Source organism: Prosopis cineraria, unplaced genomic scaffold (assembly GCF_029017545.1).
Source record: "Prosopis cineraria cultivar Desert tree isolate PC_DT_omini unplaced genomic scaffold, ASM2901754v1 PC2, whole genome shotgun sequence".
Classification (NCBI taxonomy): Eukaryota; Viridiplantae; Streptophyta; class Magnoliopsida; order Fabales; family Fabaceae; genus Prosopis; species Prosopis cineraria.
Window position 1 is genome coordinate 1,094,972 of NW_026555333.1, and position 60,948 is coordinate 1,155,919.

The 60,948-nt window shown below is 33.4% G+C and overlaps 3 protein-coding genes and 1 non-coding gene across 10 annotated transcripts; 2 read left to right on the plus strand and 2 right to left on the minus strand.

Moving 5' to 3' along the window:
* The first annotated feature begins 483 nt into the window (after nucleotides 1-483).
* LOC129299860 (lysine-specific histone demethylase 1 homolog 3-like) lies at nucleotides 484-11,497 on the plus strand. 2 transcript variants are annotated; one of them, XM_054938343.1, is made up of 9 exons: nucleotides 484-658; nucleotides 820-3,122; nucleotides 4,530-4,671; nucleotides 4,790-7,057; nucleotides 7,216-7,309; nucleotides 7,823-8,316; nucleotides 9,536-10,252; nucleotides 10,408-10,482; nucleotides 10,857-11,497. In XM_054938343.1, the coding sequence occupies exons 2-9, from the start codon at nucleotides 964-966 to the stop codon at nucleotides 10,920-10,922; spliced, it is 6,015 nt and encodes a 2,004-aa protein (XP_054794318.1). In that variant the 5' UTR covers nucleotides 484-658; nucleotides 820-963; the 3' UTR covers nucleotides 10,923-11,497. The 2 variants fall into 2 exon arrangements, with proteins under 2 accessions (XP_054794318.1, XP_054794315.1); XM_054938340.1 differs by having other exon boundaries at nucleotides 484-3,122.
* Nucleotides 11,498-26,245: 14,748 nt separating this feature from the next.
* Nucleotides 26,246-26,318, minus strand: TRNAE-CUC (transfer RNA glutamic acid (anticodon CUC)). Its single transcript has one exon. It is a non-coding gene; the product is annotated as a tRNA-Glu (tRNA).
* A 45-nt stretch (nucleotides 26,319-26,363) lies between these two features.
* LOC129303454 (protein ACCUMULATION AND REPLICATION OF CHLOROPLASTS 6, chloroplastic) lies at nucleotides 26,364-30,631 on the plus strand. Its single transcript, XM_054942785.1, is given in 7 exon segments — nucleotides 26,364-26,971; nucleotides 27,118-27,342; nucleotides 27,886-28,146; nucleotides 28,274-28,646; nucleotides 28,649-29,230; nucleotides 29,433-29,560; nucleotides 30,164-30,631. Coding segments are annotated over 7 exon segments (2,382 nt in total). The 5' UTR covers nucleotides 26,364-26,449; the 3' UTR covers nucleotides 30,455-30,631.
* A 10,299-nt stretch (nucleotides 30,632-40,930) lies between these two features.
* LOC129303099 (kinesin-like protein KIN-7F) lies at nucleotides 40,931-53,687 on the minus strand. 6 transcript variants are annotated; one of them, XM_054942141.1, is made up of 14 exons: nucleotides 53,516-53,687; nucleotides 52,984-53,310; nucleotides 52,371-52,460; nucleotides 52,167-52,267; nucleotides 51,967-52,080; nucleotides 51,786-51,867; nucleotides 51,616-51,683; nucleotides 51,462-51,527; nucleotides 51,245-51,369; nucleotides 48,083-48,398; nucleotides 46,283-47,478; nucleotides 42,596-45,812; nucleotides 41,916-42,047; nucleotides 40,931-41,251 (listed from the first exon to the last, which is right to left on the minus strand). In XM_054942141.1, the coding sequence occupies exons 2-11, from the start codon at nucleotides 53,000-53,002 to the stop codon at nucleotides 46,696-46,698; spliced, it is 1,764 nt and encodes a 587-aa protein (XP_054798116.1). In that variant the 5' UTR covers nucleotides 53,003-53,310; nucleotides 53,516-53,687; the 3' UTR covers nucleotides 40,931-41,251; nucleotides 41,916-42,047; nucleotides 42,596-45,812; nucleotides 46,283-46,695. The 6 variants fall into 6 exon arrangements, with proteins under 6 accessions (XP_054798116.1, XP_054798118.1, XP_054798117.1 ...); XM_054942143.1 differs by lacking the exon at nucleotides 40,931-41,251 and having other exon boundaries at nucleotides 41,874-42,047; nucleotides 42,596-44,583; nucleotides 45,694-45,812; XM_054942142.1 differs by lacking the exon at nucleotides 40,931-41,251 and having other exon boundaries at nucleotides 41,874-42,047; nucleotides 42,596-42,661; nucleotides 43,326-45,812.
* Between the last annotated feature and the right edge of the window lie 7,261 nt (nucleotides 53,688-60,948).

A 60,948-nucleotide genomic window follows, 5' to 3' on the forward strand; every position in this document is an offset into this window, starting at 1 on the left:
ATTATAAAATATTTTTAAATGTTTGACTTTTAAATTTATTTTTAAAATAATAATGATTGATATGAAACTAATGATATGAGCATTAGATAATTTAAAAAATATTTTATAAAATTAAAAATTAAATTAAATTAAAATTTTATATAAAAGTATTTTTTTGACCAAACTTAATACAAAAGTTGGATGCCTAAAATAATACTCCAGGCAACCAAAAAAAAAAAAAAATTGCCTGCTGCCATGCCATGTTGCCCACCAGCGTCCAAGCCCTAATCTGCCGCATCCCTGTTCATGGAAAATTTGGAGCACTGTCAATTAACTGATGGCTGTTTTGGTTGCACTCTAAAATTTCATCTCTATCTCTCCCTGGCCTTTTTTTTATAATGATTTTGAAGTTATTCTCTGCACTCACTCTATCCCTGTAGCGGCGCAAGTTATAGAGCGGGCATTCCCCTGGCTTGCCGTAATGAGACGCTAACGTGCGCACCCTTATGTGGAAACGATTTCATTAGCGCCACCTTCGGAGGGCACAGGTTGGGTATTCCCGGTTTCCTTCCCCGTGCCTCGTTCGCTCACTATCTCTTTATTGGGCTGAGTTACTTTCGGATATTGATAGTACTATTTTTTTTTTCCTCCCGCTTTCTCCAGGACTTAGTTGTTCAAGGTAAATGGGCCTTTTTGACTATTAACTTGGTCGTAGACTCACTGATTCACAGATTCTTCACCAATAATTGTGTATTTGTTTATGTGCCTGCGAAGGATTGTCTTCGAATTCTCACAATGTTTTTATGTATATGTATGGTTGATTTATGGTTCATATTGAAGCACGAGCTTTAGCTTTTTGATGATGGAAAAGTGGAAAGCAATAATTCTTATTCTAAATTGGTGCATCTTGATTTGGGCGCCGAAGTTGGGCTGAAGGGATCAGTATAATTGACGATTTTATTGGAAGCCTAGGGTTAGACGAAAATGGATGGCGAAGTGAAGAGGTCTGGGACCAAGAAAAGATCGAAACAGGTGGAAATTAGTTTTGATTCGGATGATAACGAACCCATTGGGTCTCTATTTAAGCTGAGGAGGCCACGTAACTCCAAGAACGTTAATTTGACTTTAGAGGGCACTGGTGATAGATTTCAGAATGCTGAGGCTGCCGGGAAGAAATTGGTTGACGTAGAAGAGGATTCTGGGGGCATGGATGACACCTTAGCCAGTTTCCGGAAAAGATTGAAGGGTCCAAAGAGAGATCAGGGATCTGGAACCGCCAGATTAAGAAATTCTTATTTGAATGTGGTTGCTGGTAGTTCTCTGGATGCTGGGGATCTAGAAAATGTAAAGGAAGGGCTGGTTTTGGGTAATAATGGATCTGATACTATGGTTGAAAAAGCAGTGGGCGGCAATCAAGGAAACTTTGAGAGATTTCACATGGATCTTAAGGGAAGTGAGGTTCACACTACATCCAATGATGATTTGATTGCTTGGGAATCTAGGAGTACATTGAAGGATGACAAAGGTTTGGTTTTATTACCGGGCAATGGTTTACGACTCTCCTCTGTAGAACAGAAGGAAGACTCACTGTCTTCAATTTTCCAAAACGCACAGTCTATTTTGAGTAGGAATTCTTGTGCATCATCAAGTTCAAAGCAGAATACTGGGAGCCAGATTGTGGGCGATGGGTTGAACCCTGTTTTGAAAAGTATTCCAGAATCTGTAGAGTCTATGGCTGATTGTGGATCTAAATCTAGTTCTTCCTTAAAATTAGGCAGTGGACTTTTGCAATCTGCCAATGATTTTCCTCAAGGATCACCTTCACATAGGCCTGTTTCAGCATCTGTAATGGATAATAAGAAGTTTGGTTACGGCTGTCTTCAAGAGGAAATTTCCAAGGGCATTTTTCATTCAAATATTCAAAATGGATTGGCAGCTGGAGATAGCCAGCAAAAAGTTAAACTTGGTGATGATTTGGAATCTATGACTGATGTCTGCAATAAAGACAGCCGGCAATCATCTTTTGTTCAATTTGGAGATGTTTGCTCTCCTTCCCACCAAAAGGTTGCATTTCAAGAAAGATTTGTCAGTGATGGTTTGGAGCAGTGTTCTGTCAGGTTATGTGGTCCTGAAGAAATGGTTGAAACTGCCTCACTCTTAGAATTGGGGGAAGGGCCATGTGGTGTTAGTGAGACTGAGTTCAAGAAAAGGTTAACAGATAAAATGGTAGTAATGTGTAATGATAGAAGAGAAAATGACGATCTTACTTCTGTGGAGAAAGAAATTGCCTCACCTCCTCCAGTCTCCAAGCCCCTGAATAGATCATGTGAACATTTTTATGACGATGATCAGCTGGTTTCTGGAAAAGAGTCCGAGGAATCCTCCAGACATAGGGCTCTGAAATTCTCTGGATTCCATGACAAGGTAGATGGTGGTAGTCTGGATACAAAAGGTGAACTGCAAGATCTTGCTTCAGGTTTTCCAGCGGAAAAAAAAACTGTAATTTTTGTTGGTAATTTATCTCTAATGATGTCTACTGAAGCTGAGGAGAATAAATTGGCTGCCCAGTCAAATTGCTCCAAAAATCCCTTAGAACCTTGTGTCATTCCAGCTGATTCTACTGTTTCCATTCAGAAATGTAGCTCAGTATTACATCAAATTCAATCTTCAAATGACACATCTGAAGAGGGATCTCTTCCAAATGATGGTCATCTTTATGACAAGAAAGGAGCTGATGGAACCTCACCACCTGCAATTCTGGAAGAAAATTATAATTACGCAGAATGTGCGGTCTCTGGGTCGGAGTTTTCTGACAAACATGATAAGATATCAGCTGTTCAGCGTGCCATTCGTAAGGCCAAAAAGCGCAGGCATGGAGACATGGCTTATGAGGGGGATGCTGACTGGGAGATTTTAACTAACGATCAATCTTTTCTTGAAAGCCAAGGAGTTGTAGATGATGAACGCACTCTCAGACCAAGAATGAAGAGTGCTTCCTCTTTGAATGCTGATGAAGAGTCAGGTAGCATTTCAGCAGCAGTTTCAGCTGGTCTGAAAGCTCGTGCAGTTGGTCCAGTTGAAAAGATAAGATTTAAGGAGATCTTGAAGCGTAAAGGTGGTCTTCAGGACTATTTGTATTGTAGGTCAGTAGATATCCTCTTAACGTGCTTTTACATGGGCTTGCAATTGCTATTTCCCAGTGTAGTGAGGTTGCATTTTTCCTTTTCTTTCTTCAGTATTGATGATTTTGTGTTCTTTTTGTTTCGGTTGCTTAAGCATAAGACTTGACTAAAGGCTTGTTTAGGAAGTGGGGAAAAATGGTGTCAGAGGGTCGGAAAAAAAAAGATATTAAGCTTACTTGAATCTGACAAAAACTAAGGCTCTCAGCTCATTGGCATTAAGAAGGTTGTTTTATTCTTGGTTTTTCTAGCCTGTTCTGGAGTGGGGGCATGTAGGATAATTCATCTGTTGTAATTGGGTAGATGAACAACTCATCTTTGGTTATTTGCTAAAAAAAAAAAAACATGAATGAAGAAACAACAATTTAGTTAGATTCCGTCTTGGTGGTTCAATTTTTTCTTCCTATTGGGCTTTTGTCCGTTTTAGAAAATAGAAATTTGTATTTTCACTTTGCATTTTTATAGGCTAGTGTCATTCTCCTATCTGTACTTCCTAGTTTCTAACGTGCAAAGCTTAAGAAATGATGTCGTCTTTCTATGATAAATTTGGTTGCATTGGCACATCTTTTTTACTCATACCTTTTTAAACAAAATTTACTATTGTTATTAACTTGTACTCTGTCGTTATACTTATTATATTGTTGGATTAAATTTAGCTAAATAGAATACGTGCACAGTAACCACAGATCCTACATTTGAAAGCTGTCTTGTTGGCAGGATTGTCCTCCATATAGTTCTTCTATTGTATTAAAGGAGCCTGGTGCTTATCACTCAATGAGATCTGGACTAACTTTTTTAAAGAAAAAAATTATTTTTTGAGAAAAAGTGATGGTTGCAATATTATCTTTTTTTCATAGAGATTCTGCATCTATTACAATAAACAAGTATTGAAAATATAAGAATTAAAATAAATTAAATTAAATTGGAATGCCCAAATTTAATATGGACTGTTTAGATTCATGATGAGCTTGCTTGTTCAGGAGTTGGTTGGCTATTCTTTATTAGCTTGTTATTTGCTATACTGCGTTGCTACTGTAGATTTGCAGGTTGGTTTTTATTTTTCCTTATTTAAATTTAGTTTCTTCTGTAAATGATGGGATATCATAGAACATTGTTTCCTGACTTCTACTCTTCAGAGTCTCTTAACAGAATTATGCAAATTGACCTTGAAAGATTTTCATGAGTATGGTATTGCAGATTCTAAGATTTGCAGGTTGATGTTTAATTATGTTTTGATTAAACTGGGAATTTGATGGAAATTTGGCTGTTAAAAGTTTTTGTTCGTTTAAATTCATTGGCATACACATACCATACTCGTAAATTTATAGATTTTAACAAGTTCTATTTCTATGAATGCGATTGCATTTACAGAAACCAGATCTTAAGTATTTGGAGCAGAGATGTCACTCGCATTTTGCCTCTTTCTGACTGTGGAGTTAGTGATACTCCATCTGAGGATGAATCTCCTCGTTCTTCTCTTGTTAGGGAAGTCTATGCATTTCTTGATCAATGCGTAAGTTCATTCCCCATGTTGCTGAGTTATCAACTTCATTTTCTTTACTCTTCTACTGAGAAAATATAGCAGCGTATCAATGGCTTTAGTAATTCAAAATGTTAAAAACTTTTGGCAGGGTTATATAAATGTTGGGATTGCCTCTCACAAGAATGCGGGAGCCAGTGCTGGGAATAGTTATAAACTTGTAAAAGAAAAGGGATTTGAGGACAGTTCCACAGCTTCCATGGCTGACTCTGAAGACGGAGTTACCTTCATTGTAGGCCATGGTAATAGGTCAGATACTTCCATGAAAATTGATGGTCTCAAAGTTGATTATGTAAACTTGGCTCCTGAAGCTATTGAAGGCAACAGGTATGGTGATCCAGTGGCGTTGGATCTATCAAATATAATGCTTCATGAAGAAAGAAAAATTGATGAGTACCAGGAAAATGATGGGATTCAGGCAAGTGGAGTTGGGCTCATACACATTAACAGTTCTGATCCTTCTTCCAACAATTCTGATTGCAGAATGACTTCTATTGTAGCCACTGAGAAAAGCAATGAATCTACCTGTGTTAAATATTCCTTAGATGATCAGATACCAGATCCTTTGCAGTCTGTTTCAGAGGCCATGAAAAGAGTGGTTGTCATTGGAGCTGGTCCTGCTGGATTAACTGCTGCTCGCCACTTGCAACGTCAGGGTTTCTCTGTGACTGTACTTGAGGCTAGGAATAGAATAGGAGGTCGTGTATATACTGACCATTCATCTCTTTCTGTTCCTGTGGATCTTGGTGCTAGCATTATCACTGGAGTTGAGGCTGATGTGGCCACTGAGAGAAGACCAGATCCTTCTTCATTGATTTGTGCTCAATTGGGCCTTGAGTTGACTGTGCTAAAAAGTGACTGTCCTCTTTATGACATAGTAACAGGACAGAAGGTTCCTGCAGACCTGGATGAGGCATTGGAAGCTGAATATAATAGTCTTCTGGATGACATGGTATTGCTTGTTGCTCAGAAGGGTGAACAAGCTATGAAAATGTCTCTAGAAGATGGTTTAGAATATGCTCTTACAAGGCGTCGAAGGACACGTTTTGGTAGAAGTAGTGAAGAAGTTGAACAAAATAATTTTGCAGATGTATCATTCAATGCCAAAAGGGGCGGTGCTGAGGAAAACATTAGCCAGGAGGAAGTTTTGAGTCCTCTAGAACGGAGGGTTATGGATTGGCACTTTGCTCATTTAGAGTATGGTTGTGCGGCTCTTCTTAAGGAGGTTTCCCTTCCCTACTGGAATCAAGATGATGTTTATGGTGGATTTGGGGGGGCTCATTGTATGATTAAAGGGGGTTATAGTGCTGTTGTGGAGTCTCTAGCAGAAGGGCTTCCTATTCACTTGAACCATGTGGTAACAAATGTGTCCTATGGTAAGGAGCCTGGCCGGAGTGATATAGTCAGAATTTCTACATCAAATGGCAAGGAGTTTGTTGGTGATGCTGTCCTTATCACTGTTCCACTGGGCTGTTTGAAGGCTGAAACTATAAAATTCTCCCCATCTTTGCCTCAGTGGAAATGCTCTTCCATCCAGCGTCTTGGGTTTGGAGTGCTCAATAAAGTGATTTTGGAATTTCCTAGTGTGTTTTGGGATGATGCAGTGGACTACTTTGGAGCAACAGCAGAAGAAACAAGCAGAAGAGGTTACTGCTTTATGTTCTGGAATGTAAGGAAAACAGTTGGGGCTCCTGTCCTTATAGCATTGGTTGTTGGTAGGGCTGCAATAGATGGTCAATGTTTGAGTTCTGCTGATCACGTCAACCATGCATTAATGGTTCTCCGTAAACTTTTCAGGGAGGATGCAGTACCTGATCCTGTTGCATGTGTTGTGACTGATTGGGGTCGAGATCCTTTTAGTTATGGTGCTTACTCATATGTTTCTGTCGGAGCATCTGGAGAAGACTATGATATGTTAGGGAGGCCAGTTGATAACTGCTTGTTTTTTGCTGGTGAAGCAACCTGCAAAGAGCATCCTGATACAGTTGGTGGTGCAATGATGAGTGGACTCCGGGAGGCGGTGCGTATAATTGACCTATTGAACACTGGTAATGATTATACTGCTGAAGTGGAGGCAATGGAGGCTGCACTCAGACAGTCGGATAATGAGAGGGATGAAGTTAGGGATATAATAAAGAGACTAGATGCAGTTGAACTTTCTAATGCCTTGTACAAGAATTCTTTAGATGGTGCTCAAATCATTACTCGTGAAAGTTTACTTAGGGACATGTTCTTCAATGCGAAAACCAGTGCTGGTCGCTTGCATGTGGCCAAACAATTGTTGAGTCTTCCTGTTGATAACTTGAAATCCTTTGCTGGGAGTAAAGAGGGGCTTACTATTCTTAACTCATGGATACTGGTACTTTTATAGCAGCAGTGCATTATTCTCAAATTTTGTTATAAATTTTTTGATGGATCGTGCTTGAGTTTTTTGTTATCTTTTTAATGTCAAAACACTTAAATCTTTATCTTTTGGTGATTGAATTTCTTAAATAATGTCTTTGCAACTCTTAATAGGACTCAATGGGGAAGGATGGGACCCAACTCTTACGGCACTGTGTGCGTCTCCTTGTGCGGGTTTCAACTGATCTGCTTGCTGTGCGCTTATCAGGTATATATATTTTACTTGTTATAAGACTTCACATTAATATATGCTTGCTAATATGTGGATTATATGATTTTGTTGCTGTGTCTTTGCTATGTCGAGTATTAATGATTGATGAGTATAAATAGTTCAATTAGGTAAGAATTGGTGCAGGGAGGAATTTTGGTGGGACAAGAATAACTGTGCATGCAGCATTTTAGAAGATGAAGATGTGTTGAGATGGTTCATTTCTGTCTTTTATGATCTTCCTACTAACAGTACATGCAGCATTTTAGGGACATTTTCATCTAATTGTTCGGATATATATGTATTTCTTACCCTTTGAAATATCTAGTAATGTGAGGTGTGGTTATTTGATAGTCAATATAACATATGAAAAGTATAGGAAGCCAAAGTATTGGCAAGTTGTGAATGGCAACTTATCTTGGGCTCCTGCAAATTCATGGACCCACTGTAGTTGATATGATTTCCACTGTTTCTCCTATACTATTTGTTCATCTTTTCTTTTTTCTGGTTTAGGCATAGGGAAAACAGTGAAGGAAAAAGTTTGTGTACATACTAGCCGTGATATACGTGCTATAGCAAGCCAGTTGGTCAGTGTATGGCTTGAAATCTTCCGCAAGGAAAAAGCTTCTAGCAGTGGATTGAAGTTTTCAAGACATGCAACTACTGCAGATTTATCAAAGAGAAAATCTCTGAAAGATTCAACCTCAGGAAAGCCACCTCTGACTATGCATCATGGTGCTTTTGAGAATAAAGGAGGTTTGCTGGCTTCTGCGTCTGCTGGAAGTAGTTCACCTTCCATTGCAAATGTGAAGAAATTGCACAGCAAACAAGTAAGACAACAGGAGGCAAATGACTCCAGACACAGCGTCAATTCTTCCAGGTCCCATGGTTCAGTAGGCAAAGCAGTTACTAAGGGAGAGGGTAACTGTTATGTTTTGTCTGAAGAAGAACAGGCCGCAATTGCAGCAGCAGAAGCTGCTCGTGCTAAAGCACTTGCTGCTGCTGAGGTACGTTTCTCATGGAACTGTATTTCTTTTGTCAAGAACTTTTGATGTGGTGCCTAGGTGCTACTAGAGATCAGTTGATATTAGCTAGCTGGACTTTGTTATACCACTTTGCTTGTAAAATATGGCTGCCATTTTTGATGTTTTGTGCCAGAGTTCATAAATTCTGGTCAGATTTTGGTTTTACTGTGATTACAAAATGTGAATCTGTAGATATTTGTGCCAGAGTTCACAAATTCTGGTCAGATATTTGCACTCCCATACCTCCATAGCCCATTGTTTCTCTTTTGATTTCTCATTGGCCACCTGAAATTTGTTTGAGTTTTGGCTTGTTGCATGATGTAGACATCTTACTTCTCCTTGCTTGACTGTATAATCCTTAGCTCTTGTTGATTGTGTTTTTACTCTAACCAACTTCTTCAACTCTGGTCATTGTGGGTGGTTGGGAATTCCTTGATTTCCCTCTCTTCCCTTTGGATTGAGATTGTTGGTCTTTGTTTCCTTTCATGTTTGTCCAATTTTCATTTTTGTGTTCACTCTAGGTCAGGCTAAGTTACTCCTTGTGGTTCTATTAATAAAGTAGAGAGAGGAGGATTTTTTTTGTTGTTGTAGTTATAAGTCACGTCATTAAATTTTCCTTACAAATTTTCACTTTTACCTCCTAGTAAATGTTGGTGAGAAAATACATTATTAAAACTGTGTATATTTTCTTACAAAAAAAAAAACTATGTATATTTAATAGGGGCAAATTGAAGAATTACTAAATTTTTAGATAGAGGTAATGAGTTTCAAGGTCTTTCTTGGTTTGGTGAAACATAAGTGACTTATAAATAGGATCAAAAGACGTACATCTCAAAATCTATAACATAATATGCATTCAGCTAGTGTTGGATAAATAATAGTTTTGTATTCTGTAATAACATAAGATGGTTCTTTGATTGGATTGAGTATTTTAATGAAGTAATTTTTATGCTATTGTGAATATGAAGCATTAGTCCTGGTATTGATCCCCCTCCTCACTAATGTATTAATTTCTTAGCTGATATAGTGAAGATTGGTTTCTCAGTGCTTTAGCAAATTTTTCTGGTATAATATTATCCTTGAAATTTGTTTTCCTGGCAAGTGATTCATTGAAAATTTCCCCTTGTTGGATCTAATGTTCTCCTTCCCCATCTCAGTTGCTATATTTCTTGGAAGATTCATGTGTTCTTGTTCCTTGCAGGCTTATGCCTCAGCAGAAGCCAGGTGCAATACACTGCTGCAACTTCCAAAGATACCCTCATTCCATAAATTTGCTAGACGGGAGCATTATCCATTGAATGATGAATATGATAGTAGGAAAAAGTGGTCTGGAGGGGTTTTAGGAAGGCAAGATTGTATTTCAGAGATAGATTCTAGGAATTGCCGAGTTAGGGACTGGTCAGTTGATTTTTCTGCTGCTTGTGTTGACCTTGGCAATGCCAGAAGGTCAGTAGATAACCTATCACAGCGGAGTCATTCAAATGAGATTGCTAGCCATTTAAATTTCAGAGAGCACTCAGGAGAAAGTGTTGCTTTGGACAGCAGTTTATATACAAAAGCGTGGATCGACACAACTAGTGGTGTGGGGATTAAAGACTATCATGCCATTGAGAGATGGCAATCTCAAGCAGCTGCAGCTGATTCTTATTTTTCTAACCCAACCATACATTTGAAGGATGAGGAAGAATCAAATGCCTGTTCAAGATTACCCAGCTGGAAGCGTGATTGTATGGCAAATGAGAGCTCTGTCTCACAGGTTACTGTAAATAGGGAGGCCTCAAAATGTCATTCTCGAGGGGCGGATCGCATTAAACAGGCTGTTGTTGATTATGTTGCATCGCTGCTTATGCCCCTTTATAAAGCGAGGAAACTAGATAAGGATGGGTACAAGGCTATAATGAAGAAAAGTGCGACTAAGGTTATTTCATCCTTCACTCCTTGTCTGCTCTTTTCTATTTGCTAAATTAGCATGCTGCTGCTGTGGTTTCACTGGGTAGAAGATTATAAAGAATGACTTATCTATTGATAGTCTTAATGGACTCTAGTTCCCTTTTCATGGTTTTTATTTTTCAGGTGATGGAGCAAGCCACAGATGCCGAAAAAGCCATGGCTGTTCATGAATTTCTAGATTTTAAGCGAAAGAATAAGGTATGTGTCCTGTCTTTGGCCTGTTGCCATTAATAACATTTGTCTAGTATTGCCTTGGGAATTTTCCTGCCCAGCACTTGCTTCCATAAATACTATAATACATGTTCATGTTGATGGTGTTGAAATGATTTCTCGCTGGAAAGACGGCTCCTTTGGTTGTTGGTTTGCTGAAAATATAATTATTTGAATTTGTTTAATTTTCAAGATTTTTCATACTTAATGGGATAAGGCGTCTTCTTGTTGTATTAAGATTTTTCATATTGTAGATAATGTCTTAGGAAGTGAGTCCTTAGACTTGTCTTTGTCAGATATGTTTTTTAAATATCCTGGCCTTGGCCTCTCAGCTTTATTAACTGTATGCCTAAAACATGCAGATTCGATCCTTTGTGGACAAATTGATTGAGAAATACATGGCAGTGAAGCCAGATGTAAAATCTTAATATTCACAAGGTAAAATGGCTTGCGACTTGCTGCGCGTATATGTGAAGGACTTGGTTTCGATTTCCTTCATTTCTCACAGTTTTGATGGCCATGGACATGGCCTTGGATGAGCATTGAAATCTGCCAGTGCAATTGGTCGAGATGGTGCCGCTACAAATAGCCTGTCCAATCCAAGTCAAGTGGGCTCTATTGCAAATATCCTTCCCTGGCAAACTAGAACAGAATATTTATTGTGGAATACTCCATAAACAGGCTCTGCAGCTATATAAACAGATTCAATGTCAGTTGGTTCCCCCTGTATGACAGCATTGGCAGGTTTGAAGAAGATAACAGATGGCATTCATCCATTGTTTCATTTTTCATCGAGGTTGTCCCTGGGGGTTGAAGGTTTATGCCCCGTTTTTTTCAAGGGGTTTCTCGTTACGAGGACATTACTTGATCATATCAATTGTTTATTTGTACAGCGTAGGATCGCTTTAGTGATGACAATCATATACATCTCAAGAATCATTGCTACGGATATGCGTTTTGGATATGAAACTATGCAATATATGAGATGCGAAAAGTTTTAAAATTTTGAATATGGGTACATAAAAGGTAGGCTTACGTTTTCAACTCAGAGATAATAAAGTAGAAAAATGTGTATATATATATCTTTATATATTTTACAAATATTTCAAATGTAGAGGAAGTATGTTCATGATAAGTTATTAATGCACTTCTAAAATAGGTAAAAGCTGTAATATTTAATTAGAATTAAATTAACTTTTTAAGTTGATTTATATCATTAGTTTTATTGCAAATTATTTCCCCTTTTCTACTCAAATGATGTAAGAGTTTCAAAATGTTAGAAAACATTCCAAGGGCATGCAAGACTCGTGAGGTCTTCGATTAAGCTATTATCTATGGCTGTTTTGACGGATTGCACGGTGAGATATTGCTTTGTATGGCCTTTTTGTTATTATCATTTTTTTTTTGGTTAATAATGGAAAGTGCTACTATTTGATCAGTTTGGCCAGCCTCTTGTGCTACATACTATGCTCACAAGTTCTTCTTTTTGTTGGTAGGCTGAGAAAGATTATCATGCCCAGATAGGAGGTATTCTCTCCTTGCCTTTTGATTTGATGTTTATAGCAATTCTTCCCTCTACAAACAATATCCCGCTACCTTCTGGGGCGTTAGCGTTATTGTATGTTGTCCTCTCAGTGGCTTGCCTTGGAGGTTTGCGGGCGTCTCGTGTACCTTTGCTTTTCTAGAACTAGAAATGGTGAGTATACATTATTTTCATGGAAAGCGTTTTTTTTTTTCCTTGGTTCAATTATTCAGACAATCTTATATTGTACTTCGATCTTCATATGGGTTGATGATTTGTATGTCTTTATTTTTACTCTCATCGGATAGAAAGGCAAGGGCTTGAGGATCGGGAGGAAAGAAGATGCGTATCGTATGGTTAGACCACTTTTACTAATCTCCTTCTCTCAGCATAGCCACGTAACTAAACGAGACCATTAGCTGCATGATGTAGTAAATAGGATGCTGCTTCCTTCATGACTTTACCACTTAACATAGAAGTTCAAGATGAGTTCCACTTCTAATCTGCAAATATATTATTTAGGCTGACGAATGGCGCGCCTCGGTGCTAATTTTTTTGTTCTCATAAAAAAAAACTCATTTTGTCATGCCCATCGAACAGCATTTTAAGGCCTCACGATACAACGTTTTGCTTGTCGTGACCCTATGTAAAATAGTATATTGTCTAAGATAGTTAAACTATAGTATATTGTCTAAGATAGTTAAACTACGTCTGTAATCATAAATACCCTGTACTTATCAACTGCAGTTTTACAGTTTTTTATACTATTTGTTATTCAATAATTCGTTGTTATCTCTAGATGATAAATTGGGTGGCCATTGGGATGGTAAATGTCATTAAAAATAGTAAAACTAAATTTATTATTTATATTTAATTAGAATACAATGAATCAAAGGACAAAAATGCCTTGCACACAAAAATCAAAGGGCCCTTTTGTTCACTCCTTCCTCTTTCCTCCAAGTCTCAGCCATCGCCACCAACATCCCCCCCCCCCTCAAATTTTGCTCCTTGTTCCGTTCATCCTTCCTCTTCTGTCTTCCTCATGCTGTCAGCAACATCTACGACTAGAACATTTTGTTCTCACCATCCTCCTACAATCAAGTTCATTCAAAGCAAAAAAGAAAGAAAGAAAAACAAATCTGGAGCAAGCGATAAAGCTTAGTGTTGCAGGGAGTAATGTCGCTAGTGGAGGAGTTTTGTTGGTAGGGGAATGTTCATCCATTTTGGAGCTCAATGGAGATTGCAAGCAAGAACAAACTCGAAGGATGGAGGTGCCTAGTTTGTCAGTGGATGAAGGAAGATGAAGGGTCACTGGCAGAGGAGGTTTTCCAGCGAAAGAGTGTCGTTGGTGTATGAGAAGGTTGGTGGTGGACAAGCGTCGGCAATGGTCAGTTGGAGAAAAATGAATGGTGAATGAAAGGCATATAATACGATAAGGTTGATGGTAAAAGGAACCAAAGAAATCAATACTATGATGACTTGTGCTTAAATCGTCATCGACAAAAGAGCTAGATTTCACTTGCTTATTGGAAAAAAATAGAATGGAATGGATTAAGAAAATAAAGGTAAAAATAAGATGATTAAAGAGAATAGGTGAGTATATTTATAAAGGAAGGAGTAATTTAGTTTATAAAATTGAGAATTATGATTAATGAAATTTCTAAAAGTGCAATGATTTTTACATTTGCAGTATATATTAGTGAGTTTTATCATGCTTGTTATGGGAGAAGGGTAATTTAATTCATTTTTATCTTGAGTTTTTCAATCCATTCCATTTCATTTTATTTCAGTAATCAAACGTGAACCTAATGTTATTACAAGAGTAATTAAAAGAAACGTTCTAATCTCTTAGAAATATTTTCCTCACTTTAGCAAGATCATGCAGTGGGTTGTTGCTTGAGGTGTCCCTACTGAAAAGATTAAAGCTAATAGCACAATGACAATGCACCTTAATCTTTTTATAACCTTCATTCCGGCATTTTTCTAGTCCTAATAGTACCGAATGAAGAACCACAAATTCGCTTGGAGAGTTTTCCACCTTTATAAAAAAAAAATCCCAGCTTAGAGGAATCACATTGCCTTCTTATCACAGCAACACCAATTTGATGTCCTCTAATATTGATTGCCCTGCTACCTCTAACCTCACAAGATCAGGATCATTATTAGCTTGGTTTAAGGTAACCAAGGGCCCTTGTCTTAAGGAATTTATTGAAAACAGTAGTTCCCTATCTTGGATCACTTTGAATAACAACATTTCTGTATTAGCTTGTTGGTTACTCCTTTCATCATTGTTGAAATGGTATTTCATCTTGATTTCCAGATTTCCCAGCATGTATAAGGAAAGAAAACTTTCCAAGAAATTTGCTTTTTCCTTTGATTGCCTATATTACCATTGAGATTCAAGGTTAACTATTACAAAACGTGACCTCTTTAAACCATGCCAATGACTTTGAGAAATCAATTGGCTCCATCTGCTCTCTACCTCCTTGCAATCTTTGAATAAATAAATCTCATCCTTTGCATTAGTACATCCTTGTGGGCACAAGTTTGATTGAAGTAATCCCCTTCTTTGGTGTAGATTAATAGTTTGTATAGCTCTATGCACCATCAACCACGAAAGGAATTTCATCTTTTTCAAAATCTATAGTTGCCATATAGATCTCCAATTAAAGGTTGAAAGTCTTAGTGTACCTGCAAATAAGAAATCATATACAAATCTAATAGTAAACCATCCATCTTTAGAGTGTTTCCATATAAAAAACTCTCTCTTAGACCAACTCGAGGCTTGGCATGAGTGAGAATATTAACCGCATGTCTTGAAAGGAGTGTTTTCAGTTCATACTTGTTCTAATCACCCGATGGAAGAATATTACACTTTTTTTTCTATATCAATAAGTCCCAGCAAGTTAGGAACACGCTTAAGAATGCTGGTGTTTAAATTGGACCACACGTTAATCCAGAATAGAGTGCTTTGGGTCAGACTTTTCTTAGCGGCTAAGCCTTCTTTCAATTTATTCAAAATCGAGTATGCTTCTCTAAGTAAGAGAAGCACTTCTTTTCTTAGCAATATTAAGTAGCACTCCACCCCCATATTTATGTTTCTCTTTGAGAGCTTGGACTTATGATTTATGTTGTTGCTTGATGAAAAGCCAATACAACTTCATGATAAAGGCCTCATTTTGCTTTTGGAGATCTTTTACACCCAAGTCACTAAAATCTTTCTCAGATACCACTTTTTGCTAATAGAGAAGGTGTATTTTCTCCATCTCATCTATGTCTCCTTAAAGGAAACATGGATTATACTTTCCAACTTTATCTAAAATCTTTTTGGAATAAGCACCATTTGCACGTAAAATCTAGGAAAAGTGAAGACTGCTACTTTGATGAGGGTTGATCTTCCAGCAATCAACAACAACTTACCCCTCCACCCTAGTAGCCTTTTTCTGGTGTTCTTGATAACAGGGTCAAAGATGCTAGCAATAGCATGTTTATGTAGTAAGGGAATGCCAAGGAACTTTCCTAAATCCCCAAAAAGAGTCACACCTAGTCTTGAACTCAAGTTATAAGTTCTCGAAAAATGGACGTTTTTATAGGCACACATTTGTATTTTATTGTTGTTCATTTTTTGGCTTGAAGCATGATAGAAGGAGTCAATGCAATTCATCATGATATCCATTCGAGCAATACTAGCTTCACAAAAAAGAACGAGATCATTTGTGAAGAAGAGATGAGAAATTCCCTTACTATTCTTAGAGAATTTGAATAGGCTCTTGTTACTTCTTTGTATTTCATCTTCAATGACATGACTAAGTCTCTCTATGCATAAGTTAAAGAGGTAGGTAGATATAGGGTCTCCTTGCCTAAGCGCCCTTGATGACTTAATTTCAATACAGGCTTTATCATTATATAAAGCCTAGAGCATTGCACTTTCAACACAAGCCATTATCAAATAGACCATGTTATCATTAATTCCTAGCTTCTTAAGGGTGCCTTTAAGGAAAGGCCACTCTATCTTGTAATACCTAAAATAATTAACCTACTAATTAAACCTTATTACCATGGCAATTAAGGCTAATGTTCCTAATTAACTATTATCATGGTAGAATATATTTAACTATGGATATTAAAAATAAGGACAAAAGAAAACTCTTTGAAAACGGGACAAAAAACAATTTTCAAAATCACAGAGCTCAACAAATGTACTATATCAAAGTTATCAACAAATAAAAGCAAGATATAATCCATTAGTAGGGATCACACTACAATATAAGGACAAATTAGTTCTTTCATAAAACCTAAGCATTCATACTATAATTGACACTTCCAACTCAATAAGTTAACCAAGCAATTCCTGAGAGTCAAATGGCAAATTTCAAACCAAATTTCAATCATGAACATCATTATCAAAATTATACATAAATATCAATCACAATTTTCCTACCAATATCACAAGACTATAAGACTTGGATTAACAAAAATGGCTAGACATCCCACATTTAATAATATCTTAGTACAATAATTAATCTTCAATAATTTACTAACCTAAATACAAACTCTTATGAGTTTGCTTCAAAAAAAGCTTAGGAAAATAACAAACCCTAGTCACAAAATCAATTACAATCATAGATGTATAATATATCTCAAAGTTGGCAAAACACACACACACACACATGTGTATATATCCTACTACACAAAGATAAAGGAGGCTATATAAAGTGCAATCTAGCTCTAACCCTTTGGATCCTTCATTTTGCCACTACCCAAAGCATTATCTATAATTATTAATCATGGGGTGAGATAAATATTTTAGTAATCAAGTAATCTTAATTTCTAACATATACAAGCAAAGGCATTAAGGGCATATAAAGCAGTAAATAACAATATTAGATCAAAATAAAACATTTAAATATGCATGATCAATTAATTTTCCTCTTTATCTCCTCCTTATTCTTTCTGATAGAGCCTAAGGACTAAGATTCATAATAGGATCAATCTGTGTGATTAAACTAGCCCAAACTCTCCAATGTTAGAGAGGTAACCCGACCAAATATCATCTCTCCCTAACTTGAACCATGGAGCTTGCTAATTGAATTCTTGCAAGGTGTCATAATTGTTACCTATAAAACATACCTACTCCTAGAATAAGTATCATCGGCTAAGCTGAAACCATGCCAAACTCTCATTGAAGTCGGTGACATAGCTATCCAATACTGAAAACTATTCAAGTGTTGTCAAATACAATTTCACATGCTAAGAAATCACAATTTCTAATCAACATGCTCATTTTTATCCACACGTGCATACTTTATAATTTATATTCAAACAGTTCTCAACCATTTTCGTAATTTATAATAATGTGTATCTTACTTGTTTCACCCACATTATTCAACAAATTAACTTATACCTACTTTACACATTTTCTAAAAATATCAAAATTACATCTACACATATAATGTACATTTCATAATTTTTATAATACCAAAACTATTAAAACATGCATATGAAGGAATTTAGATTCCTGATTACCTTTGACCTTAAGTCACTTAAAAGATGCATATATAGATTCAATCCAATTCTAAGCTCCTAAAGCTCCAAGAGCCCAAAAGAGTTTAATCTACAATTAGACAACACAAAAACAGCAATACAATACTAAGTGTCACAATTTTCTTAACCACTCATTTTTACTCAAAAATTTCTAAATTTTAATTTATTAGGTAACCTTGCTATCTAATAATTCCACTAGCTTCATTAGACCATAATGAACCTAACTAAACCCATTAATCACTAACACAATCATCATGTTAACCATTTTCAACCTAGGGTTTGCTCAAATAAACAAAAATTCAAATAAAACACCTAAATAAATCATACTCACTGTTCTAGCAATAATAATATACTCCCAATAACCTCATTTCATCCATCTATATCAATAAAAACTTTTTCCATAGTCAAAAATACTAGAAATTGAAAATTATAGGAAATTTGAAATTTTTCACTATAAAAAATTTGAACATAAAATAGAGAAATATATTTAAAAAATATTTAAGAAATTCACCTGTCTTAGAAAAAAATCAAATGTTACTAAAAATATCTTATAATATAACCTAACTTTTTAAAATTTCTCCCCTCCAATTAGGGACAAATCCAAAAACTCTTTTATGGGGGGCATAACTGAAATTTTATTTAAAAGTAGGGGGTTAAAAGTGATTTCAGTATTTTTTATAAACAATAACACACCCATTTGTAAAAGAAGTTTGAAACATGGGGGCCACAACCCCTGCTGGCTCCCCTGAATTTATCACTGCATCTAGCCGATGCTTCACAAATGGTCTACTTTCTTCTCTCTAGGGACACCAAAATGAATGTATTGAGAGGAGGAGATGATATCACTTAATATGTACATGAAGAATATTGGGTGGTAACCACGTGACCCCCTTTTCAAAAAATAAAAAAACAAAATAAAAATTCTAACCCTTCTTTTTTTTATAATATATATATATATATATATAACTCATTTGCTATTTTATTTTTCTTTTTTTTAGATTCTATTCAATATATGTGTGTGTATTCCTAAACCTTCCAGAAGTTAAAAGAATTGATCTTATTTTATATATTTTTTAAACAAAATTTTCAAAACATTAAAGTATTTATAATATGTTAAGTGGGAACAATATTTTAAATAATTTAGTTTAATTTTACCTAACCACATTTATTTTCTTCCTTTTCTTAAAAAAAAAAGCTATGACTTAGAATAAAGTCTCAAAATTTATATTAATCCCAATTAATAACTACTTTATTTTAATATCTTAGTTTTTTTTAATGTTTCGCACCATATCATATGTCTTCTTAAAGTCAATCTTTATTGCAACGAATACCTTTCTAACCTCTTGAGCTTCATAGAATGAATGATTTTTTGAGCTACTAATACGTCATCATTGCTCTACCTTCTCGCAATAAAACGACATTAGTGTTCACTAATAATTTTATTCATAATAGGCTCCACTTTGTTAGAAATAATCTTAGATATTATCTTATAGCTAATATCGCATAAAAATATTGGTCTAAGGTCTTTAGATGTTGGTCTAAGGTCTTTCATTGATTCCACGCTTTCAACTTAGGATGAGGAGGACTAAGTGGGTTATATTAAGCTCTCCCAGCCTAGATGGGTCATGAAAAGCCTCTTTGAAAAGCTTACAAGCATATTCACCCACAATCTATTGGTATTGTTAGTAGAAAAAAGCTTGATTTCTCACCTGGTGTCACCCACTCCCTTGCATGAAATAATCCTAATGCAACTGGTAATTTCCTTCACGACTAATAGTGTGGAAATTACCTAACGGGATCCTGGACACCTTAGCAAACGAAGGAATGAAATATTCAGGTCCCGTTTAGTATGTTGAAAAAATTTTAGTAAGCAGGAACATGAAATGAGACGACATAAAAAATAAAATTAGTAAAATCTGATAGAACCATAAAATGATTTTTGTTTGGTGTATGTATTTTAATGATAAAATGGAATACATAAAAATACTGAAAGACAATAATAACCTTTCTATCATCTTCCTGATCGTAAAGCCATTTTTTATTTTCAATAGCAGTGGGGCAAAACGAATAACTAAAATAAATCCAAATCCAACAAAAATGCCAACTCCAATTAATTAGTAGCATTTATTAAAGAACAAATTAGACACCATGAATCGCCACCAAATTTAAACACCATGTAGAATTGCAGAAGAAGAAAAATTGGAATTGGCATCAGGTTTGAACACCATAAAACATGGGTTAGATTCGGAAACCAATGATTTTCTTTTTTGTTTTTTTGTTTTTTGGTAGTGACGAATATGAACCCTTTGTCCATGGAAAATGCTCTCACCCGGTGACGGGCCCAACAAATTTTGTTAATGGGGGCAATTTCATGTCAAATAAACAGTAATATATTTGAAATGTAATTCTAAATATTTATTAAATTAATAAAAAACAATTTCATTAAAATTAAATGAATAAGAATAAATGCAATTACTATAAAATTATAATAATTTAAAAATAAATTATCTTAATATTAGAAAAATTTATATTGAAAATGATACTCTTAAATACCAAAATAGAAAATTATCTTTATATTGATTTATATTAATATCATACTTTGCCACTTTTTTTTTAATGAAAAGAATCATCCTCTTTTAGAATAAACATTTCAATATAAAAAATTAAAAAAATATTTTCTATTTATTGTAAAGTGTTACCTTTGATGAGTATGAATGAGTAAAAATTAAAACTTAAAGAATCTGACCTTATTATCTTTTAGAAAATAAATATAAAGGAAAACACAAACCTATAATTTTATGTATTTTATTATTGGTCCCTGTAATATCAGTCCCTACTCCCTATACTACTAATAATATTAAATCTTATGTTGAATGTTAAAATAAAGCTAAAAAATATCATTGACTCATTTTGATTTAAGCATGTAAGCATCTCCATTAACATCATTAATTACACATAAAATATTAATATAGTATTCAAATTGATATCTCTATTCTCCATCTCCTACAAAATTAGGAATACAAATAACATTCACTTCCTTGATTGAATGAGAGAGAATATGCGCAAGTAAAGATTGAATTTTTTTTAAAATCCAAGTGACGCAAGAGAAATATTTTAGGGGGGCAAATGATTATTTTTTGAAGGGAGCAAGTGAAATTTCCCTTTATTAAATCTAAGAGATCCAATTGGTTTTAGTGGGGGCAGTTGCCCCTACCCTTAAAACATGGGTCTATTCTTGCTCTCATTATCTTTAAAGCTGAATGAGAACCAAAACCCAACTTTAAATCTAAAACCACCATCCATAAATCCATAGCCCTTTTTATCTAAAACCTACTGTTTGTCAAACGTAAATGCGCATTTAAACTTAAACTTACTACTAAACTAGAATCTTTGAAACTGCTCAAGTCGTTAAAATGCTTTACCCAATCACGTCGCAATCTTGAAGAGGTTGGCTCGTGGTAGTTCATTCATCTCTTCATCTATAAACAGTAAAATGGGCTTGAAAAATTTTGTTCCCTATAATTGAGTTTATTCTAGAAGCCCTAAGTGTTGTGACTACAAACATAGGCAACTGGAAAATCTCCTTGTTTCTTTTCCTTCTTCATTTCCATATGTAAAAACATCCTTATATCAAATAGGCTGTATCTATGTTGGTAAAAAAAACAGGCTTTATCTATAGTCACTTGTAAAGGAATAAACAAAGTCAGGATCATAATTGTTAAACAAAGATCAATCATGAATAACTAAGTAAATTGAGGGTTGACATAGGATTCTTAATGTATTGATACATTACTCATCCCATAACAATGTTTACCAGATTACAACAATGATTGCTCTCTAAGACTTTAAATAGTGACATTGGTGAAAGTTAAGATTTAGATTTAGTGTGTGTAGTAACTACAAGCACCTAGTATGTGAAGACATGTGTTAACATCTTATAAAATTAATTAAATCAATGGCTTTAGGAAGTTATATGCAACCATAAGTTTGAAACATTAAATCTCTTCTTTTAAACATCATTTTGGCTTGTAAGGGTTGTCTTCTGTAACCAAGAGTGATCATGAGGAGACTTGTGAGAGAGATTTCAAAATCAATATAAACACCTTTGACGACAGTGAGGGTCTATGAATGAAAGAGAGGATGCTATTATCACTAACGACGAGATGAGTAAGGGAGCGTTTACCCAATATTATTTGGCAAAAACAAAGAAAAAAGGAATAGAGTGGAACACATAATAAAAAAATAGAGGGAAATGATAATATCAAGCATGAATAATTTTGAATAAAAAGGAGGCAAACATAAATAAGTCTTGGGTAAGAATTTGAAGCTAACGAGAATATTGGAAGAAAGGAGATTGGGGTTCTTTTTCTAGCTCAAAGAATTTAGAAAGAGGGGGAAAGATAAGTGAGTAAAGACAAAGTGGGTGGTGAAAGGAGTGACTAGGTTAGTTGTATCATGGAAAATAGGAGACATAAGAGTAGCTTGTTAGTTTAAGCCACTAATTCAACTGATGCTAGAAGATGTTGAAACGTGTCTCCACATATTGGGTGCCTGTAGTTGCTACACACACTGAATTCAAATCATAAAAGTTGTGCAAGAGAATGGATGCTGCAACAGCGTAAAATATAAAGTATATCTTACTCCTAAATGTAATATCCATAATTTTAATTTCATACTTAATTTCTAATTAAGGAAAAATTAGAGAATAAGTGGATTAATTTAATTAATTATATTTTTAGATTGTTAATGGGTGTTTTGAATCATTGAGCAGGATGGGATGTCATGTGATAAGTGAGAGTTTTCTTATTATGTCACATGTGGCAGCTTGTGCATGTTGTACCGTAATGCATGGCACTTAAATCAAGTTTTATAGGTCACAAATTAGTTAAGTTAAATAGAAGGGACGCTGGGTTGTCGATGAGCATGAGAGGGAAGAAGAAGAGTTATGTTAAGGTATAACTTGTGGGCTTGTGGCAACCTTAGGATTTGATTTTGGCTATTAAGTAACTTGGTAAGCTCCTTATCTCTCTAAGGAGTTGAGAGTAAGCAAGTTTTTATATAGGACTAGAAAAGCTAGGAATCTATGCTTTAAGTATTGCATGTAGTTTTAATAGCTTAATCTAAGTTCCTTAAACTTGGAGCAAGTGGTTTTAGAAAGTGTAGTGTTTTGAGATAGAAGTTGGACAAAGCCTTAGTTTAATTTTGAGGTTTTAGGGCTTGTTAAAGTAGGATATGTAGTGATTATGTTAAGTGGAGGTTAGAGATGATGGTATGAGCTCGTTGTAATTATGACTAGCTCAACTATCAGGTTATAAGTTGAGTGTTGAAATTAGGGTAAATTTTAGCTAAAAGTACTTTGTTAAGTTAAAAAATTAACATTTGGTACTTATTATTACAAATTAAGGTGTGTGGAACATTTCTAAGGTTCAAGAGGCGATGGTGATGATTTTGTATAAGGTAACCTTTTTAATGACAAAATGATTAAAATAACTAGATAATTTATATTATTCATTAGCTTGTAGAAGTTGTTTACATGGTTGATTGTACAAGTTATAGTAAATAATATATGTATGGTGTTCGAAAGTACATTAGAACGCCTTGACCAAGTAGCCCTAACATGGATAATGAGCTCAAATTGAACATATGGTTTGATCTTGTAAGATAGCCTACAGGTTCAGTCATGAGTATTGGAGGTCGAATGAACATTGGTCATGTATTAGTATTGTGGTGATATTATTTGTATACATGCATTTATGTATTAATTTTAATACTTGTTTATAGCTTTATATGTTAGTTAGTAATCTAGATTATCTTGGTTATTGAACTTTTTATCTCACCCCTTAGTTACTATTTTACAAGTTCTAGAGTTGAGAAGGAACAAGGGAAAGAATTGAGCAAGGACTAGCTGATTGGCTAAATATAATTTGTAATGCCCGATTTTATTTTGAGTTATGTACATAAAGTTGTAAATATTTGATATTGTTAGTTTCCAACTAGGAATGCATGTTATTTTGATGGATGCACATGTGTGTTGTGTTTTAACCTAAACTTATATATATAGTGACATATGTGATGAATTATGTGAAGATAGGCTAAAATACTAGTACAAATGTAAATAATATTATATATGTATGTAGTAATTATGTAACTTTTGCAAAGATATAGGAAAACATTACACTTTCACAGTGTAATTTGAGGATATTTTGACCTAATGGAAATATATGTGGTGATATTGTGAAATTAGGCAAGAACTTTAATACAAATTTATGTAATGATATTTACAAGAAATTTGACAACTTTTTAGACATTAACAAGTCATATTCAAATATGTACAAATGATTATTTGGATATGAACAACAACTTATCCGGCATTAACAAAAGCCCATGAAAATGCTTGGAAAGTAAATTTATAACATATTTTTTTATTTAGCATAATATAATTTACTTGTTGATATTGAAGGAACAAGTAGTAAAAACTAAAACAAGTTCCCTTTGAAAATTAAAATTTTTTTTAATATGAATAAGTCATGTTTGAATAAGTATAAGTAATTGTTTAAATATGATTACAATAACTGGTGGAAATGTTTGGAAATGAAAGTTTGTTATAATGTGTGTGTGTGTGTGTGTGTGTGTTGCACTTGTTGCCTTTAAAATCAAATTGGATTGGCCAATCGAATCTGCGAATAGCTAACTAACTATCCATATGATCCAATTTTCTATTTTAAGCTGGCCTCAATTGACTCGAGTTAACCTGGGTAGTCGAGGATTAACCCAAATCCACCTGCCCAACCCATAGGTCAAGCGGGTTGGGGGTTGAAATTTTTTAAAAAACTTTGATCTAAAATGACATCATTTAAAGGTTAAAAATAAAAAAAAGTATAAGTCCTAGTGAGTAATGAACCTCTTTACTATCTTCAACTCTTGGATTTAGACCTCTCATCTCCACTACTCCATCTTCGTTCTCTTCTCTGTTATGTTGTTGACTATTTTCTCTACTCACCGTCCTCAGTTGTTCGTAAACAGTGAGCTTCAAGTAGATGCTTCATCAATCGTGTCATCTCAAAGCTTAATAGGTCTTGACTCTCAATCGTGGAGCTTTAACTCGTCTATTATTCGTCTATGTGCTCATATCCTTTACCATCATCTTTCTTTGCTTATTATTACACCTTTTCTTCTTAGCAGTTTGTCCTTGCCAAACTCATCTCTACTTTGCTTCTTTCCCTTCTCAATTCCTCCTTCCATATAGCTTCTAAGTTCATATTCATCTCACTTCACTGGAGAAGAAAATGTCAAAATAGGAGAGATGAAATTGAAACTGAAAGTAGAAAAGGGAGAAAAGAGCTTAGTGTTGCATTATTTCGAAAATGAAAAATGAAGAATGATTTGACATGAGCAGACATTGAGTTACATGCAAAAAAAGTTGTTTCTACTTTCTACATTTTAATGTATATTATATTTTTATTTTTTTAATAAGATAAATTTCTATTTTCTTGAAAAAAATTTATATTGTATTATTTTATTATAGCTGGTTGGATTTCGATTTAACCCCCAATTTGATCCTATTGAACTCATGACTTTGATCTGATCAATTTTTAGTACCTTAGTTGCACTATATATATTGAATTGCATGTTAGTCCAATGGTTATTTTCATTTTGGGAGACTAAGGGGTCAACGGTTCAAAGCCTCTTTGGCCCCTTTTTTGATTTGACTGACAATTGACTACTCAGCCTTTAATGCAACAATGGCCTTGTCATTAAAGATGGTTCACCGAGAATGGCTTTGGCGAGGGTGGGATTTTTGTTTTTGTTCTTCACATAAATCAAAATCATTTTAGTAATTGGATCAATAGATTTAATTGTAATTGATGTGTTTGGGCCTATAAAAAAGTTTCAAAATTTATTAGTCTTTGCATGCAATAAATGCTCTTAGAAGGACCTTAGTTGATATTCTCCCTGTTTTATTTTAATGTATAACATAGTTGAGATGGATAAATTTTATAATACCATATGGGTCTAAAACAACTAATAAATATTGATGGAGACCTGATTATATGAGTTGGTAAATATAATTTGAGAAAAAATTGAGTTTAATATATTTTTATATAGGTTGGTGTTTTATCAACGCAACCCAAACTGTGTGGATTAATAGGTTAAAGGTGACATCATAATACAATTATCTATATTAATAACACAAAATTTAAAATCTATCACAATAAAAAAAATTATTTATCGTGATTTATGATACATCAACCACAATCTCAAAATAAATGAGTCATGTCATGTCTATCAAAGCTCAAGTCACCATAAAGACAAAAAAAACAAATAATTGAATACAAGAGAAAGGGAGGTGTTGGTTTTTAAAAATAATAAGTAGATAAGTATTATTTTGAATAGATAAAAATATCCTTTTATTCCATAGAATTTTTTTAAAAAATATTAATTAATAGTTAAAAATTATTAGTGAATATGTACATATGTTGATTAAAAAAAGTATCTCATTAAAAAAAATTAAATTTAATCTAAATATAAACCAAACTGACCTAAATCGTTTAAAAATAAAACTAAATTGATTAAAAAAATCAAATAAATCCTAAACTTTAGTGAATTAATTAACTCAAAATTGACAAATAAATAAATAAATGGAAAAATATATATAGTACTTAAAAGTTAACTCAGCAAAAAGAATTCCGTCGCCGGGAATCGAACCCGGGTCTTTCGGGTGAGAGCCGAATATCCTAACCGACTAGACTACAACGGATGTTTCAAAAGGGGTGTATTCTATTTCATACTTGTTGATATTGCATCAAGAAGCACCGGCACTTGTAGATGGTCATGAGGGCCGCGAGAGAAGGCATTTGCAGGGCTTAGGATAACAGGGCACGTATTGCGATGGAAGCTCTGAGTCGTGTTGGCACTCCTCGACTGCGGTCACCACTGCATCCTCGAAAGTGTAGTAAAACCAATTCTCATGATGGTGGCGGCAGCGGTTCTCTCTTGACCTCGTGTTCCGCCAGCAAATGGGCCGAACGCCTCATTTCCGACTTTCAATTCCTTGGGGACTCCTCGGACCACCACTATTCGATTTCCTCCTCCGTCGCAACTCTCAACCCCACTCTTCCTCTCCCTCCGAGGCTCGACCCTCCCGAGCGCTATGTTTCCATTCCCCTAGGCTTCTATCGGGTTCTTGGAGCAGAGACGCATTTCCTTGGTGATGGCATTCGAAGAGCTTACGAAGCTAGGGTCTCAAAGCCTCCTTCGTATGGGTTCAGCGACGACGCGTTAATCAGCCGCAGACAAATACTTCAAGCTGCATGTGAAACCCTTGCCGATCCGGGATCAAGGAGAGAGTACAACCAAAGCCTTGTCGATGACGAGCAGGGAACCATTGTCACCCAAGTCCCCTGGGACAAGGTAATTCTACTGAAGTTCGAGAATGTTATTAACCTCTTGGATGGAAATGAATCGAATATTTGGGACGTGGGTACATGCCAGTGTTAGTTATATTATAGTTCTTTCTGCGTTAATGGAGTTATTTGATGGCAATTATGACTTTGTAGGTTCCTGGAGCTCTGTGCGTTTTGCAAGAAGCTGGAGACTCTGAGTTGACCCTTCAGATTGGAGGAAGTTTGCTTAGAGAGAGGCTGCCCAAATCGTTTAAGCAAGATGTTGTCTTGGCGATGGCCCTTGCTTATGTTGACTTGTCAAGGGACGCTATGGCGTTGTCTCCTCCTGATTTTATTGCTGGCTGTGAGTTGCTTGAGAGGGCATTGAAGCTCCTACAGGTAAACCACTGCATTTCCTATTGGCTTGGCTTGGGGAATCTTTTTCTTCGTAGATGTTTTTACAATTTTTCGGTGGCAATTGTTTTCTTTCTGTTGAGTAGCGACTTAAATACTTCGGATGAACTTTTTGATTGTAAATTTTTACACATGTCTGTGTTTATTTTATTTTAGCACCTTGATGCAAGTCTTGTTCTGAAAGACGTACTTATCAAAACCTCAGTAGCGCGGTGAAATCAAGTTGGTGCTGCTTTGTGATTTAACATGTCAAGCAATGCGCTGACGATTTTTAATTGACAGCAAGATTTTTAATTGACAACAATGACGTGAGTATGAAATTTTGTTGTCAAAGAAAAGAGTACGACTTTGAAATATTAACTTTTTGTATTGAATTATGTCTGAACTTGATGGCTATTGGACGCACAAATTATAATATCATTGTAAGTAATGTATGCATGAGAACCTAATATTGCCATATATATCATGATGAATCAAATGTAGCTGCCATCTTGCATGCTACCCAAGAAAATTTGCTTGGTTATGTAGGAAGAAGGGGCCAGTGGCCTAGCACCAGATTTACAAGCTCAAATTGATGAGACTCTGGAAGATATTACCCCACGGTGTGTTTTAGAACTTCTAGCCTTGCCTATTCGTGATGAATATCGATCAAGGAGGGAGGAAGGTCTTCATGGTGTACGCAACATTCTGTGGGCTGTTGGAGGAGGGGGAGCAGCAGCAATTGCTGGTGGCTTCACCCGTGAAGGTTTCATGAATGAGGCCTTTTTACATATGACAGCAGCTGAACAGGTACTCCTAGTTTTTTGTTTTACTTTTCCATGGGCATGTCTTATTTTCCATTCAAGTGCTTTTTCAAGAAATTTGCTTTTACTCTTACCTTTTCTTGCCCCATTTTGCTTTCAATTTTCTGTTGAAGGTTGATCTCTTTGTTGCCACACCAAGTAATATTCCGGCTGAAAGTTTTGAAGTGTATGGAGTGGCACTTGCATTGGTTGCACAAGCTTTTGTGGGTAAAAAGCCACATCTTATCCAGGATGCTGATAACTTATTCCAACAACTTCAGCAAACTAAAGTTTCAACTGTTAAGAATGCTGCCTCTATCTATTCTTCCAAAGAGAACAGGGAGGTTGACTTTTCTTTAGAGAGGGGCCTCTGTGCATTGCTTGTGGGAGAGCTTGATAAATGTCAATCATGGTTGGGATTAGACAGTGAAAGCTCCCCTTATAGGAACCCATCTATTATGGAATTTATTTTGGAAAACTCAAAGGATGATGATGACAGTGAACTTCCCGACTTTGCAAATTACTGGAGACATGGTTGATGGAGGTGGTTTTCCCCAGATTTAGAGATACTAAAGATATAAGATTCAAGCTTGGAGATTACTATGATGACCCTACGGTACTGAGTTATCTGGAGAAGCTGGAGGGCGCAGGTCATTCACCATTGGCTGCTGCTGCAGCCATAGTGAAAATTGGAGCTGAAGCTTCTGCTGTCATTGGTCATGTGAAGACTGGTGCTTTTAACTTGTTGCGGAAGGTATTTCCTGTTGTTTCTGAAGATCAAATTGTGAAGCCTCAAGATAACAGTAAGATGGATTATTTTGTTCCTGATAAAATTGAGGATCCTCTGATAATAACAGACCAAGATAAGCATGCCAATGTGGAGGTTTCTGGCATAAAGAATTCTGGTGAAATAGGTGAAGACGAGCTTGTTACTAACAAGATTAAAGGGGCGACAGTGAAAATCATGTGTGCTGGTGTTGTAATTGGACTGGCAACTTTGGTTGGCCTAAAGTATTTACCTCCTAAGAATGGCTCACCCATTCTGCAGGAAACAACTGGTTTGGCAATGGCCTCAGATGCTATCAATGGAGGTATGGTCTTTAATTCTTTATGGAGATTTGAAATTTTGAATGATTGGAGCAATTATGTCCTTAATTCTTGTTTTTTCTCTGACATTGAGTGTCCATAGATGTTAAAATAGGTTTTGATGGTTCAAAGTGTAAACTTTAAACAATTATTTCTCCCTTTGGATAATAACACCAATTGATAGATTAAAATGCACGGGGTCATTAGGAAATGAAAAATCTGGGGAGCGACAACGGAAAATGGATGCTAGAATTGCAGAAGCCCTAGTTCGCAACTGGCAAAATATCAAATCTGAAGCTTTTGGACCTGATCATCGCCTGGAAAGATTGCAAGATGTAAGCAAGTCTGATAAAATTTTGTATGATAAATTAACTGATAAATGATAAAAATCTTTCCTTCTGGTTGAAGTAAATATGGCTCTATTTGGGAAGTCGTTGTATGATATAAATCCCTATAAGATCTCAGTATCTAATTTATTCTGTCGTCTGTCATTAAATTCTATGGAGCAATTAAGCTATTAATCTCCTGTTTGTCAAAGTTATTAATTGTTGTGGGAGGCATCGAATTATTGCATTTCTAGCTTGTTGCTTTCTCACAGAAGATTTGAACTAATATTTCAAACCATGTCAGATCGTGTGTCATCAACAAATCATGAGCCTCTACTTGCCATTCTTTTTGTTTTACACTTTTAACAGATGGATAGAGGGTCACCTGAGCGCCTTGTCTATCTTGGATACAGGGTGGAAACTTTTGGATGAATTTCATTTTATTTATTATCATTTTCAGGATATTTTGTTCTGCTGGATCAGTATCAAGATAACAAGCCCCTCCCCCTTTCCCATATTGTTGCCTTGAGTGCTTTTCTTATTGAGGCAGCAGTTATTTGTGTATTTTCCTTGCTGTATATGGAAACTGGTGTTGACATGAAGCACTGATAGGCTTTGGATGGTGAGATGCTGAAGATATGGAGTGATCGTGCGGCGGAAATTGCACAGCTTGGTTGGTTCTATGACTATGCCTTGTTGAGCCTCAACATAGATAGTGTGACTATATCACAGAATGGGCGGCGAGCAGCGGTTGAAGCAACTCTCAAAGAATCAACCCACCTTACTGCTATTGGTCATCCAGATCACGATGCTTCAAACATTAGAACGTACACGACGAGATATGAGTTGTCTTGTTCAGGATCTGGGTGGAAAATTGTTGAAGGAGCGGTCCTTGAGTCATGATCAGCTCTGCAAGACTGCAACCCATAATTAGCTTTTGGCATATATTCCAACTGGTTTCCATCTATTTGAATCTGTTTCCACAATCATCTGTGCATTTTTTTAGGCGGGAAAAGAAATCATCTATGCTTTTGAATTATATCCTTTGACACCTGTGAATTCAAGCGGTTACTTTTTTTAGTAGGTTGTTCTGTTCCCCCATTTTAAAGGTGACATCTTGCAAGCGCAAGGATGGTAGGATTCGTAACATGGCCGTATAAACGGCGGTGATCCAAGTATTTTACTGTGGACGGTGGCTGCTAGTCAGGGAACGTTTGGGACGAGTGAGAGAAGGAATGAAATTTAGGGGGGGTGAGAAATGAGTAGAATAAACAGGAAAGAGTGTGGGTACTTTTAATTAAAAAAGTAATAAAAAGAGAAATATTTTGTATAGTAATTACAATAAAAAACCATAACAGATATTACATGATCTTTTTCTATTATCCTATCTTTTCATTCCTCGCTATCAAACATGCCGAGCTGGTAGCGCTCTGTTTTTTTTTTTTTTTTCCGGGTGAAATTTCTCACTAGGCCTTTATTGGGATGGTTTTTCTAATTCTTTTGGAATATCTTTCTTTGACCCTTTTAGAGTTGTTGGATTCCTGTCTTATGGGTCAGATTTTCTTTTCGTGTGTTGTACGACATTTTGTAAAAAAAATATATTGTTCATGATTTATAAATACTATTATAATTGATATTGGTTTTTTTTTTTACAATCCAAATGCTATTTTTAACTTGTTTTTATATCGATCTTCTATAGTATTGTAATGCTTGCTATAAATGTAAAATCTATATATGTAAAAATAGAACCGTAAGCTGCTTTTTAAACTCAACATATGTCCTTTTTCCAAAATGTGGTAAATATATAGTGTCATATTAACTTCATTTAATTCTATTAACTTATTTTTTATTATTTTTTATTTTAAAAATTGATTTATTCTTTTGATAGACTTTTAAAAAATGATTTATCATAATTCAGCTTTTTCTTATTCCTTCCTCATTATCTCTCGCACTCTTCCAGCGTCGTGGCTCTACATAAGTTTATTCTTATTTTTAAACATTTAATTTTAAAAATTGAGATATCATGACAAGATAGAAATAAGAATAATAAATAACATATTACTTATTATGATGACTAACATAACAACATTTTAAATACAGTAAGTGTGTGTGTAAATAGAGTCGCAAGTCACCTTTAAGCTCAACACGTATGCATTTTTTTAAAATGTTGTGATTATGTAGACTATTCATGTAAACATTAATTTCTAATTTTTTTTTACAAATAATAAATATTATTTTTAAATTGTCAAAAATCACTCCCTTTTATTTCTAATTTTTCTTTCTCGTGATCTCATTCATTATCATAATTTTTCAACTTCCCCAACCCCCTCCTAGAAAATATACAATTTAAGCGTGCATGCTAGATTTTCTATTAAATTTTCTTAAATATTAAAAATTAGGGTAAATGAGTAAAAATACTTATAAAGTAGTCAGCTAAGGGCATCCGATATTTTAAAGTGAAGAAAAGGACATAAATACTTATATTGTTACATAAGTTAGTGCAAAAGTGATCAAACCATAAACTTTGACCTAATGTCATTAATTTTTATTATTAAATGCTGACTATGTATGTGATGTGTTAGTCTTTACTAATGTGGACTAATAAAGGGGCAAAAATACCCACGAAATCGTTGGCCACAAAAAAAATATCCATAACTTTATTAGAGTTAGTATAAAAGTAATTAATCTATCAAATCTCTTAAATGTTAACTGTTTAGCTAACACCAAAACAGAAGTTGACTATTTTTTTATTGATATAGAGAAGAAATATTCCTAAATGAATTTTTACGGATATTGATTGATTATCGTATAAGTACCCATAATGTTACTTTAGTAGATGTAATAGTTACTAATCCATCAAAATTCATGCTATATGATTTTTTTCCACCGCCATGTATCATGCCTCCTTCCTTCCTTCCTCTCCACTCATTTTTCTTGTCTGTAAAACCTGAGATTCAACATAGTAAGATATGTTGTGCAAAATCAAAAATCAAAACCAAGTACACCTCCTATGCCACCCTACCTTAAAAATATTGTTACAATCTTAAGCAATTTTATTCTTTAGGTTCAAAATTTTTAAATGGTTTTCGCCAATATTAAAAAAAAATGATTTAATTTGATATTCGATCAAAATGACATTTTCTCACATTATATTCATACAATGACCGATTAACCTCTAAAGAATTTAATCTAGGAATATTTTTAGTCCATGTCAATGAAAATATGGTCAACTTCTGCTTTGGTGTCAGTTAAACAATCAACGTTTAAGGGATTTGATGGATTGATCATTTTTACAAAAACTTTAGTAATGTTATGGGTATATTTGCTCTTGGTCGACAACTTTATGAGTACTTTTACTCCTTTATTAGTCAACATCAGTAAAGACTAATATATGGCATGCACAATCAATAGTTAACGATCAAAGTTAATGGTATTAGATCAAAATTAATAATTTAATCATTTTTGCACCCACTCATATAATGTTATGGGTATTTATGTCATTTTTTTCACTTTAAAATACTAGGTAACTCTGACTAACCACTTTATGGGTATTTTTTCCCATTTACCCTAAAAATTATTTTATTTAAAATAAATTATTTTAATTCTCATTTTCCTCTGTTTCTCTCCCATTATCTCTCTTACTCTTCTATTATCATAACTTTCCATAATCTTTTTCTTATTTTTAGTTTTAAAATTCTAATTGCATAAACGTATCATCAGATTGAGCAATTACAAGGCACACACAATTTTCTTCCACTCCTAATATGATTTAGTCGCTCCATTCCCCTATCAAGACAAGCAAAATCACAAAAACCCTCCTCTCTGGCTCCTCCCTCAGTTGCCCATGATTTCTCAACCCCCATTTATGTCATCCTTAATGAATATTTTTTGTTCTTAGCTAATAGCAAATGAGGTTTGTTATGTGCTTGTAGACATCAAAAAAGCATTTCAATTTCTAATTGATCCCTCATTCACAGTGGATCCTAGGTAATTGCACATAATTATGCATTTTATAATTTTTTATTCAATTTCTTCTACCATTCTAAATATCTCTTTCATAAGTGATAGAATTGAAAGAACTTATTATGTTTTATTTTTATGGAGTTATGGTTTCATAAAATTTGATGGTTTTTGGAATATTTATTGTAAATTATATAATGATCTGTTAATTATTTTGCAACTCTGTAAATATATTAAATTTGTATGAAGAGAAAGATATACATTGCTACTGTTCTTCAAATCAACACAAAATAATTTTTCTTTCACTCCATATATATCCTGAGCATCTTTTTTGAGATATTATCAAAAGACTAATTGAAAGTTAACTCCTAATATTGTGTAGAATCAATATCTTAATACTCAATTTTTAAAATTCATACTTTTCTTAATAGAACTCCATTTTGAATCAATCAAATATTATTAAAAATATATTGGAGTCTATTTTCAAATGAGATATATTTCACATTAAATTGATCTATATAGTGAGAGATATGACTAAAAATATGACCAAAGATCAAATTTGATTTTTTTTTTTCACAATTCTCATTTCAAAGCTTAGATTTTAAGTGTTCATAACTTTTTTAACTTAACTCCCTTTTAAGTAAATAAAATAACTTTGAAAACTTTATAGAGTTAGTAATCAAAACATTTCAAACCTTGTGAGAAATATGTGATTAAAAATGAAAAATATAATTGTAGAAAAATATATCTTGCCTTTTCTCTTAAGAGCTAAAATGAATTTTTTGATTTAAAACATCTTGAGCCAATATTACATATCTAAATCAATGAGTTTAACATAAAGACTTTTAGCTTAATGATATTATACCTATCAAGTCCAAGGCTTTCAAGATGTATCCAAATTTGTATGAATATCTTCATTCTTCTTAAACTTTTTTTGGATTATCCTTCTCTAAATGTTCTCTCATTTTGAGTGTGGCATGCATGCTAATGATGACTTTAATTTCTTCCTCGTCATGCTCACTTTTATCTTCACTTTGGACGATCTTAAATGATATATTATGAATAAAATAATTAGTTCAAGTATCAATATGCATATATTCATGCTATAAAAGATAATAATGTGAATATTCTTAGATATAGAGTCAATTTAAAACAACAAAAAGATATGGTAGTTGATAAATGATAATTTTATATATTTTTATCCTTTCAATTTAGACTTTTAAATATTTATTTGAGGCTAATTAAGTTTAATTATATATTATTTAATTTTATTAGCCAATATTCAGTCTTGAGATTTTAATTAAATAAATATTTGATTTTAAAATATAAATAATATTTTTAATATTTTTTCATAATTTCTATTTAATTTTATCTTATTTGTGCAGATTTTTTAGATTTAATTTAAAAAAAATTGATAGAGAATATTTTAGATAAGAAGAATATGGACATGCTTAGGAATTAAATCAAGAATTAAATATTTAAAATTTTTTTATATTTATTTTGAGTTTTTTAGTGTAGTTTTTGGTTAGGGTTATTTAGAATAGTTTTATCTTTTTAATAAATTATTAGGTTTTATTAAAAAAGAAAGAAAGAGAGACACAGGAGTATTGGAATGCACCACTTTTCATATAAATGAAACAAGCGCACGACGAGGAGGCAACGGAAGCATCACGGATAAAAGCACACAAAAGCGGTTGCTCTTCATCTTTTTCTTCAATTTCTCCGGCGATAGTTTGTCAATTTTTCATTTTATGTTATTTGATTTTTAATTTTATGAAAAGTTAATTTTTTAGTGTAATCAATCATAAATCATAATTTTAAATTTTAATCAGAGTTTTTAATATTCAGGAAAGATTTTATTTTAGCTTTATTTCAATTTATTTTTCCTCTCTCCACCTCTAAATTTTATGCTTTAATTTCTATTGCTGATTAGAGTAGTTTTATTGTATAATTTTTAGGTTATAAATTTTATCTAAGGTTTTGCTTGTATAATCGATTGATATAGCATTGTAAAAGTAATTTGGCATAACTTAGGTGATTATTCATACTTTATTTTTGGTGTGACTAATTTAGAATAGTTGTTAGGTTGTAGGTTAAAGGAGATCTCAAATAATCTATAATTTAATTTCTCATTTAATTCTTGAATGATAATTTGAAAAAAATATAATAAAATCAGAATAATAAAGTTAAATAAAATTGATTTATGTTGTAGGTGAGAAAGATTAAGTTTAAGTAATTGGGTTGTGATTGGTTACGCTACTTATTCTTGATAACTTTTTCAGTTGAATTTTTTTATTTAATTAATTTTGATTTATATTTTTTAAATTAATTTCATTATAAAAAAATCTCCCTACTTTTTAGCTTTTTATAATCCTAATTCAAATAATTAATCCATTGACTTTTAGGGAGACAATCTAGGTTACACTTTACTGTAAAATTTAGTTTTATTAATTTTGATACTATTTGACAGTACTGTCAATAGTATAAAATAACTTTAATGTACACAAATTATTTTTTCAAATATCATATAATATAAAAAAATGAGTAAAAACACTTTAAAGCACTTATTCTATAATTATAGTTAACTACTATACATATGAAAAAAATTAGACATAATTATAGTTAATTTATCTATATTCATCATCATCAAAACTTAAGCTAAATATAATATCACAAGCTATTATGTCCGACAATCTTTCCTTTTTTAATGATGACAAATCACTTATGAAAAATATGCTTATATGATAGAAAATAAGTACTTAGCAAATTATATTTTTCATGACAACTTCTTCCTCTGTTTATCATTAACAAAAAGGCTTTGAAGTATATGCAAGAGAATAAAAGAATAAGATAAGGTTTAGAGTTTTCTCTTGAATATGATTTTTTCTCCTATTTGTCACGTGAATAAATTTGAAATATGAATGTAATTTCTCCTCGATATGACTATATCAAGGTGGCCTTGTCTCAAAATTTTCTTCCCCTATTGGAGAAATATGAGCATGAGGCTTCTTGATGTTCTTGGTTTGAGAATTGCTGCTCAAAAATAATTTTTCTCCCTTAGTGACACCATTTTGTGACAAACTGATGAAGTACTTGGTGCAATAGTTTGTTAATTTATCCTCAAATGATTAGTTCTTCTTTCGTACAAGGAGTTGGAGAATTTGCTTGCTAATAAATGTTGATTCTTCTTTGTGTATGAATTGAACACTCATAAATAACAAGAAAAAATCAATTAGTAAATATAGTGTCATGATAGAAATATATCAAGATACGCTTATAACACATAGATACCAAATGTGAATGACAAAAGATGGTTATGAATAAAAATATCTTGATACATATTGTCAAAATATTAAAAATCAAAGTTGAAATAGCATCAAATATGAGAATAATTTAACTTCATCAAAATTTTCATTTGGCTTAAAGTATGAGATACTGAATGTAAAACCAAATATTATGATTTTATAAGTATGATGCTCAAATTATGTTTTTTCAAAAGCAAATAGAGCCTATAGCAAGGCATAAAGATGTTAAAGATAGTTTTCATAATCAAAACTTGTCAATCATGCAATTCTCCCCCTTAATGAATGCATATAACTTAAATTTAAAAGGGTAAGGGTTTAAAAATGCTCATTTATTTTTGGCAATTGGTGTTAATCTTGTGAAGATTTTTTCCATTGTTGTTTCTTCTTAAACTCTTCCTTCCTTTTCTTTTTGATTCCTTTTCTTCTCTTCCTTCTTGATCTTTTAGCTAGTTGCAAGCTTATAGATACCGTTGTTAAATTTCTTCAAGCTTGATGCAATTGTCCAACAATTATGACAAAGCTTGATGCATTTTGATCATTTCTAGCTTCACATCACTTGAATTTATCACTTTGCTTATTGTTGTAACTGGGGTGATCCTCTTTTCTCAAGTTAGCACATTTTGAATATATGGATACCTAGTTTTTGACAGCTTCAACAACTCATTAATGATATAGCCTTGTGATTTACATGTATATCATTATTGGATCCCACTCAGTCTTGTTATCTATATATTTTTTAACTTTGAAGGCTTGATGATTATTGATGAATTTGATGTTGCTAGATCCTTTCAAGTCCAAGTGTCATTTCCTCTCCCTATCATTTACTTCAACCTTAAGTTGAAGCTTCTTCATCTTACTTAATTGGCTAGTTATCAAACTTTAAGTGAGTTGTTTCAAAAATTTCTTGAAATCTAATTTGGGGATTATCTATTCCATATTTTTTGATATTTTCTTCTTTGAAATTCATGGGAGTGATAAAATGTTGCTAGATGCTATTTTTAATAGACCTACAAATGATAAGTAAAAGATGCAAAATTGTAATATAATCAGTACAAAAAAATAGAACTGGCTTGCAACCTTCTCAACAATTGTGGGGTACTGGACCTGATCAACCATGGCAGCTTCCTTGTAAGAGTGAAAGCAAAATGAAGCGAAGAAGATTGGTGGATGAGCAAGATACTATGGAGAGTCAAAGAAAGGAGGTGAAAGGTATGAAGAGGGATACTACCATGGTTTTGGACATTTGAAAATTCATGATAAGTTTTTCAATCTTTATTTTTATAATCATGTGCTCATCTTATTAATTAATATTATAATTTTTATGTAAAAAATTTTCATTTATATTAGTTAATGTTCTAAAATTATTTTATTTTAGGTTATAAAAATATCTCGTGCCTCACTCAGGTATCATACTAATTATATGTAAAATCTTTTTTTTTTTGACACAACAATCTTTTTTTTTTTTCCTTTTGCTGTTTGATGTGTATTTGTTTACGCTATGCACGATATTGTGATTACTTGTTGCTTGATCTTGGTAAAAGTATTGGATCATTAAAAAAAAATATAGGGAAAATGACACTTAGATCTTAAGGGGACCATTTTATTTCATTAAAAATTAATTTCAAAAGGAAAAACATAATTTTGAGTCCCTGTACATTGTTCAAGTTTTGCTATAGATCTCTACACTTTTTTAAGTATTTTAGATCTCTATACTTTTATTTTTCAGTATTCTAGGTTCATCCATGAGGATTGTAGGGACTTAAAATCAAAAAATAAAATAAAAATGTAAGGATCTTGAACACAAAAAAGAAAAAAGGATCTATAATAAAATTCTCGCAAAATATAGAAACTTAAAGTTATGTTTTTTCATTTCAAAATATAGAGAAAGTCCCTTGGATTTTTAAATGATTTTTTGATATATTGCAAAAGACTCAAATATCCTTAGTAATTGTGACATGAAATTTTAAACTCATCAATTTGAAACCTACTCTCTAAAATTTGCAACTTGTTTTGCAATTCAATTCTCCAATTTTATTTAAGAACATATTTTGGACAAAAAAACACAAAATTTTAACGTTGAATTTTATGAGATTATTTATTTAGCTCTAGAAACTTATAACTTGCTATCATATATTTGCAACTCTATCTACTGTGATTTGTAATTTTGTATTCCAATTTTATTTATGAACACAATTTTAATATTGATTTTTCTCATGTAAAATTACTTGTTTAATTCAAAGAATTTGGAACTTCCTCTCCCAAATTTGTAGTTCCATTTACCTTAGTTTGCAACTCTACATCCAAATTTTATTTAGGAAAGCAAGTGAATGAGTAAGGTTTTAAAAATAGAATAAGTTATTGAATCAAATTGGGCACTAATTTATGGTTCTATAATCGAATCAATTGATATTAAATTAATATATTTTTAATTTATATATATTATAATTAAATAAAAAATACATATAAATACGCATACATATATATATATATTTCAAAAAATATTATAAATGTTTGATAATATGATTTATTGTTCATGAATACATGATTAATATTAATCATGAATGAAGCCTTCCATTTAGAAATTAAGAAAGATGTTGATAGATTAATAAAGTGTTAGACACTTTTTGATGGCATATTTAAGTTAAATTAAAAACATAGAGTTTAAACAAAAAAATATAGATAAATTATAGAAGGGAGAATAATAGTTAAAGTCTAAGAAGACCAATTAATTCAAATTAAGTCCCAACAAATTTTAAAGTGTCAACAAAGTCATTTGGTTCTTCAGTGGTAAAATATTAAATCTAATGGGTCTATGGATTTGTAAGTTCAACCCCTAAATTTTCAACTCCGTTATAATGCATTTACAACTTATTTTTTAAATTTTAATGAGAAACACAAATTATTTAATTTTCATATTGAATCATATTAAGTCTAACAACTATAGAGATTTGCAAGTCCAGCTCTCAGTTTTACAACTTTATTGTAATTCATTTGCAATTTATTTTTTAAATTTTAATATGGAATATAAATGTTCATATTTAATGTTAAAAAATATTAAATATAATAACTCCAATAATTTACAAAAAAACCTTACTTCCTCATTATTTGCATATCTTTGATATATCGTTGCTCTCTAATGCCTTCTTGAGAACCAGCACTTTGTGCACCTGTGAGAGCCAACTTGAACCATTGAATTTGATGCCATCACAAACGATTTTGTCTCCAGTTTTTCAGTATGTAGACATGTGATAATATTGACGAAAAAATTGGATGTAACAAGATATGGGTGGGCTTATCAATAAAATAGATAGATTCTCTATTTTTCTATTGCCTATTATTTATTTTTTAATATTGTTAAACTTTTAAAAATAATTATAAATTTATCACAATAAAATTATAAAATAAAAAACCGAACTTGCAAATCTCTAAAATTATTAGATTTAATATTTTATCAATTGAAGGACCAAAGAGCTTTATTGGCAATTTAAATTTAGTTGAAATTTAACTGAAATTAATTAATCCCCTTAATACCTAACTATTATTATCCCATGATAGAAAGTATAAAGATTAAAAAGATGTATTTAATTATAAAAAACTTCAACATACAAGCGAAAATAAAAATCAACCAAAATCATAAGAAAAAAAATAAAAAAAAGAGAGAGAATATATTAAGTTATATGATGCGTGCATAATGTTGTCCCACATCGTTTATGTCAAAACGCAAGGGAGGTGCGCTTACCATAAAAGTAGCGGAGGAGCACGTTTTGATAGGCATGATGGCTAAGCTTCACTTTTGTAAATATTACAACTTATGCCCACTATTCTTCATTTTGTTGTTTTTGTCTTTTTAAAATTTTTAAATTTTAATTTTTTAATTTTATCTGATTTTTAAGGAAATTAGTCTGGTTATCAACCAATTTTTTCAGCCTTTGATCCCTTATGTCTGGTTCTAAGGTGCCTATCGAATCGGACACATAACCAGTTCTCAATTCAACTAAATGAACTACCTGATCCAATTTAATTTGATTTTTAAAACCATAAAATTGATTAATGTAATAAAGAAAAGCAAGTAATATCCAAGTTGTGAATGAATCAAACAAATTCATATCATAATACATTGCACCCCATGATCCCATTGAATACCAATTGAACCAAGACCCAGTTGCATCTTTGAACTTACAGGAGGGAGGCAATGAAGTAGATCTTGAAGCCATCAGCGAAGATGCACACCTATCGCATCTTCAAACCTGTTGTGTATTTGAACTAGATCTTAAGTTTGTCAATTTTCCTTTCAATTCTGGCATCAAGAGCTCTATTGCAATAATTAGATTGATAGAGGATGAGGGGACAAGAGCTCCAAGTGTTGAGGACTCGACGACAAAGATGACCTGGACGAGGAGTGCTAATGGACGATGACGATGTTGGGTTGGTGAGTCTAAACAAGAAGAAGGTCAAAGGAAATGTGAAAAATTAAAATTTTGTTGTTCTAAATAAAATTAAAAAAATTAGTTGCAAATTTAGGCAAATAAAGTTAACTTTATAAATGTATAGATTTGAAATTTTCTATTATAGATATTAAGGGTATTTAAGTCTTCTCCAACACATATTACAATGACTTTCTTCATCTTTTGGAATTGAGACTGTCGTGGAATAAAATAATTCCCTTGGACTTAAGTGTCTTTTTCTTTTCCAAACAATCTCGAGTGTCTTTTTCTTTTCCCAACAGTCTTAAGTGTCATTCTTCCAAAAATGTATTGACCAGAAAAATAGGTTGAAATGAAAAATGGGGGACAAAAAAATTCAAAAGTTTCTGACCCAGTCTTCCATCGTTAGGGTACTGGTGGTGTAACACCCTCAAAAATACAAACCGATTTTTCACAAATTATTAAAACTATTATCATGGTAGAAAATTTTCTTACCATGATATGTCCAAGACAATATACCACAGGTCTTAAAATATTTCAAAAAAAGCAATTAGAATCATGAGGGACAGTTAGGATCCTCATGGCATGATATTTAAATTAGGTCATGAATCAAGAGAGACAAACATAATCCTCTTAGTCAAATAAATACTTTTAATAAAAAGGATTAGAGTTTACATGCTTCACAAAGAAGATATGTCCTAAGTTGGCACAAGATACATTGTATAATCCAAAATAAGAGGCAACGTAAAAGATGGTGTTTCATACACCATAGTTACACCTCTGGTGCTTTCTCGGCCGGACTCGCTCCTGTAAAAATGTTAACCACAGGAATGAGACTTAAAAGTCCCAGTAACCAAAAATTAATATGTAATGATGCATGCGGATGTAACTAATCATGCGATTGTTAAGTGGGCACACAAAACATTTAACCAAACAATATTTTCAAACAAACCGAACAAGTATTTAATTGCATGACTGCACCTTATATCCTCCTTTCACCATGCTCGGACGCCAAATCACCCGGCCAAAGGTGAGTTGGACCAAGCGACACGCCACTCATTGGGTCCAATGAGGGCTTACCATGTGGTAATAATTAACCAAACAGAAATTCCCATTAACACCATACATTAAAATACCCTGACAAGTCATGCATCATTCAAATATCCAAACAGAAATATATCCGAACAATAATATCTCATCATGATAAACAAAAATAAATTTTTAACCCACTTGGCAATGATTTCACGGAAGTATATAACAGTATTTATTTTCAATAATTCATAATTTTTCCAAACAACAAAACAACACATAATCATTCACAAACACACCCATCACAACACATTAATAATGGTTACCTTGTGTCTTGAATAACAAGTTCCCTTTCACAACTCCTTTTTCACCACTATCTTTGTCAATATAATCTACATAATTATTTCACAATACTATATATTAATTTTACATTAAAATAAATAACTCTAATTTAAAGAGTTAGAAAGTCTTAGATCTATAGTCCATATTAACACTAATTTAAGATTTATGCCTCATTTAACTTCCCAAATTCTTTTCTAAAATTCTCGTACCCTAATGAACTATTTTTTTTATCCTCAATTCACTTCTAGTATCACAATTTCATCCTTCTATATTCTAAAAATTCATCCAAAAATAAATTAAAAATTTTAAAATTATCCTGAAGCCTCAAATCCCTTTCTATAACCTCAAAAATACCTATTCATACTTAAATAAATATTTAATAATCATAGGTTTATCCCTACGTCTCAGATTCCACATAAATTCAACCATATAGATCTAGATTTTAACTCAAAAATTCTTAAACATGAGTTTCAACCTTAAGAAAATATTCTATAATATTTTTTTATATCCCTAAGAATTTTAACCTATATTTTTAATCCATCATATCATCAGATTAACTATCCTATAGAAAAATCCTAATCAAAATATTTACTCTATCCTACAAAATAATCATATCACTAGAAAGCTAATATTATTTAGAAAATAACTACAAAATTAATTTTGTAATTAAATAAATTTTTAAATGCTAATATAAACAGGAAAGTTAGAACATACCTGAAGAAAAAGAAAATAATCCCCCCTTGCGAGAAAACGCCGAGCAAAGTGAGAGGAAGAGAGAAAAATAATATAAAAATGGGATTGTGAGTCCCAAAATTATATTAAAAAAAAACTATAGGTTTGAATTTAATTATTCAAACCTTTGGGCCAAAAGTTGCAATTTTTTTTAAATTGCATCTTAGCCTTTCATGCTTCCTAATGCACACACCCCCTCCTTTTTATACATGAAGGCACCTCTTCTCTTCCTCATCTAACCAATGTGGGACTTAGAAACAACAACCTTCCACCCCCTTTTTTTTTTTCCTTCTACCTTCTCTTTTTTTTTAACACATACATAAAAAAATTATTTATGTATTATATCTTAACTAAATATTGTTTATGTAGTTTTAAATTTAAATTTTTAAATTCATAATTAAATACCTAACCATAATATTATTTCTAAATAACCTCAAATAATATAAATTCCTATTATTATTTTTTTTTCTCAAAACCTAAATTCCACAATTTCTTTATTATATAAAAAAATCAGGATGTTACAGGTGGCGCTATGTTTCTCAGCCGAGTGTAAAAAGCAACTGTTTGAAGTCATCTCTTAGTTTACTCGTAGGCAATGGATCCATACAATAGGTTGAATAGGGATCATAAAATATCTTGTGCAGGAAAGATGGAAGATTGGAAGCAGGAAGCATCACATTATTATTTACATTTTTTTTTCCCGAAGCGTTAACAAAATCTAAATGGGAACTGCATTGGCTAAATAAATCATTATCAGCTTCTGCTGCGCAAGCGTAATCAACTAATTGTTGATTTGTCTCTCTCCAAAAGGGATTCAAAGAGTGAGAGACCTTGCATCCTTCCAATTTTGAGATTTCTTTGTTGGAGGGGAAGGGAGGGAAAGCTTCCCTCCCCTCCCCTCCTTTGGTTAGGAGGAGGGGAACCCCTCCCCTCCACTCCAAAGCCTCCCCTCTAAATTGGGGGGAAGCTCCCCTCCCCTCCCCCTCCCTTCCCTCCTCTCCCCTCACTTCCCCTCTCCTTTTCTTGAACCAAACATACCTCAAAAGTTTTCTTTGGAGGCTTGTTTGATTGTATCAAACCAACCAGTTTTGCAACAAGCATAGCACTTTCCTTAACATGGTACAAGTCTTCTGTATTATTAGTCCATACACCACTTCTGATAAAGTTCATCTCTTTCCTTAGAGGTGAACTTCTTGTGGACTTGCTTAACATTTTCCTCTCTCTATTGATAGCCTTCACGCTATCCAGGAAAAGAGAAAATTAGTGCAAGAAAACAGTAGTAACTTTTAAATATAGAAATTAAATCCGATTTAACTTTTTTTCAGGCATGTAATACTAAACTACCACAAGGCAGTGCTCCTCATATTTTCACATTTGAAATGCCTAATAAGCGATGATGCTCAGTTTGGCTAAACAATATCATGACGTGTATTCTTACATGAAATCTTCTAATCTTTCTAGCAAAAATTTCTATTCAAGCACTTCTTTTTTTAGAGGCTCGGACAAGCAAGACATTGTATTTTAGGGCTACATAAATTATCTCAACCATAATTGTTCTTACCCCTACGGCACGCCCTGTCTAGGGCCAACTAGGCATATCAAAACAACCGGCCATTTTTATTCTAATTTGAATTTGATAAGTAATTTAAATCCAATGAGTGTTAAAATTAAAACCATTGAATTTTATTAATATTTGAAAATTATCAAGATACATCTCCCTTAATAAATTTAGAATAATCATCACGATTAGAGTACCTTTCACATGTTGTTCTCTTTAAAAATTTTAAGACTTGATATTTTTTGAGTATTATATAACAAAATCTTTTACAGCCATTTAATTAAATTGAATATTTGTTATCATGCCACGTGAAATATTCGTTAAGTGAATAGACTTAAACCACTTGTTGGATCCAAATTCTTTTAGAAAATTACATTGAAGTTTCACATAAAAAAATTAATTACTACAAGGTCTATTAACAATTAAACTAAACTGTATTGACAACACAACCGGTTGTTAATATAGTTGAATTTAGTTATTAATTAATCCTGTAGTAATTATTTTCCTTGAGTGGGTCCTAATTATAATTCTCCTAATTCTTTTTATTCGTCTAGTTTCCAACCTTAGCAGATTAGTCTATTTGCTCGGAAGAAACATCAGCTTCTAATGAACTATTTAAGCAATTCAGAGTTTGACCTTAAAATGTAAAGGGTTTTAATGTAATATATGTAAACCAAAAAAAAAAACAAAAGAAAAGAAAGTCCAGGGCATACTGACCGGTCACGATAAGACTGATCTTGTTTGTGTGCACGAATCTAAGGAAAGACCACGCAAAGGATAGAAAGATAATACCTTGAATCAGGTGTTCGGCCGTCTTCTCCCAAGAACTTGTTGCGGCTGGAAAATGCATCCTTAATAAAGGACAAACGTCTGAGCTCTGCGTTCAAGTATACAGAATCTGGAAGTTCTCCCTTCAAGAGAAGTAAAAAATAGGATCGATGAACCAATGGCACGGGGCAGGTATGCCAGAATTGAACAGTAGTTTTACGCCGTAAAAAGAAAAACCAAGACACTGTTCGTGGAGGTAGCGCACACATGCATTTGCTAGATATTGGTTGCATGCAAAATGGTTATTCCAATGTTTCTTCCAAGAACCACTTAAACCTTTTCATTCTTCCGTTAAACAACATCCAGAGCCTCGGGAATTTTAACCGATATGTGTAATTTATATGCTATTATCTGAAGACAGTAACATATTTAGTTCCAGAATAGGATAGCAATGAGGTTTATATAATTTATTAACTGGATGTGCTGAGTGCTTATCACCAATATCAATACTCTTATAGCTAGCTATCAAGAAAAAGAAACATTGTATATCACGAGTACCACAACAAAGACACATCTGATTCCAGAGCATATGAACAAGGGTGTCGGTACTTACCATAAGATCATCGAAGTCCATCTTCAATGTGTTTCCTTAGATCTTGTTTTCATTGCCACAACAAAATTGAGGACGCTAGCAGTATCTTCCGCATCAGAATCCATAACAGATTCTTCTTCAACAAAAGTATCCATCTCGCTAATTCGGGAATGCTTTCTGGACGACTTTCTTTTCTTGGTAACTTCGGTTCAGAGAGCTTGTCTTCAAAGCGTGCAGAAGTTGTAGGGCATTCCTTTTCAACCCTAACTGCTGAGGCATTTGTTTCTTTTTCCAGCGTATCCAATTTTGAAGATAACACGTTTGGCTCATAAAATTTAGGTGGCTCAGATTTCTGATCCAGTTTAATGAACTGAAAAGGTGTCACCGTTTTCAGCTCCAGATTGTCGAACGGAGGAGACACTTTGCGTTCCAACTCATTGAATTGAGCACGCGATATACTTTCCTGATCGATCCCCTTTATTGAACTGAGAAGATGTAGCAGCCAAAGTTGGCCTGCAACTTTTGCTTCTACTGAATGGTACGCTTCTAGAAATAGCAAGGGGTGATTCTGCAGACCCTTTGGATTTTTCTGAGAGGCCAATAAGGCGGTCGATGGTCCTCTGAAGCTCCTGATTTTTTTGTTTTAGAGCATCAGGGCTATCATCTTCGGCAACATGGTCGAGCTTACCATCCTTCCTCCTTATGGACGATTCAGCGCCTCCATTCAATACCGGTCTCATAGGTGATTTTCCTTGTCTTCCTTCAGAAGAAGGAAAGGAACTAACATCTGTTTGGCGACAGGTTTCCACTTCTTCAATTTCAATGCATCGAACTTCGGTGCAGCTATCTGCTGATTCCGTGCTAGCTCGGCCAGCTCCTACATCCCAACCTGGATCCCAATCAGGTTGCTGAGTTACAATTCTCGCTTTAGGGGTATTGCCGTCCAAATGAACTATGGGTTCATGATTCTCACGTTGCCGTACATGGTCCTCATTGTTTAAAACCATACCAGATATCGGTCTATCGGAATTTTCAGACGGGCTTCCGGAGTTGAAGTCCTGATCAGGATGGAGATTACTGAAAACACCAGGCGACATAGGGTTTGAATCTTTATCGTTTCTTAGAAACTGATTTTTCCTTCCTGACTGAAGCAAGGTTTCAACACGAGATTGAAAGATATCACGCTGCCGTGTTAATTCTTTGATCTCTTCATGCATCTGTGTAATTTCTCATTAGAAACAAAACGCTTGTCAAACTCGGAAAATAAAATGATTTAAATAAGTGTTCTACCAAATGTGTGCTTATTTCTTTTCTTTTTCCTTCTGCATTGGCCACGGAACTTGTTTTGGGTTTTAATCGTCACTAGGCAACCCATGAAGAAAAAAATCACATAGTCCTCCAATTTATACTGCACACAAGTAGTTATTTTTTATAGGCCGCGTCCACGGTTTGCATTAATTTGTACAAACAAGTACTTTAACAAGTCAAAAACGGTGTGAGGGGGAGAAATATTCACCCGGATTTCTTGACAAAAATCCTGATTTTGCGCTTAACGCAAAGAGTGATCATTTTTAGTATGTTCTTATGGTATAATTCCCAGTGGTTGAAGTTATGTAGTGATAATTGAATTAGCACAAATGCTCAAGTTTAAAAGTCTTAAATTTCAGATCGCTATAATAAGATATCAGCCGTCCAAAACTAATTTGGACCGCTTAGATTTTAAGTTTTTAATTTATAATTTTTTTATAATTAATTACTTTTTTAAAAAAGTAACAGTTAACAAATTATTTCTATTTGAAAACCCATTTTATTGACCCTCACCTGTTTGATCAGAAGTTCTCGCTCAAGTAAAAAAGTATTGGGTGCCAAGTTTCTGAGCTTGCTCTCCATTCCGGCCAACACCTTCCGCAGTTGCTGTACCAAAACCTTGTCTGTCACTACTACATTAACCTGCGCATTGGTAGCCACTTGCTTTGCACAACCAGCGAAAAGTAGGGCATTTCTTGATTGCTCAACATGACTGCGTGCAGGATTAAAGGTGCAAATGATGGCTGTTCTGGCATGACCTCCAAGAGAGTTATGAAGGATGCGAGTTAGCTTCCATTCTCTGTAATGTATGTGTCCATTTCTTTCCTTGCTGCGTCAAATAATGAAATAAAGTTTAAACAAGCTAAAGTAATTAATGAACTGATATGGTAAAGATGAAAATGATGAAGAATCATAAAGGAAAGGCAACAAAGATTTGACATTGAAGCGGACCCAAAAAAAAAAAAACATTTTGTAAAAGAAAATGAAAAAGAAACCTAACCTAGACGGATAATAACAGGAATCAACCAAGCCGCTAAATCCCAAGTAAATGCAGAAGATGCCGCATCAACGAAAAAAGTAATTGTTCTGTAAAATAAATTGAATGAAATGGAATAAAATGTGCTCCACATATAAAGACGAAGGATTAAAATGCTTATAGTAACCAATGCCAAGTTGGCATCATTGTTTGGTATCTGTCTCGTGGCACTTCCCCACATTGGCATGTCAGTCTCTATAACCAACAAAAATAACAGTTGGTGAAGTCCACCAAGCCTCTACAAATTTAGTTTCATCGGTGTCTTAATTTGGGTTGGTAGACTCACTCAGTAATAAAGTGTGAAGTATCAGGAGGACTGGGCATTAAGAGACTTGAGCTCCAAAATAAAGCTTTTATCATGAAACTATGCTAGGGATTACTCACTAACTCAGATGCCTTGTGGGTCAAATGTTTGCAAGCGAAGTACCGATGTGCAGAAAATGTTATACCTTGCTGTTATGAGAAAAAGTAATTCTTCTTTAGTTTGGAGGCTATCACAGCCGTCTGGGAAAAATTTAGCAGTGGTTTCGGGAAAAAGGTGAAAAATGGAAACACCACTAGATTTTGGTGGGACAAATGGACCCTCTTTACCAACCTCTGATCCTTCTTACTGAGGGGAACATAGATCTGATTGATTACCAAAATGTGGTTAAAGATTTTGTCTTGGCAAATGGAGTGTGGAATTTAGTCGCATGGAACAGTTTTTTCCCATCACAAACAGTTGACCAATTAAAAGGAATCAGGACCCCGGGTAACAAGCGAGATGATATTTGGATCTAGAGACTTTCATTAGATGGATACTTTTCGGTCAAAGCTGTCTATAAGTTCCTAACTCAACCAGATGACCATCATCCTGCTAGTCTTTGGAGCCAAATCTAGAAGTAGAAAGTACTCGAAAAAGCGAAGATGTTCGTGTGATAAGAGGGCTATCCATAAACAGTGACTGTCTTTTGAGTGTAATTGTGAAGAGAGTGAATTACATATACTTCGTGAATGTAAAAAAGCCAGAGTAGTGTGGAAAGGCTTGATTGATCCTAATATGCTTTTGATTTTTTTTTTTTTTCTCTTTAAATTTGCAGGATTGGCTTTATGGAACTCCAAGCACAAGAAGACCTTTCTTGAGAAAGTGACACGTGGTGTCACATCCACTACCTGTCTATCGAAAGAGGAGATGCCCACTAGAGACCGCCGCCGCCAGATACTGTCAAAATCGATGTGGACGGATCTGTTTGGCAACAAGGACAAGTAGCTTGCGGAGCTGACTCATGGGTTTTATGAAGAATCTGGGATGCCAAGGAACAACTGCCACTAAAATTCTAGCTATTTGAACAGGTCTGGAAGTATGAAGGGGCCTGGGATTGCCTAAGATACAATTACACACCGATTCACTAGATGCTATCAATCTGCTAATGAGGGACACTCTAGATGATCGATCACCCATTGAGAAAGGATATTTTCATGATAAAGGAAATGATGCATAGTCATTGGGAGATTCAGATTCTATATTCTCCGAGACAGGCAATCAATGTGCTTATTATTTAGCTTGCGCAACTCAGGAAAGCATTCAAGGACTAAGCTTGCCCCCGGCAATACCACCTGACCTGACTGTGCCCCACTCTTTTGGGATGATAGGTTGTCAATGTCTAAAGTATATATTTTGTTTGTAGGGAAAATTTCAATAAAGACCCTTAATCATATTTATTTAAATTCAAAACTTTTAAGTTTTTAAAATTATACTACATTTTAATGTATTGATTTGATATTAAATTTTTGAGAGAAATGAAAAAATTACCCTCATTTAAATTAATATCAAAACTTCTCAGCTTTACTTGTTCATTATCTTACTTCACTTATTAATTTACTTACAGAATATTGTTAATTGCATTATTTAATTTATTTTCATTTTAAGTGTTTACATCATTTTAAGACAACTTATTAACTCCAGTTATCTATTTATCTACGAATTATTATTCATTGTCCTACTTCATTTATTCATTACCAAACTTTCATTTGATTTCATTTCAAAAAAATCAGTAAATCAAGTAAAGCAATTGACAAGTAAAGTAGGACAATTCTGATATTAATTTAAATAAAAAGTAATTTTGTTATTTTATAAAAAAATTAATATTAAATCAGTATCATTAGAATGCAATAAAATTTTAAAAATTTAGAGACTTTAAATTTAAATAGATGTCGTCGAGGAAGCTTTATAGAAATTCTCCTTTTGTGTATTTTCCGTCTCAACATGAAAGAATCTTTCTTCTTTCTATTTTCTCTGTTCTCTCTTGACCTTTCTCTTTCTGCCGTACCTGCTCATTTCTCCCACTTCTCTTTCTGCTAGTGAATTTCCAATAATTTGTCATGTGGGGCAATGATGAATCCAAAGTCCCTAGTCAGAAGGGGCCGACGCTTCAAAAATCCAATGAGAACATGCATATATGCATCAGCTATGTTATGTTCCTTGACCCTAAATTCATGGGTGTTCGTGATTGGTTCAGAAAGAAACTTGCGATATTTTTTGCTAGCAAGCATTGATTCCCCGTTGCTACAGAAGAGGTTAGTTCAGCTTTTTGTGAAATTTAGCAAGGCAAAATAAACAAATTTATAGATACACAGGTCGATGCTAATAAAGCTTGTACCTTAATTTGCGAATTACGGTCCCGAGGGTAAGTAAACTGCGACTTATGTGGCCACCTTCTCTCAATCTAGCACCAGCAGTCAACGCTTGAGAAGCTCGCTCATTTCCAGCAAGATCGACAAAATTCTGTACGACGCAATAAACTCTTTCATTATCTGGACAATTATGAATGTATAGGCTCTCGTATAGAATAATAGAAAGGTGTGAAGATCATATACCACACTAGCTACAAGAGTGCCAGAACTTCCAGCGCCAGCATAACGACCAGGAGAACTTTCGACGGCCTGCGTGTTTTCATAGTTTCGTTTTGTTTGGGGGGGGGGGGGGGGGAACAGTCCCAATCAATAGATAATATAACCATAAAGTAAATACCAATCGAATAATCTGATGAGATCTTGAGCTACTTTCGTTCATGGATGTCTCTTCTGTTGTCCTTTCAGCTGCAAAAATGCCAATAACACGCACATGGTTTTACATTTTGCTAAAGCTCACAGGAAAGCATCAAACGCAGAACAAACATAAAACTTATTAGGCATCCATACCGGCCCCAATAAAAAGGAGTTTCTGCAAGTCACTCCACTCGGTCAAAGTCTCCTCTGTAAGCTTCTCAACAATTGTTCCTTTCTGTTTGCGGTGCAAAAATTCATGATCATTCAATATTAATACTAAACTACTAAATACAGATACTCTTAACAGAACAGCAGAAAACGATGCAAAATTTACCTCTGAATCATCTAGAAGTCTAAGTGGAGCACTATCTACACTGAGAAGGTCCCTGACAGCTTCATTGTAGATCTCCATCGCAGAAAATTTCAGGACAAATTCTCTTTCTTTGTGCTGAGACACAACAATATGTTATGTTTTGCCTGCTAAGTCTATTTCTTTGCAAGTGGAAACTAAGACTAAAATTGTTTTTCTTATACCATCTTTGTGTAGTCGTATATATCCCTCACTGCATATTCAGTAATTCCAGTCATGGTGTACGTATTTCCACTGCTTGTTTGCCCGTATGCAAAAATGCTAGCTGAATTTCCATTTCATCCATGAGAAAATACGTTTAAAAGACAACATGAGAGAAGATATATCATTAGGAAGCTTAGAAGTCAGAGCTACAGAGGATTACATACAATTGATACCACTAACTACTGAGAGGGCAATTTCCTTAATCCCTTCCTCATACACCTGCTGTGTGGAGCAGTCATCCTCAAATACCTTGTCTGCCTCCAAAAAATTGGTCAAGAAAATAGAATTGAAGAAAAGGAAAATAGGTTGAGATATGCTATCGTCATTTCACACTGCCCAATTAAACTGAAATGAGAAAATGAGATACAAATTAAAGTTAGAGCCAGTGCTTCTGTTAAAGCGTAGTCCACCGTTACGTATTAATGGCATGATGCTACCAATTTTTGCAACTACAACTGCATACAACCATAAAAACACCCTTGAAAGCTATTTATTCTGATTAGAAGCACAAGGAACCTTCATTTAGTCATAAATAATTAATTCCAAACACAGATATGTGACCAAAGTTTCTAGCGAGCAACGGATCCATTGTAATTATGGCAATCACAATGAACATAAAAATGTGAGAAATAAGGTCAAGAGCTTGAAAACTGTACAAAGACTGTTCCAGACAAATTCAAATTCCTATAACAAATTTCTCGCGATAAGACGATCGTATCGTTTTTGTTGGGGGTGAGAGGAATTAAAGCAAGATAAGCAGTCTAGCGTTTTGATTACCAAATGTATAGGTATCCATTGACGAAGATCGTTCTGCTGGGCTGTTTTTAAATCTAATGGTGTTGCCATCAATGCAGTCCCATGCTGATACATCTTGCCTGGCTATTTCATTCTCGTTCAATGGCCTGATTCTGATTGCAACAAAAACTCTCTCCTCGTGGGCATTCGATCGACGTTTAAAATCCTATATTCCAAATGAAAGGGAGACAGGACACGCGACACAACGGCATTTCACATGCAACATCAAGCTGATTCATCGCAAGTTTCAATTCCGTTTGTTCAGCTTTTTCATATCTGCCCTGCATGAACCGAAGTTACAAACGTCATCTGCAAAAGAAAATCTCGAATCAGTTTAATCGTTTAACTGTGCACGATGCAGGGATGACGGGACTTTTGAAAATCAGATTTTCCCCCTTCCAGCGCGAAAGGGAAAATAAAATATCTACTGTTCTAGAAACAACTGAAATTCAAATCATAGAAGCAACCCCACTTTTCAGTCAATGGTGAAGGAAACTAATGCGCAGAGGCATACCTTTCTCGTCTCGTGGTTGCCGGAGACACAGAAAAGGGATGGAAAAGCCGTTGGACTTTCCCTCCCTTCCCCAGTTTGGATTCGCACTTTACCAGCCAAACAAAATCGCTTCATTGGGCAATAAAAGTCATGTTGACCATAAGCTGCCATATTTACGGTTTTGCCCTTCCAACAGCCTGGATGAGTAAATACTCCGTTATTCCAACGATTCATTTCGGAATGGCAATTGACAATGCTACGCTTATTTCAGTATTTCCCTTTCCCTCTTTCACCCCAAGACCGATTGAGTTTCATGGTTTTGTTCTTTTCAACAGCCATTGGTATGGACATAAGAAGGTATGTGATGGTCGAAGGGAAGGATCTTTTACATATGGTTGAAAGTTGAATTTATAATTTTTATCTATAAAGAACATTTAATTATGATTTAGGATAATCATATTATTTTAATAAAAAATTTTAATGGTCAATGCTCTACTCATTTTAAAATGCGTGTCATTTAAAATTATATATGTTATATCCCAATTGCAATTTTTGTTGGACTGCATACCAATTATATGGCCATGAAGTCCACCGGCAGTTTTTCCGGTCAAAAAAAATAAATAAATAAGTCTGATGGTATTTAATGCCTTGCACTTGAAAGAATGATTTTTTTTTTTTGTTATCATTTTTATTTTTTAAATAAATACCTGCTCCACCTATCATTGTGATGCACGACAAGGGGAGAGAAAAGGGAGAAGATAAAAGAAAATAGCATAGAAATATATAAAGAGAGAGTGAAGAGAATAGAAAAAAAATTACGATGACACGTAAAGTATTTATAAATTATTTTTATTAATATCATCAATATCAATATAAAAATATATAAAAAAATAAATATAATTTTAAATATAATTTTTAAATAAAAAATAAAAATAAATGAATAATATTATATTATTTTTTTATGTTTTCCGTCAATACACAAATCATTAGTCATGGATTATCATTCCCAAAGTTATTCCCGTTTCTCTTCCATTGTCTAGTTTTAGCCTGTTGGGTCTAATCTTTAACTCTCTCCGTTTTTTTTTTTTTTAAGTGCTTGAGGTGACTTAAATGGATTGAAACCACAATTTATCACCAACCAAAGATGAATTTGGATTAAAAAAGCCGCAAATGATGTCAGAATATACCGAGGTATGCAAGCTAAAAGTTTGATAAAATTTTGTGACTATAATGTAATACATGGTTGGATATCTTTTTATAACGGTGGGCAAAATAAAATTTATTTAGATAATTTAATTAAAAAATAAGTTTAATTATACAATAACCAAAAAAATGACATGAATTTTATATTATACATATTTGTATGACTCGTTTGATATTTTTAGAAAAAAATCTTAAACTTTAAATTACATTGTTTTAAAAATGATGGAATTAAAAATTGTAAAATAAACCTAAAATCTAGGTACAAAATTTAAATGATAAATGATGAAATATTCAATTTTAAAAGCTAAAATAAATTAATAAATTATAAAATACTATAGTACAAAATATTTTCCCTGTAAGCGTGTTAGTGCATATACATGTACATATACATATGCATATACATAAATATATACATACATACATATAATAAAACCATATCATATGGACATATATTCATTTCAGTTTCTTTTACAAGTCATTTTTACCAACGCTACCAATATTGGTGTAACAAAATATAAAGAATAAATCTATATACAATTTCAAATGTGCTCTCGTGTACAAAATTTAAAAAATAATGGCATATTTATTTTTCTCTTTCATAAAAAGATAATTTAAAAATATTTTTTAAATATTACTTAAAAAGCTACACATGACTTATGAATAGAATCAAATTAATTTTCTAAGATATGCCCTATAAATGAAACTAAATGAAGGACTAAATATCATATCTTATATATGTAATTTAGTTTTAAAATATTGCTAAAAAATTAATTAGAAATTCCATTTAACAACAAAATCAGCTTTAATATTAACATTTTCAACAAACAATTAATTGTTTCTCAACACTATCATTAAAGCTGGGAATATTTAAACCCATTTTTATAAGAATTCAAGCTTGAAAAAAATAACATTTTTTAAGGGAACTAAACTTTAAAATCTAGCCCTAACAGACCCTAAATAAAAGTTCGAGCAACACTTTTAGGCTAGTTTTATTTTCAACCTTAAAATATGAAATATTTTTAATTTTTAAAATTGAATTTAAAACTTAGAATAAATATTTATATTTTAAAATTAAAATTTCTAATTTTTTTAAAATTTTTGAACATTGTAACTTTATTTTAAAAAATATGAAATATTATAATTAAAATTTTTATTTTTTGAAAATTCAAAAAATAAAAAATTCTTGCAAATCTAACCTTAAGTTTTTTAAATAAAAGTCGAGCTTCATAAAATGATCAATTTTAGAGTAATCAAACTTATAGGCTTGAGCCCATAATGGAAAGCCCACCTGTTTCTCAACTTTAATTACCAACCAAGGGAGAAGATGATGAGTAGAAAGTAAAAGCACAGCACAATAATGTAAAGCTTAAAGCAATTTTTTCCAGCTTCAATCACAACACAACTTTTTTTAAAAGTAAGTTAAAACAAAAATTTAACAAACATGTTTCTTTTATTCTCGATAGGCTTTTGACACCCTAATTTAGATTTGGGCACCCCAAACCTCAATTAAGGTGTTATCCAAACACACCTTAATTTTTTAGGCATAGTCTTTACAAGATCACTTGTACACCTTACCTAAATTGCAAAACTCTATTCAATTAAAGCATTTCAATTTTATTCAATTTGCATTTTAACCTACATTATATTATAAATGAGCCTACTCCCTAATTTTTAAGATCAATTGGTTTGAAATAAGGGTAGAAACTAGAAAGAGCTCTTTTTTTTCTTTTTAAGTAGAAATGGTGAGCAAAAGCTTAGGGAAGAGTACAGACTAATTGAAATTAACAAACAAAGCTTAAGTAATTTATTGCTTATTAGCCAACATTGAATCCCTGCAATTCGTAGGTTCTTTTGTGATAAGAGTAAATTCACTGCTCCCAAAATGGGCATTTCTAGCTAAGAAGTCAAAAAGCTGGTTCACTTTACGTCTAGCGTAACATATAATTTCCCTACTTAACAAATGATCAAGTAGAATGGCTTTCATCAAGAGGAGAATTGCATGAGTAGTATCTGAGTACATATTCAGATGACTCTATATCTCTAACCTTGAAGCAATAGCTTGAATCTCAACTACTACACTTGACATGAATCACAATAAATGTATGAAACCCATAATCCACCTTCCATTGCTATCATGAATGGCTCCCCCGCATGTCACATGTCATTGATCATCCACTAACCCATCAACATCTAATTTGACAGTACCAATAAATAAGGGAACCCAATGGATTTAGTTTGTTCCCTCAAATTGAAATATCTTATACTAGTACGTACCCTTAAGAATAGTCTCCATTAGGTTGTGCATACATTGAAACTAGTCAAGAGTCTTAATGCTAGTGCCTTCTATGGCTTTCTTGCACTAAGTCTTTCAAAGTAGCCAACAGCCTTGACTAAAAAATTTAAACTATAGCCATTTAGCAAAGGTTCCATTGATCCATTTCGATAGGACGCTAAGAGATTACTTTTAAGCCAGCTCTGTAAATCACCATTAAAAAACACATAATACTAATTAAAGTTAAGTAAGTGTCTCTAAAAGTTTTTTGCCTCATGACAGTCTCTCAGAATATACAGGATGCTATCTTTCCCATTTTACTCCAACACACATGTATCTCTCTTAGTTAACCCTTTTCTAGCTCTTAGTAAGTTTGTAAGAAGTCTCTCATAGGAAGCCTACCAAAGGAAAAAAAATGATTCTTTTCGAGATAGGCCAATGCCATAGGCTATGCAAGAATGAGTTTGGTTAACCCTTATACTGAGAAGAGATAAGTCAACAGCTGACTTCATAAAAAAGGATCTATTTCCATATTCACATCGACAAAACATATCCGATCCCTTTCCCACTGGGACATAGACAATTAGAATCTTATTGATGACATCGCATGCTAAAAACAAGCTACATTTATTTACATCCCATTGTCCAAGAGCTATGATAAAGTTAGCCACTAGGTTAAGACCAGGTTATTTAACTAGATCAAGTTAAGACCTATAAATAGGTAGGAGCTTTCTTAACTTGCCTAAAATGTTGCAATGATCACTAATATAACAATTGAAACTAATAAGAAACAAATATTCATTAATTAGCAACATCTATCAATGATTTTGAATTTGGAGACATATTGTGCATTACCAATCTCCATAAAAACATATAACATTATTGATTTAGTAATAGCAACAAACATGTCGCTGATTTATTAATGAAAAATAGTTGTTGTTAATTAATTAGCAAACCTCTATTACTAATTTATTTAACAATTAGAAGTTTTTCCAATCATTGTCATTTTGTAATATCTCCCTTACCAAATCACACATAGCAATTAAATCCAAGGTAATCTTTAGATTAACCTAAATTAGATTATTAAGTTTGTAATTTATAGAAGTAAGGTCCTAAACTCTCATAAACTAAAACAAATCAACATCATTTATTAAACTTCTAACTAGAGTAAAATAATATTTTAAAAATATGAGATACCTTAAAGGAGTGAAAAAAATTAAAAACATGTTGAAAAACATCAAGTCCTAAAAAAGCAGGGTAGTATGTCATGGCTTGTGCACATGCACTTATGGCTATTTTACTTTGTGTCAAGTGCTGCGACGTTTTGCATGCTTTTAGACAACAAATATGCCGTTATTTGACAGCAAATTTAGGCAACTTTTAACATGTCCTATTTCTTTATCTAATATCCGAATAAGATGATTTAAGTGTTTACGAGAAGCTTATTCAATAAACTAGCTAATGACACAAGTTCTATTTTTAAATTAAGTCACACAAAGAAGCTGAATACTCAGACATATTTTTAACCATTTTCACAACACAATGGTGTCCAAAACCCCCACACATGTGTCAAAAGCTATTCATAACACTCAAACCATATTCAATGGACTTGGGACTACCTGTATAAAATACTACATGCACATATATAGTCTAGTATCAAACTTTCACTCCTCAACCCCTTTAACAATAAAATAGAAAGGGGAGATTTTTGTATTGCATTTTACAATCAACATCCACAATTAAAATCAAATCAACAACCCTACACTTGCATTAGTATTTTAGCTTTATTAAACACTTAAACAACTTATAAACAACATCTCAAGACCTAAAATACATTTCAAAAATCATAAACATCAATAAGTATAAGTGTATAAAAAATATAACCTAATTGGCAATATCCAATGCATTACACAAAATAAATAAAATCAAGAGCTTAATAATAGGAATTTCACGAATTCTTAAGCCTTTGGAGTCTTTTCCTTTTCTGCTTTAGAGGTAGAGCCCATAAAATATTGAAAGAGAAGGGTAAGCCTAGTTATTAAGTAACTAAGATACACCTACTCTCTACGGCTGTATATCAATTGATATAAACACACAAGAGTGAGTTGATTATTCAAAGATATCAAATTACAGATGACACGAGTTATGATTTCACAATTTAATTCATTTTTATATTTCGCATCTTAAATCGCAAAGTATATTACCATAAGACACATAAACAAGTGACAATAACCCAATTTATTAATTCCCTGCTCATTGCCACAATTCAGACGACTATGTGATAATGGCATATTCACTATCACAACTTGCCACAAACTCAACAACCATGCGACACATCGGATAAACACATATGCATGATTAATTCCACCTTATACCTTCTTATATCTTTTGACTGAAACTGTAAGCTATAATATCTAAGAGGGCTTCGTCCGTGTGATTGGACTACCTAAACTCACTAATTATAAGGTATGACCCATCCAAAAATCATAAAACTCACTCTTAGACCATAACTTCCCTTACTCTTAAATCTCTAAGGTGTCATATACCCTAAGCTAATCTCCTTAACAAACAGGCAAAGTTAACTAGGTTTTAATCCCTTCACAAACTATGGGACAATCCCTCAACAAATAGTAGAAGGCTTAGCCTTTATGCACCAGAAGGCAACCACAAATACCATATAGATTTTTTACTTTTCTCTCTAAGTGAACTCCCTCCAAATGAGCATGCAATATATGATACTCGCTCGTTTCACAGTTTCATTTACTTAATATCAACACATTGGGCTTTGCGGTATGACGTTTCCTAAGTGAGTATCATGTTTATTTTCACAAACTTTCTTTACTTCAATTCTCCATTTTGTAACACGATTCACATGCTCGTTTGGCCATACATGTCATAATTGCAAACTAATGTAACCACATTATCATCATAACACATACTATAAATTTCTCATTTTAGCACATAGTTATAGCTTTGAAAGTTACTTTGAATTCAACTCCACTTTTAATTTAAATAAAATTTCATACAATACCATATGGTCTATGGCATGCTTATACAATCACAATTTCAATCATACATACATGAAAATAAACACATTTTCACCTTAAAACTCAATTGACAAATAACTATCCAAGATAGCGTTCCCCTGGTTATCTCAAACATGTAAGAGGTCAAAGGTTTACCCTCAATACGTACTTCCAAGCTTGCTTTTCAAGCCTAAATATGGTGCCCGAATGATTAATTTACAATTAATCAAGTTCAAATTCATTGACATTGTCAAATACACTCTTTCAACTCTCATTTTCTACTTCTAAAATACTTAATACCTTTGCTTTTCACATTTAAACCTATCCGTTGGGTTTATTAACTCTCTTTAACTCTCAATAGTTTTATTAAACTCTCATATTGTCATTTTATTTATTACAAAGGCAAGAAGTAGCTTGAAAAGGAAAGAAAAGGGCTAACTACACTTGCCCTTGTCTAACAATAAGATCTCATATTGTCATTAATGACTCAACAACCTTCATAATTTTAGATTTAATTCTCATTTTTAGACATTAATGGTTCCCAACTATCATTAATGTCTAAACCCCATAATTTCTAAGTTCAAATACTCAAAATAACTTTCATTAACTCTATTTGAGTCAATAAGTTCAGACCTATAACTCATATGGACCGAAGTGACTTCTATTCAAACTCTATCTTTAATCCTCATGAAAATGGAAGAGAAAGGGAGGAAAGGAGTTTAAGACACCTACCTTAGGTGCTCTTTAACTCCAAAATGCTCCCAAACCTTTAATGTAGCAAGCCTTAACGGAGCAAAAAATGTGCTCTTTGTTTCCTCTATCTTTTATCTCTGTTTTTCGCATCAGTTTGTGTCTTACTTATATAGAAAGTGTATTGTGTGCTACAGCACCTGTCCCCACGCATTATGGGATGTGGTATAGAGAAGGTTGTTTTGTGTGTTCTGGCTCCATGA

Bases quoted from the DNA above. Each gene is read 5' to 3' on its own strand.
- LOC129299860 (XM_054938340.1), top strand. From the start codon at position 964: ATGGATGGCGAAGTGAAGAGGTCTGGGACCAAGAAAAGATCGAAACAG. The intron at 7,310-7,822 runs GTATATATATTT...TTTCTGGTTTAG, and splicing joins GCTTGCTGTGCGCTTATCAG to GCATAGGGAAAACAGTGAAG. The intron at 10,253-10,407 runs GTTATTTCATCC...TTTATTTTTCAG, and splicing joins TGAAGAAAAGTGCGACTAAG to GTGATGGAGCAAGCCACAGA.
- LOC129303099 (XM_054942141.1), bottom strand. The intron at 52,081-52,166 runs GTATAAGAAAAA...GTTGTGTCTCAG, and splicing joins TATACGACTACACAAAGATG to CACAAAGAAAGAGAATTTGT. The intron at 51,868-51,966 runs GTAAATTTTGCA...CACCGCAAACAG, and splicing joins GACTTCTAGATGATTCAGAG to AAAGGAACAATTGTTGAGAA.